At 44.3% G+C, this 72089-nt stretch overlaps 1 long non-coding RNA gene across 8 annotated transcripts; it reads left to right on the forward strand.

The window, feature by feature from the left end:
* Nucleotides 1-30768: 30768 nt before the first annotated feature.
* Nucleotides 30769-37282, forward strand: LOC123164480 (uncharacterized). Of its 8 annotated transcripts, none has more exons than XR_006482468.1 (6): nt 30769-32203; nt 32503-32874; nt 33543-35295; nt 35383-35637; nt 36052-36240; nt 36894-37282. It is a non-coding gene; the product is annotated as an uncharacterized lncRNA (long non-coding RNA). The 8 variants fall into 8 exon arrangements; XR_006482469.1 differs by having other exon boundaries at nt 33543-33615; nt 34025-35295; nt 35383-36240; XR_006482467.1 differs by having other exon boundaries at nt 32503-32562; nt 32653-32874; nt 35383-36240.
* Nucleotides 37283-72089: the final 34807 nt, after the last annotated feature.

Below are 72089 nucleotides of genomic sequence, written 5' to 3' on the forward strand. Positions count from 1 at the left end.
GTCCACGGCAGCCGCAAGGAAGTGCCTCCTTATTACGCGCAAAATAATTATTCCTCCACCTGACAGCGGGGACCCACCGGACGGGCCACCGTATTTTGCGAAAAAATGATTCGCCCCTGACTGCTGGGACCCACGAGCTACATCTTCGCACGCAAGGAAGTGCGTCCGAAAAAAAACGATTCGCCCCCTGACTGCTGGGACCCACCAGCTACATCTTCGCACGCAAGGAAGTGCGTCCGAAAAAATGATTCGCCCCCCGACTGCTGGGACCCACCAGCTACACCTTCGCACGCAAGGAAGTGCGTCCGGGCAAAAAAAACGATTCGCCCCCCTGACTGCTGGGACCCAACAGCTACACCTTCACATGCAAGGAAGTGCGTCCGGGCAAAAAAACAAAACGATTCGCCCCCCTGACTGCTGGGACCCACCAGCTACATCTTCGCAGGCAAGGAAGTGCCTGACAGTCGGGACCCACCTGGTCGAAGCGTACGTAGCATTGTCATTCTGGTCGCGAACGTGTACGTACATACTGGTCGATGTAGAGGCGCGCACGTGTCATAGTAGAGGCGCGCACGTGTCGTAGTAGAGGCGCGCACGTAGCATGTACCCGTACGTACAGCGGCCAGGGTGCAAGAAAGAAAATTCGGCCACATATGTGTACATACGGGCAGGGTCTCGAACGCCTACTCGCGCATACGTACGGCCAGGGCTCGTGTACATGGCTGGGTCGGAACGGAGAAACAGCGTCGTCGTCGTGTTCATGGGGAGGCAACAGAATGCGTCGTGTTCATGGGGAGGCAACGGAATGCGTCGTGTTCATGGGGAGGCAATGGAATGCGTCGTGTTCATCGGGAGGCAACGGAATGCGTCGTGTTCATCGGGAGGCAACGGAACGCGTGGGAGCCAACCGGCTGGGTCGGAACGGAATGCGTGGTCGTGTTCATCGGGAGGGCTTGGACGGAACAGGCGATGGAAAGGAGGCCTGGCGTACCGTAGAACGGAGGAAACGGACCTCCTACGTTCGGAACGGGGTCCTGTTGATCGGGAGGGGTGTGGCGTACCGCAAAACGGAGGAAACGGACCTCCTACGGTCGAAACGGGGGTCCTGTTGATCGGCAGGGGTGTGGCGTACCGCAAAACGGACGAAACAGACCTCCTACGGTCGAAACGGGGGTCCTATTGATCGGGAGGGGTGTGGCGTACCGCAAGACGGACGAAACGGACCTCCTACGGTCGAAACGGGGGTCCTGTTGATCGGGAGGGGTGTGGCGTACCGCAAAACGGACGAAACGGACCTCCTACGGTCGAAACGGGGGTCCTGTTCATCGGGAGGGGTGTGGCGTACCGCAAAACGGGACTCCACGGGATACTGTTCATCTCCACCATCGACCTCCTCCAGCCTCCACGGGCTACCGTCGACCTCCTCCAGCCTCCACGGGCTCCTGTTCATCCAGCCTCCACTGCGCGCTACTCCACCGGCTATTGTTCAACCACCCCTCCACGGGCACCCCTCCACCGTCTACTGTTCATCCAGCCCTCCACACCACGGGGTCCTGTTCAACCACCCCTCCACGGGCACCCCTCCACCGTCTACTGTTCATCCAGCCCTCCACCACACCACGGGGTCCTGTTCATCCAGAGGCAACGCCACCGCTCACTGTTCATCCAACCCCCCCCCCCCCGCAACGCTCACTGTTCATCCAATCGATTGGCTTCAGTTAGCAGCAGTAGCGAAGGAATCGCTCGATCGGGTTTAGTTAACAGCCATCGATCGATCGCTCAGGTTCAGTAATGCGTAGCCTGCAGTGCAATTGCTCGGGTTCAGTTAGAGCCCAACGCCTCGCACACACGCGCGTACGTGTATGAGAGAAACACGCATTGCTCGGCCCCCGACCTCCCACCGTAACCGGGAACTCCCCGAAATTTTCCTCCCCCTCGCTTCTACCACGGTTTTTTCCGTCATGGACGGCCCAAAGAATGTCATGCAGCTGCGTCTCCGGCCCTCCCAGGACGAAAAGCCCATTTTTGTCATGATTTTTTGTCATAAAAGTAGGAGCCCACCACATCTATGATGATACCGGGTTTTGTCACAATTATCATCATAGAAGTGTCATATGTATGACAGAATTTTTTTTCGTTCGGCCCAAAATGTCACGGATGTGTCTTTTTTTTGTAGTGTAGGGCGAGGCCTCCGCATCGTGGGTGCCCTCGTTGTAGTGGTGAGCTGCCTGAGCCGCTCCGGGCACCAACCTACTGGCTCTCGAGATGAGGTAAGCACGTGCACGCTGAGAAAACACCTCGTAGTCTTCGTCGAAGGCACCGACGGTGGCCTCGAGAAACCGCCATGAACTGTCGTTTCAAGCAGCCAACCGCGTCGCGGCATCGGCGCGCGAGGCGTCAACGGTGGCCTCGACTGTGAGGTGCTCCTCCAAGATCTAGGGGCCGGCACGAATGGCAGCCATCGCGACCTCATCAGCGCGTGCGGCTGCGATTTGCTTCCTCACTACCAAATGCTCCTTGAGATCCTGGCTATAGTGCGTGCACAATGGCTTAGGCCGGCGCTTATTTGGTGGAGGGGTCGATGATTTGGGTGGAAGGTGTCACGCTCGCGCCGGTGGTCGGGCATGTGGGATGTGGAAGGAGGAGGAGGATGGGGGTCGGGTGTGGATTACCTGCCAGGATAGGCGAGGCCGAGCAGCGTGAAGGAGGGTCGCCGGCGAGGAGGCGGCTGTTGGAAATATGCCCTAGAGGCAATAATAAATGGTTATTATTATATTTCTGTGTTCATGATAATAGTCTATTATTCGTGCTATAATTGTATTGTCCGGAAATCGTAATACATGTGTGAATACATAGACCACAACCTGTCCCTAGTAAGCCTCTAGTTGACTAGCTCGTTGATCAACAGATAGTCATGGTTTCCTGACTATGGACATTGGATGTCATTGATAACGGGATCACATCATTAGGAGAATGATGTGATGGACAAGACCCAACTTAAGCATAGCATAAAAGATCGTGTAGTTTCGTTTGCTAGAGCTTTTCCAATGTCAAGTATCTTTTCCTTAGACCATGAGATCGTGCAACTCCCGGATACCGTAGGAGTGCTTTGGGTGTGCCAAACGTCACAACGTAACTGGGTGACTATAAAGGTGCATTACGGGTATCTCCGAAAGTGTCTGTTGGGTTGGCACGGATCGAGACTGGGATTTGTCACTCCGTGTGACGGAGAGGTATCTCTGGGCCCACTCGGTAATGCATCATCATAATGAGCTCAATGTGACTAAGGCGTTAGTCACGGGATCATGCATTGCGGTACGAGTAAAGAGACTTGCCGGTAACGAGATTGAACAAGGTATTGGGATACCGACGATCGAATCTCGGGCAAGTAACATACCGATTGACAAAGGGAATTGCATACGGATTGATTGAATCCTCGACACCGTGGTTCATCCGATGATATCATCGTGGAACATGTGGGAGCCAACATGGGTATCCAGATCCCGCTGTTGGTTATTGACCGGAGAGGCGTCTCGGTCATGTCTGCATGTCTCCCGAACCCGTAGGGTCTACACACTTAAGGTCCGGTGACGCTAGGGTTGTAGAGATATATGTATGCGGAAACCCGAAAGTTGTTCGGAGTCCCGGATGAGATCCCGGACGTCACGAGAGGTTCCGGAATGGTCCGGAGGTAAAGATTTATATATGGGAAGTCTATTTTGGTCGCCGGGAAAGTTTCGGGGTTATCGGTATTGTACCGGGAGTGCCGAAAGGGGTCCGGGGGTCCACCAAGGGGGTCCACCAGCCCCGGGGGGCCACATGGGCTGTAAGGGGTGCGCCTTGGCCTATATGGGCCAAGGGCACCAGCCCCAAGAGGCCCATGCGCAAGAGATAAGAAAGAAGGGAGAGTCCTAAAGGGGGAAGGCACCTCCGAGGTGCCTTGGGGGGGAAGGACTCCCCCCTGGCCGCACCCTTCCTTGAAGAAAGGGGCAAGGCTGCGCCCCCCCTCTCCCTTGGCCCTATATATAGTGGGGGGAAGGGAGGGCAGCAATATCTAAGCCTTGGGCGCCTCCCTCCTCCCCTGCAACACCTCTCTCTCTCTCGCAGAAGCTCGGCGAAGCCCTGCTGGAGACCCGCTACATCCACCACCACGCCGTCGTGCTGTTGGATCTCCATCAACCTCTCCTTCCCCCTTGCTGGATCAAGAAGGAGGAGACGTCGCTGCACTGTACGTGTGTTGAACGCGGAGGTGCCGTCCGTTCGGCACTCGGTCATCGGTGATTTGGATCACGGCGAGTACGACTCCGTCATCCACGTTCATTGGAACGCTTCCGCTCGCGATCTACAAGGGTATGTAGATCCACTCCTTTCCCCTCGTTGCTAGTAGACTCCATAGATGCATCTTGGTGAGCATAGGAAAATTTTAAATTATGCTACGATTCCCAACAGTGGCATCATGAGCCAGGCCTATGCGTAGTTACTATGCACGAGTAGAACACAAAGAAGTTGTGGGCGTTGATGTTGCCAATTCTTCTTGCCGCTACTAGTCGTTTCTTGTTTCGGCGGCATTGTAGGATGAAGCGGCCCGGACCGACCTTACACGTACGCTTACGTGAGACAGGTTCCACCGACTGACATGCACTAGTTGCATAAGGTGGCTAGCGGGTGTCTGTCTCTCCTACTTTAGTCGGAACGGATTCGATGAAAAGGGTCCTTATGAAGGGTAAATAGAAATTGGCAAATCACGTTGTGGTCATACGTAGGTAAGAAAACGTTCTTGCTAGAAACCTACAAACCACGTAAAAACTTGCAACAACAATTAGAGGACGTCTAACTTGTTTTTGCAGCAAGTGCTATGTGATGTGATATGGCCAGAAGATGTGATGAATGATATATGTGATGTATGAGATTGATCATATTCTTGTAATAGGAATCACGACTTGCATGTCGATGAGTATGACAACCGGCAGGAGCCATAGGAGTTGTCTTTATTATTTTGCATGACCTGCGTGTCATTGAATAACGCCATGTAAATTACTTTACTTTGTTGCTAAACGGGTTAGCCATAGAAGTAGAAGTAATCGTTGGCGTGACGACTTCATGAAGACACAATGATGGAGATCATGATGATGGAGATCATGGTGTCATGCCGGTGACGAAGATGATCATGGTGCCCCGAAGATGGAGATCAAAGGAGCATGATGATATTGGCCATATCATGTCACTATTTGATTGCATGTGATGTTTATCATGTTTTTGCATCTTATTTGCTTAGAACGACGGTAGCAAGTAGGATGATCCCTTATAATAATTTCAAGAAAGTGTTCACCCTAACTGTGCACCGTTGCGAAGGTTCGTTGTTTCGAAGCACCACGTGATGATCGGGTGTGATAGATTCTAACGTTCGAATACAACGGGTGTTGACGAGCCTAGCATGTACAGACATGGCCTCGGAACACACGCAATACACTTAGGTTGACTTGACGAGCCTAGCATGTACAGACATGGCCTCGGAACACGGAGGACCGAAAGGTCGAGCATGAGTCGTATAGAAGATACGATCAACATGGAGATGTTCACCGATCTTGACTAGTCCGTCTCACGTGATGATCGGACACGGCCTAGTTGAATTCGGATCATGTTTCACTTAGATGACTAGAGGGATGTCTATCTGAGTGGGAGTTCATTAAATAATTTGATTATATGAACTTAATTATCATGAACTTAGTCTAAAATCTTTACACTATGTATTGTAGATCAAATGGCCCACGTTGTCCTCAATTTCAACGCGTTCCTAGAGAAAACCAAGCTGAAAGATGATGGCAGCAACTATACGGACTGGGTCCGGAACCTGAGGATCATCCTCATAGCAGCCAAGAAAGATTATGTCTTAGAAGCACCGCTAGGTGAAGCACCAATCCCTGAGAACCAAGACGTTATGAACGCTTGGCAGCAGCGTGCTGATGATTACTCCCTCGTTCAGTGCGGCATGCTTTACAGCTTAGAACCGGGTCTCCAAAAGCGTTTTGAGAAACATGGAGCATATGAGATGTTCGAGGAGCTGAAACTGGTTTTTCAAGCTCATGCCCGGGTCGAGAGATATGATGTCTCCGACAAGTTCTTCAGCTGTAAAATGGAGGAGAACAGTTCTGTTAGTGAGCACATACTCAGAATGTCTGGGTTGCACAACCGCTTGTCTCAGCTGGGAGTTAATCTCCCGGATGACGCGGTCATTGACAGAATCCTCCAGTCGCTTCCACCAAGCTACAAGAGCTTTGTGATGAACTACAATATGCAGGGGATGGAAAAGACCATTCCCGAGGTATATTCAATGCTGAAATCAGCGGAGGTGGAGATCAGAAAAGAACATCAAGTGTTGATGGTGAATAAAACCACTAAGTTCAAGAAGGGCAAGGGTAAGAAGAACTTCAAGAAGGACGGCAAGGGAGTTGCCGCGCCCGGTAAGCCAGTTACCGGGAAGAAGTCAAAGAATGGACCCAAGCCCGAGACTGAGTGCTTTTATTGCAAGGGAAGTGGTCACTGGAAGCGGAACTGCCCCAAATATTTAGCGGACAAGAAGAAGGCCGGCAACACCCAAGGTATATGTGATATACAAGTAATTGATGTGTACCTTACCAGTACTCGTAGTAGCTCCTGGGTATTTGATACCGGTGCGGTTGCTCATATTTGTAACTCAAACAGGAACTACGGAATAAACGGAGACTGGCAAAGGACGAGGTGACGATGCGCGTCGGGAATGGTTCCAAGGTCGATGTGATCGCCGTCGGCACGCTACCTCTGCATCTACCCACGGGATTAGTTTTAAACCTCAATAATTGTTATTTAGTGCCAGCTTTGAGCATGAACATTGTATCTGGATCTCGTTTAATTCGAGATGGCTACTCATTTAAATCTGAGAATAATGGTTGTTCTATTTATTTGAGAGATATGTTTTATGGTCATGCCCCGCTGGTCAATGGTTTATTTTTGATGAATCTCGAACGTGATGTTACACATGTTCATAGTGTGAATACCAAAAGATGTAAAGTTGATAACGATAGTCCCACATACTTGTGGCACTGCCGCCTTGGTCACATTGGTGTCAAGCGCATGAAGAAGCTCCATGCAGATGGACTTTTGGAGTCTCTTGATTACGAATCATTTGACACGTGCGAACCATGCCTCATGGGTAAGATGACCAAGACTCCGTTCTCCGGAACAATGGAGCGAGCAACCAACTTATTGGAAATCATACATACCGATGTGTGCGGTCCAATGAGTGTTGAGGCTCGCGGAGGATATCGTTATGTTCTCACTCTCACTGATGATTTAAGTAGATATGGGTATGTCTACCTAATGAAACACAAGTCTGAAACCTTTGAAAAGTTCAAGGAATTTCAGAGTGAGGTTGAGAATCAACGTGACAGGAAAATAAAATTCTTACGATCAGATCGTGGTGGAGAATATTTAAGTCACGAATTTGGTACACACTTAAGGAAATGTGGAATAGTTTCACAACTCACGCCGCCTGGAACACCTCAGAGAAATGGTGTGTCCGAACGTCGTAATCGCACTCTATTGGATATGGTGCGATCTATGATGTCTCTTACCGATTTACCGCTCTCATTTTGGGGTTATGCTTTAGAGACTGCCGCATTCACTTTAAATAGGGCACCGTCTAAATCCGTTGAGACGACACCGTATGAATTATGGTTTGGGAAGAAACCTAAGCTGTCGTTTCTAAAAGTTTGGGGATGCGATGCTTATGTCAAGAAACTTCAACCTGAAAAGCTCGAACCCAAATCGGAAAAATGCGTCTTCATAGGATACCCTAAGGAAACTATTGGGTATACCTTCTACCTCAGATCCGAAGGCAAGATCTTCGTTGCCAAGAACGGGTCCTTTCTAGAGAAGGAGTTTCTCTCGAAAGAATTGAGTGGGAGGAAAGTGGAACTTGATGAGGTGATAGTCACCCCTTCCGAACCGGAAAGTAGCGCAGCGCGGGAAAATGTTCCTGTGGTGCCTACACCGACTGGGGAGGAAGTTAATGATGATGATCATGAAGCTTCAGATCAAGTTACTGAACTTCGTAGGTCCACAAGGACACGTTCCGCACCAGAGTGGTACGGCAACCCTGTCCTGGAAATCATGTTGTTAGACAACGGTGAACCTTCGAACTATGAAGAAGCGATGGCGGGCCCGGATTCCGACAAATGGCTAGAAGCCATGAAATCCGAGATAGAATCCATGTATGAAAACAAAGTATGGACTTTGACTGACTTGCCCGATGAGCGGCGAGCCATAGAAAACAAATGGATCTTTAAGAAGAAGACGGACGCAGATGGTAATGTGACCATCTACAAAGCTCGACTTGTCGCTAAGGGTTATCGACAAGTTCAAGGGGTTGACTACGATGAGACTTTCTCACCCGTAGCGAAGCTGAAGTCCGTCCGAATCATGTTAGCAATTGCCGCATACTATGATTATGAGATATGGCAGATGGACGTCAAAACGGCATTCCTTAACGGCTTCCTTAAGGAAGAGTTGTATATGATGCAGCCGGAAGGTTTTGTCGATCCTAAGAATGCTAACAAAGTATGCAAGCTCCAACGCTCAATCTATGGGCTGGTGCAAGCATCTCGGAGTTGGAACATTCGCTTTGATGAGATGATCAAAGCGTTTGGGTTTACACAGACTTATGGAGAAGCCTGTGTTTACAAGAAAGTGAGTGGGAGCTCTGTAGCATTTCTCATATTATATGTGGATGACATATTATTGATGGGAAATGATATAGAATTCTTGGAAAGTATAAAGGCCTATTTGAATAAGTGTTTTTCAATGAAGGACCTTGGAGAAGCTGCTTATATATTAGGCATCAAGATCTATAGAGATAGATCAAGACGCCTCATTGGTCTTTCACAGAGTACATACCTTGACAAGATATTGAAGAAGTTCAGTATGGATCAGTCCAAGAAGGGGTTCTTGCCTGTATTGCAAGGTGTGCAATTGAGCACGGCTCAATGCCCGACCACGGCAGAAGATATAGAAGAGATGAGTGTCATCCCCTATGCCTCGGCCATAGGGTCTATTATGTATGCCATGCTGTGTACCAGACCTGATGTAAACCTTGCCGTAAGTTTGGTAGGAAGGTACCAAAGTAATCCCGGCAAGGAACACTGGACAGCGGTCAAGAATATCCTGAAGTACCTGAAGAGGACTAAGGATATGTTTCTCGTTTATGGAGGTGACGAAGAGCTCGTCGTAAAGGGTTACGTCGACGCTAGCTTCGACACAGATCTGGATGACTCGAAGTCACAGACCGGATACGTGTATATTTTGAATAGAGGAGCAGTAAGCTGGTGCAGTTGCAAGCAAAGCGTCGTGGCGGGATCTACATGTGAAGCGGAGTACATGGCAGCCTCGGAGGCAGCACAGGAAGCAGTCTGGATGAAGGAGTTCATTACCGACCTAGGGGTGATTCCCAATGCGTCGGGCCCAATGACTCTCTTCTGTGACAACACTGGAGCTATTGCCCTTGCGAAGGAGCCCAGGTTTCACAGGAAGACCAGGCATATCAAGCGTCGCTTCAACTCCATTCGTGAAAGTGTTCAAAATGGAGACATAGATATTTGTAAAGTACATACGGACCTGAATGTAGCAGATCCGTTGACTAAACCTCTCCCTAGGGCAAAACATGATCAACACCAGGACGCAATGGGTGTTCGATTCATCACAATGTAACTAGATTATTGACTCTAGTGCAAGTGGGAGACTGTTGGAAATATGCCCTAGAGGCAATAATAAATGGTTATTATTATATTTCTGTGTTCATGATAATAGTCTATTATTCATGCTATAATTGTATTGTCCGGAAATCGTAATACATGTGTGAATACATAGACCACAACCTGTCCCTAGTAAGCCTCTAGTTGACTAGCTCGTTGATCAACAGATAGTCATGGTTTCCTGACTATGGACATTGGATGTCATTGATAACGGGATCACATCATTAGGAGAATGATGTGATGGACAAGACCCAACTTAAGCATAGCATAAAAGATCGTGTAGTTTCGTTTGCTAGAGCTTTTCCAATGTCAAGTATCTTTTCCTTAGACCATGAGATCGTGCAACTCCCGGATACCGTAGGAGTGCTTTGGGTGTGCCAAACGTCACAACGTAACTGGGTGACTATAAAGGTGCATTACGGGTATCTCCGAAAGTGTCTGTTGGGTTGGCACGGATCGAGACTGGGATTTGTCACTCCGTGTGACGGAGAGGTATCTCTGGGCCCACTCGGTAATGCATCATCATAATGAGCTCAATGTGACTAAGGCGTTAGTCACGGGATCATGCATTGCGGTACGAGTAAAGAGACTTGCCGGTAACGAGATTGAACAAGGTATTGGGATACCGACGATCGAATCTCGGGCAAGTAACATACCGATTGACAAAGGGAATTGCATACGGATTGATTGAATCCTCGACACCGTGGTTCATCCGATGATATCATCGTGGAACATGTGGGAGCCAACATGGGTATCCAGATCCCGCTGTTGGTTATTGACCGGAGAGGCGTCTCGGTCATGTCTGCATGTCTCCCGAACCCGTAGGGTCTACACACTTAAGGTCCGGTGACGCTAGGGTTGTAGAGATATATGTATGCGGAAACCCGAAAGTTGTTCGGAGTCCCGGATGAGATCCCGGACGTCACGAGAGGTTCCGGAATGGTCCGGAGGTAAAGATTTATATATGGGAAGTCTTATTTTGGTCGCCGGAAAGTTTCGCGCTTTATCGGTATTGTACCGGGAGTGCCGAAAGGGGTCCGGGGGTCCACCAAGGGGGTCCACCAGCCCCGGGGGGCCACATGGGCTGTAAGGGGTGCGCCTTGGCCTATATGGGCCAAGGGCACCAGCCCCAAGAGGCCCATGCGCAAGAGATAAGAAAGAAGGGAGAGTCCTAAAGGGGGAAGGCACCTCCGAGGTGCCTTGGGGGGGAAGGACTCCCCCCTGGCCGCACCCTTCCTTGAAGGAAGGGGCAAGGCTGCGCCCCCCCCCTCTCCCTTGGCCCTATATATAGTGGGGGGAAGGGAGGGCAGCAATATCTAAGCCTTGGGCGCCTCCCTCCTCCCTGCAACACCTCTCTCTCTCTCGCAGAAGCTCGGCGAAGCCCTGCTGGAGACCCGCTACATCCACCACCACGCCGTCGTGCTGTTGGATCTCCATCAACCTCTCCTTCCCCCTTGCTGGATCAAGAAGGAGGAGACGTCGCTGCACCGTACGTGTGTTGAACGCGGAGGTGCCGTCCGTTCGGCACTCGGTCATCGGTGATTTGGATCACGGCGAGTACGACTCCGTCATCCACGTTCATTGGAACGCTTCCGCTCGCGATCTACAAGGGTATGTAGATCCACTCCTTTCCCCTCGTTGCTAGTAGACTCCATAGATGCATCTTGGTGAGCGTAGGAAAATTTTAAATTATGCTACGATTCCCAACAGCGGCGCTGCAAGCAAGGAGTGAAGGTTTCAACTTGGAAAGGAAGGCGGAAACATGGGAAATGTGGCTTTTGGTAAGGGGGAGGGGGCGGGGAGGTAGATATTTCCGCGGAATCCGAAAATTTGGAATCGCTTCAGTGAAAAAACTGGCACACAAAGTGTCATCAGACACGGTCCCTTATTTAGAGCGGGTTGTGGACTGTAGCCGTCGCACCTTCTCGCGCAAGCCGTATGCGTACTATACTCTGACGGTGCTCCAAGATATTTTGTGATGCATCTCACACGGTTGGTTATAATAAACTGTGTGGGATCTACTTGATTTTTTGTCTTGATTTGAATTACATAATGGGGTCACAGCGGCCATGGACGGTATTTGAATTGCTAGACCTTTTATCTGCAGTGAACATGCAACTATATGTGTGTCATAAAAGAATTGGAATTATTCAGGGTTCGCTTGCAAATTTTTATGCATTAACTGAGTTTTCAATGCATTTATGTGCATAATTCAAATTTGAACTACATGCACATGCTCCAGTGCATATAAATTGGTTGAAAAATCAAATCTTTGTCCTTGGGTGCATGCTTAGGTCCCATGCAAGAAATGGGAATGAATGTCGAACACCCTGCCACCGTCACTCGGCCGCAAACATTGAGATACCTTGTTTTCAAATTCTTGTAAATCCAAAACTCGTCTGAAATTCATGAAACTTGGCATGCTATCATGGAGCGGGATCAACATGTCGTGGTAAATTTTTTTGTCCCATTTTAGGCAGGTTTGGGTATATATATGCTTCTCACAACAAGCATGATGGTTACGGTAGGGAACGCCCCACCTTTGGGGACGAAACAATATCCATTGTCTCTTATTGCTTTCAAAAAAATTCTCGTGTCAACATAGAACAACAGGAGTGTTGTGTTATTTTTTTGTGATTTTTCGGGGTTCGTTTGTACATTTTTATGCATTAACTGAGTTTTCAATGTATTTATGTGCATAATTCAAATTTGAACTACATGCACATGCTCCAGTGCATATAAATTGGTTGAAAATTCAAATATGGGTCCTTGGTTGCATTCTTAGGTCCCATGTAAGAAATGGGAATGAATTTCAAACACCAGGGCACGGTCACTCGGTCGCAAACATTGAGATACCTTGTTTCTAAATTCTAGTAAATCCAAAGCTCGTCTGAAATTCATGAAACTTGGCATGCCATCATGGAGCGGCATCAACATGCCGTGGTAAACTTTTTGTCCCATTTGGGGCAGGTTTGGGGATATGCTTCTCACAAACCAGAGCTTCTCACAACGAGCCGGATGATTTCTGTAGGGAACGTCCCACCTTTGGGGACGAAATGATATCCATTGCCTCTTATTGCTTTCAATTTTTTCTCGTGTAACATAGAACAACAGGAGTGTTGTGTCGATTTTTGGGATTTTTCGGGGTTCTTTTGGACATTTTTATGCATTAGTTGAGTTTTCAATTCATTTATGTGCATAATTCAAATTTGAACTACATGCACATGCTCTAATGCATATAAATTGGTTGAAAAATCAAATCTGTGTCCTTGGGTGCATGCTTAGGTCCCATGCAAGAAATGAGAATGAATGTCAAACACCATGGCACGGTCACTCGGCCGCAAACATTGAGATACCTGGTTTTTAAATTCTAGGAAATCCAAAACTCGTCCGAAATTTATGAAACTTGGCATGCTATCATGGAGCGGCATCAACATGACGTGGTAAATTTTTTGCCCCATTTGGGGCAGGTTTGGGGATATTCTTCTCACAAACCAGAGCTTCTCACAACAAGTGTGATGGTTTCGACAGGGAACGTCTCACCTTTGGGGACGAAATGATATCCATTGCCTCTTATTGCTTTCAATTTTTTTCTCATGTCAACATAGAACAACAGGAGTGTTGTGTCAATTTTTGGGATTTTTCGGGGTTCGTTTGGACATTTTTATGCATTAATTGAGTTTTCAATGCATTCATGTGCATAATTCAAATTTGAACTACACGCACATGCTCTAATGCATATAAATTGCTTGAAAATTCAAATATGTTTCCTTGGGTGCATGCTTAGGTCCCATGCAAGAAATTGGAATGAATTTCAAACACCAGGGCAACGTTGATTGCTCGCAAAACGTTGAGATACTTTTTTTTAAAATTCTAGTAAATTCAAAACTCGTCTGAAATTCATGAAACTTGGCATGCTTTCATGGAATGGCATCAACATGCCGTGGTAAATTTTTTTTCCCATTTGGGGCAGGTTTGGGTATATGCTTCTCACAAACCAGAGCTTCTCACAACAAGCATGATGGTTTCGGTAGGGAACGTCCCACCTTTGGGAACGAAATGATATCCATTGCCTCTTATTGCTCTCAAAAAATTTCTCGTGTCAACATAGAACAACAAGGGTGTTGTGTTATTTTTTGTGATTTTCGGGGTTTGTTTGGACATTTTTATGCATTAAGTGAGTTTTCAATGCATTTATGTGCATAATTCAAATTTGAACTACATGCACATGCTCCGGTGCATATAAAATGGTTGAAAAATCAAATATTTGTACTTGGGTGCATGCTTAGGTCCCATGCAAGAAATGGGAATGAATGTCAAACACCCTGTCACCGTCACTCGGCCGCAAAGATCGAGGTACCTGGTTTCTAAATTCTAGTAAATCCAAAACTCGTATGAAATTCATGAAACTTGGCATGCTATCATGGAGCGGGATCAACATGCAGTGATAAACTTTTTGTCCCATTTGGGGCAGGTTTGGGTATATGCTTCTCACAAACCAGAGCTTCTCACAACAAGCATGATGGTTTCGGTAGGGAACGCCCCACCTTTGGGGACGAAACGATATCCATTGCCTCTTATTGCTTTCAAAAAATTTCTTGTGTCAACATAGAACAAGAGTGTTGTGTTATTTTTTGTGATTTTTCGGGGTTCATTTGGATATTTTTATGCATTAACTGAGTTCTCAATGCATTATGTGCATAATTCAAATTTGAACTACATGCACATGCTCCAGTGCATATAAATTGATTGAAAAATCTAATCTTTGTCCTTGAGTGCATGCTTAGGTCCAATGCAAGAACTGGGAATGAATTTCAAACACCAGGGCACCGTTGATTGCCGGCAAAACGTTGAGATACTTTGTTTTTAAATTCTAGTAAATCCAAAACTCGTCTGCAATTCATGAAACTTGGCGCTATAATGGAATGGCACCCGACATGCTGTGGTATTTTTCGTGTCCGTTTTGAGAGAAGGCGCACTCGAATAACAGCCAACAAAGACATTTTGAAAAAATAGCTACCACTTTAATATTTCAAACGTTTGTATAATTCAAACCGTGTGCGTTATGTTAACCATTCACGTGATGCCACGTGTCTTGGTTTTAATGGCTCTTGATCGCAAACGTTTTATATAGAACACCCGTATGCAAAGTGAGAACATGATTTGTGCATCTCTTAAACACAAAAGGTTTTTTTGGATGACCCGTGTGAACCATTTACAAACAATTTGGTGCGATTTTTATCTGTCATATTGGGTATGTTGTCATTTGTCAAACTAGAAAGATTGACATTTGTTGATCTAGTAACATTGCCATTTGCCAACCTTGTAACACTGAGATTTGTCAAAATATGAAGCTAAAAATCACTAGTAGTATCTAATTTTTGCAACTAAAATTCAGTAATTAAGCATAGATGGAGGCGAGGAGGCGTGTTCAGCCGGGCGCGCAGCTGGCGGCGTAGTATTATTCGATTTGACAGCGGGCGGCGCAATTCCCGATACGGCTTTAATGCAGACAGGGGAGAGGGTAGCGGTTCCCGAAATGTTGAACGGCCAATGATGCATCCTCCTTCAATTAGCATCGTGTGAATGCATGAGGGAAGTAATGGGAGGAGGACCGAAAAAGAGGCAGCACGATGTGAATGCATCGCAGTTTGCACTCATATAAAGGCGCCCATCCATTCCAATGCATCTACCACATCGTCAGGGGCGGAACTGGAGCAAATGTTACCCGATGCACCACTTTGATAAGGCATAAAATTTTCAAGCAAGGATGTATTGACTAAAGGTGTGTGTCATAGGTTCTAGCACACATTATTGAATATAATAGAAGGCAATTTGTGAAAATGAAATGTAGCGACCAAATGTTTACTATAATGACAAAACAAGGGACACAATTACTTGAAAAGGACTTGCATTTCCAAATTCCAAAATACAAAGTTGGACAATAAGGTTCAGTAGAACATAATCAAATGCCCAAATGAAAGTACTTAGATGGCTAAAAATTGAAAATTACCTTTCGTAGGTTCTATTCCTCCAAGCCATGAAATACTCAACCACTTGAGTATTGATGACCTTTTTCATTTCTTCTTTCTCCACATAAAAAATGACATCATCACTCAAACTTTAATCATTGAGGCAATTGCCGGGATCATATTGAATCTCCTCTTCCCAATTTATTGAGAAATATAATACTGTATGAGATGAGATAGTGTGCGACTCCCGTGTCGCTCCCGCGGGCGGCCCGTGAGTAAACCCTAGCCGCCGCCGCCAGCACCACTCCACCAAGCTTTCTCCCCTCGCCGCCGCCGACATGGGTAGCCGGGCAAAGCCCGCGCGGCCTGGCGGCGGCGGGGCCCTATCCACCTCCGTCTCGGGGCAAGGCGGCGCGGGCCGTTGGTCTCGGAGGAGCTCGTGTGGACGCGCGTGCTCGAGCCTGCGCGACAAGGCGGCGTCGCGGCGCTGGTTGGCTCGGGCGCGCAGGTCGCGGTGCGGACGCGCGTGGATCTGGCGCCTGGAGGGTGCGCGGTGAGCGGAGTGACTGCGTCTGGTGGGCGCGCTGTGGCGCGGCCTGGTTGTGCAAGGAGGTGTCGGGCATGCGCGCTAGGTGTTCGGGCGGCCCAGATCTGGCGCATGTTGTCACGCAGCGGCACCGGTGGTCGGTGGCGCGGCTCCCCCTCACTTCCCCTGACGGGATCTCGTCTGCGGAGCTTCTGGCGGCGCGGCGCGCCTAGGCTCTGGTGGTAGCCCTGTTCAGCGGAGGTGGTGGTGGGCTTCAGCTTCGTCCGGTGGTGCTACCTGGGCGACAGCGGTGTCGGGCGGCGCGACTTCTCCTCCCTACCTCAGATGGGATCTCGTCCAGCAGAGCTCCTGGCGGCGTGGCGCGTCCAGGCTCCGGTGGCAGCCCTGTCCGACGGTGGTGGTAGTGGGCAGTGGCAACGTCCAGTGGAGTTGCCTGTGAAGCAGCGACGCGGCGGCAGGCTCGCAGCGGGGTGTGTGCTGGCAGCGATCGTCTGGAGCCTGGCGTAGGGCGTAGCAGGCTGGTGGGAGTTGGTGGTGCACCAGCACCGTCCGTGGCGGCAGCGTGAGCGCAGCCATGGAGGCGGCGGCGCTGCGAGGCCCTGCTAGGAAGGGCCCTGGCGGGCAGCGGGCGCTCGGCTGCAGCCGTGTGAGGCGCGCGGTGAGGCCTCGACGGAGTTGGTGCCGGAGAGTGGTTCGAGGTGCGGGTCAGACCGGATCGGTTGGCAGTCCCCTGGTGCGGGCGAAGGCCGTCGTGGTGGTTCTGGTCCTTACACCGCTCGGCGGATGCTGCGGTTCTTCGTTTGTGTTGCAGGCGGTGGCTTGAGGCGTCCTCCCTCGGTAGTGAGGTTGGAGTGGTTCTCGTTGGTGTGGCTTCGATGGCATGTTGCTGCAGCGACGGCGGTGCGAGGCTTCGGTCAAGGCTGGCCATGATCTTGGCGGCGTGGAGATGTGCAACGCTACGGATGAAAATCCTGTTCGGCTTTGGTCGGACTGGCGTCGATGGCATCCGTGGATGTCATTTCCCTTCATGGATGCGTCACCGTGTGTGTTGCCATTTGTTTCGTTGCCCGGTGGCGGCAATTGTCTCCGGGGCAAAAGCCTTGATTCGCAGGATCGGCATGATGGCGGTGTCTTGACGCCGTTCCTCTGTTGAGAGCATTGTGCTGGGAGACGAGAGGCCCTTTGTTGCGCTCCTCCGGTGTTCGCGACAGCCCGGATCGCTCCTCTCAGACGCTATGTACGGTCGTCGCTGGTTTATCCAAGGAAGCTGAAGTTGCTGTTCTTCGGAGATGACCGGTGTTGGTCGAGACGCGGCGAGGTTCGCGGTTTTGGGTAGGCTCATTGGCGTCGTAGCTGTGTGTGTGCGTGTGTATGTTGTCTGTGGTGTTGCTACGCTGTTGTTCGTAGCGAGTGGTAGATGTCGTTGTATGCTTGTTCTTCTCTCCTTCTATAAAGCTAAGGTATGCAATTTGCGTACTTTCGAAAAAAAAATATTGAAAAGAAGCTTAACCATAGTATTGTATTTGACAACTACAAATTATAAATGAGACATGAAGACTTCTATAGACACAAAACATAGCCTAATTAAAAGTTATAACCCTAGAAAATGCCCCACGTTTTTGCTACAATATAGTCATTTATTATATTTGCTACAAATTTATACATGATTGTTGCAGTTTGTAAACAAAATTAGGAAAAGCAAGACAAGGACGCTACCACAATTGTGGCCTTTTGTAATATATCCTCCATGGACGCACAGAGAGACAAGATTCAAGATTGGAATTTGGAAAGGATGCGAAAATTACCGTGAGCCGGATCGGCCGACGGCGTGCAGCGTGGCTCGCGTGCGTCGCGTCGTCACCATGTGAGGACCCAGGCTGCCTGGTGTCCGGCGGCCGGCGCACTGCCGCTGGCGTCTCCCGCGGCTCGCGCCTGTGTACGGGACGGCGATGCGCAGGGGGCGTACGGAGTATGGTACGCGTCCACAGAAATCGATTGTTAGTGGAAAAAAAAGATGGATCTTTTAGACTTGCGTACGTGACTACGTCAAGAGATCTTTTTGTGAGACAAAACTACTGGAGTACGTGAGGAGATGGGTCCGCGAGCGAACCGGCGTGCCTACACGCACGCACGCGTCCTGCTGCGTTGGGCCAGTGCGGCGGCCTGGCTGAATCGGGCTGACCCTGATGCGCAGCTCTTGGGCCACCCTGATGCACTGGGCCTTTTACGTAATAGGTACTGCTAGTGACTTTTTCCACCCGTATTTTTGTGCATACGGGTCGGCCCAATGGGCTTCGCCCCTGCACATCATACGCACCTAAGCATTTGTCTAAGCACCTACATTAATAAGCGTAAAAGTGCTCACTCCAGACCCATAGTGGCGATGCGCGCGAGCGGCCAGCGGCTGTGTCAGATGGTCCATGACGACGGCCTGCGGCATGGCACCGTGCATCGTCTCCACATGGTGTTGGCGCCCGGCTGGTGGATTGCCGCCGTCGACGTCAGCTACGACTCTCAGTACGACCAGATGATCGTTCGCACCGCCAACAGGTTCACTGTCGTCAAGAAGCTCGCGGACGACATCGCCGTACTCCTCCAGCGCACGCTCCCGGGCTCCTCATTGCTTGTCACCCTAATCGGCCTCCATGGTCGGAACCTCTTTCAAGCACTGGTGGCCCTAAGACTGCCCGCCGACGCCACGAAGAATGTCCACCTGGAGGTCGCGCTCGCCGCGAGGCGCCTCGCCCTTCAAGAAACCATAGACCTACACATCCATGTGTACGAGCGAATCGTGTACATAGGTATCTACAAGGCCGGTGAGGACGCTACGATGTTGGACTTCTTCAACCAGCTGAAAGCCTTGGATGCCTTAGCTGAGAAGCACCTTGACCTCGCCACAAAAGCCGCCGCTCCTTAGCCACCGAACGGTGGCCGGCGCACTGAGTTGAGGAGGAGGAGGTCGTAAGTTGATAGATGCATCTTTCTTCTTACCTCCTGTAACCACCACTGCGATTGCATCATCGTGGCCTTAATTCTTATTGTGCTATTGCATTCTCGTTCTAGTCAATATAGACATGTGTGATCCCTTTGCTTAATTATATGCATCACTGTAACTAGTACTCATCCGTCAATTTATAAGTTGTGCTGCCAGTGTTTGGGGTCGGCGCACGATCACGCACGTTCGTGTGCATGCGGTTGCGCCGGGCGCGGCGCGACGATGCAGTTACCCGCTGCAAAAATTGCCATGCGGGGGACGTGGCATTGACCATTGGGCGGCAACAGTCGGTCATCCAGGTGCCCAATAAAGGATGCAAAGAGGGATCCTATAGCAGCAAGGACCAACTTCCCTACCGATAGCTCATCTAACAGAACTCCCGTTACTTTACGACATGTTTCCAAAACATGGACCTCGAGATTAATTCAACTAATAGGACGGAGTATTATATACATTCAATGCAATTAAGTGTTTTCCAAAAAAAGTGATCTGCTTTCTGCGAAACTTATAAGTCATGTATGTCAAATTAACCTGTGTGTACTTGTTCTCGAATTAACCTCCGGGCCATTTGCCGCGTATCACACATCTTGTGAAGTTGAAGCGTTTATGTTCTCTTTCCTAATCGAAAACAGTTCATTCAACTGAACCATATGCCGTATATCACACACACCTTGATCTGGCTGACCGTTCTTGTTGCTTTCCCTAATAGCAAATAGTTCATCGGAGCAAACCGTATGCCGTATATCGCACACACATTAATATGGCTGCCCGTTTCTGTTGTTCTGACTAATCGCAAACAGTTCATCTGGATCAACCGTATGCCCTGCATCGCACACGCAACTAAAATCTGAACCGTGTTTGATGCATTTGTCATCGCAAATGTTTTGTACCTTTTTTGACTGTTTTTTACACCACTGTTTGTGATTATGGCATCGCACACAGTTTCGTCGAAGGGTCTCTGATCGTAGTGTCGCGTTAGTAGCATCCTGCTGTAGTGGATACAGAGAGAAAATAGTCCATCTATCCATAATATTTAGCCAGCATTCGGCATTAGTACAAGTTGTTTAGACCTTGCAGCTATCTCAAAACCCACGTGTGCATCGAACGATGCATATCTTATCTACTCCAAGGTCACTGAAGCAATCACCCATTCAAACGTCCTTAATTGTTCACACTCGATGCCCTTCACTGAATAGGGATGGTATTGTAGAACAGATGCATGCTGAGGGAAATATTGGAAGAAGCGTCATGCAACCAAGCGAATCCGGGTAGCACAAACTGACAAGCAACCTCCACAGCGACATGCCCAACACCAACCAAAGCACAAGGGTGAAGTACCTGGCCCATCAAAGCACGAGGGTAAAGTATCTGGCACACCAAAACCGGAAGCTACAAGTCGTCCACCACCCCGACAACAACGCACGAGAGATACTCGACATAGCCCAACCTAGCCTCGCCTAACAAATGACTAAGGCACATATGCGCCAACCGGGCAACACCACCCGAGCAAACCGAATAGCACAACAACGTGCATTGGAAAGGCGCCTACTTGGGTTCTCTAGCCACCCGGCTATTTGGTTCCCCTATCCGGGCTTATTTCTAGCTGCTGGGATGCCCCATTGCCCTCGCCCCGTGTGTGTCGCCTCGTCTGGTGAAAAGGCGTGTAACCGGGGCAGCCCTTGGGTACGCCCGTGCGTCCTGAAACCCTTCATGGGTTTGGTCGGCCTTTCTCGCCGGGCCCTGAGTGTGGGTTGTTTGCCTCGCGTTCACGGGTGCAGATGTTTTTCAAGTAATTCATGTGTGCCAGGTGCGATCATGCTCCTGGGCACCCATGTGTGCTTGGCCGGCCTCTCTCGCCGCATCACAGAGCGCCTCAGTGACGTCCTATTGACAGCGACCACTGCAGCCGTATCCATGGTGGACCGGGAATGGCCTGACAGCTAGCTGTGTCGGAGTCCTACGACGGTCGATCATGGGGCTAGCTCTGTCAGAAGAGGAAGAGGAGGGTGGGAAGCATGGGGTTCTTCATTAAGGATTTTACTGAGACTGACATGTCGGTCCAACTGGTCATAATGATCAAACTTAACTGCTGAAATAACAGTGTTGACTTCTGTGCCATGTGGACCCGATAAGCAGGCCCTCCCTTTCATAAACCTAATCAAAACCATTCGGTCATCAGTGCTTTCTATAACAACAAACCAAATTTGCAGTAGTTTTTGGTAAATTTTTGAAAATATATCATTTTTTGGAACCCTACTGCAATACTGGTAGTTTTATGTTGTATATTCGGCGGGGTTCGGGATGTGCATGTGTGCCGGCTGGGTATTGTTTGGGGCAGCGGGTAGAAGAACCTTCGCCACCGCCGACACACAACTTGTTTGATAAAATGTGTGAAACAGGAAGAACAATCTGAAGGAAATATGCCCTAGAGGCAATAATAAAGTTGTTATTTTATATTTCCTTATATCATGATAAATGTTTATTATTCATGCTAGAATTGTATTAACCGGAAAGTTGATACATGTGTGGATACAAAGACAAAACACCGTGTCCCTAGTAAGCCTCTACTAGACTAGATCGTTAATCAAAGATGGTTAAGTTTCCTAACCATAGACATGTGTTGTAATTTGATGAACAAGACCCATCCGTGAGCTTAGCATGTTGATCGTTCAGTTTTAGTGCTATTGCTTTCTTCATGTCATATATATATTCCTTTGACTATGAGATTATGCAACTCCCGGATACCGGAGGAATACCTCGTGTGCTATCAAACGTCACAACGTAACTGGGTGATTATAAAGATGATCTACAGGTATCTTCGAAGGTGTTTGTTGGGTTGGCATAGATCGAGATTAGGATTTGTCACTCCAAGTATCGAAGAGGTATCTCTGGGCCCTCTTGGTAATGCACATCATGATAAGCCTTGCAAGCAATGTGACTAATGAGTTAGTTGCGGGATGATGCATTACGGAACGAGTAAAGAGACTTGCAGGTAACGAGATTGAACTAGGTATGAAGATACCGACGGTCGAATCTCGGGCAAGTAACATACCGATGACAAAGGGAATAATGTATGTTGTCATTACGGTTTGACCGATAAAGATCTTCGTAGAATATGTAGGAACCAATATTAGCATCCAGGTTCCACTATTGGTTATTGACCGGAGAGGTGTCTCGGTCATGTCTACATAGTTCTCGAACCCGTAGGGTCCGCACGCTTAACGTCCGATGACGATTTTGTACTATATGAGTTACGTGATTTGGTGACCGAATGTTGTTCGGAGTCTCGGATGAGATCACAGACATGACGAGGAGTCCCGAAATGGTCAAGAGGTAAAGATTCATATATAGGAGGATAGTATTCGGACACCGGAAGTGTTTTGGGGGTACCAGGTACGTATCGGGTCACCGGAAGGGGTTCCGGGCAACCCCCGGCAAGCTATATGGGCCTAATGGGCCAAGAGGGGAAACACACCAGCCACAAAGGGGCTGGTGCGCCCCCCACATATGGGCTGGCCAAATTGGAGAAGGAAAGGGGAAGAAGGAAAGGAAAAAGGGAATAGGATTCCCCCTTCCCCCTCTTCCCTTCCTACTCCGAATAGGAGTAGGAAAGGGGGGAGGCCGAATTGGGAGGACCCCAAGTAGGATTCCTCCTACTTGGGGCACCGCTTTGGCTGCCCCTCCTCCCCTCCAACCTATATATATGAGGGGGGCACCGCTAGAACACACAACAAACATTGTTAGCCGTGTGCGGCGCCCCCCTCCACAGTTTACTCCTCCAATCATATTCACGTAGCGCTTAGGCGAAGCCCTGCGCGGATCACTTCACCATCACCGTCACCACGCCGTCGTGCTGACAGAACTATCCCTCGACACTTTGCTGGATCAAGAGTTCGAGGGACGTCATCGAGCTGAACGTGTGCAGAACTCGGAGGTGCCGTACGTTCGGTGCTTGATCGGTCGGAACGAGAAGAAGTTCGACTACATCAACCGCGTTGTCAAACGCTTCCGTTTTTGGTCTACGAGGGTACGAGGACACACTCTCCCCCTCTCGTTGCTATGCATCTCCTAGATAGATCTTGCGTGAGCGTAGGAAATTTTTGAAATTGCATGATACGTTTCCCAACAGTGATATCAGAGCCATGTCTATACGTAGATGATATGCACGCGTAGAACACAAAGAGTTGTGGGCGGTGATCGTCATACTGCTTACCACCAATGTCTTATTTTGATTCGGCGGTATTGTTGGATGAAGCGGCCCGGATCAACCTTACATGACCACATTCATGAGACCGGTTCCACCAACATACATGCAACTAGTTTTGCATAAAGGTGGTTGGCGGGTGTCTGTTTCTCCAACTTTAGTTGAATCGAATTTGACTGCGACCGGTCCTTGTTGAAGTTTAAAACAACAAACTTGATAAAATCACCGTTGTGGTTTTGATGCGTAGGTAAGAACAGTTCTTACTAGAAGCCCGTAGCAGCCACGTAAAACTTGCAACAACAAAGTAGAGGACGTCTAACTTGTTTTTGCAGGGCATGTTGTGATGTGATATGGTCAAGACATGATGTGATATACAGTTGTTGTATGAGATGATCATGTTTTGTAAAAGTTATCGGCAACTGGCAGGAGCCTTATGGTTGTCGCTTTATTGTATGAAATGCAATCGCCATGTAATTGCTTTACTTTATCACTATGCGTTAGCGATAGTTGTAGAAGCAATAGTTGGCGAGACGACAATGACGCTACGATGGAGAACAAGGTGTCAAGCCGGTGACGATGGAAATCATGACGGTGCTTTGGAGATGGATATCAAAGGCACAAGATGATGATGGCCATATCATGTCACATATTTTGATTGCATGTGATGTTTATCTTTATGCATCTTATTTTGCTTAGTACGGCGGTAGCATTATAAGATGATCCCTCACTAAAATTTCAAGGTATAAGTGTTCTCCCTGAGTATGCACCGTTGCGACAGTTCTTCGTGCCGAGACACCATGTGATGGTCGGGTGTGATAAGCTCTAGTTCACATACAACGGGTGCAAGACAGTTTGGCACATGCAGAATACTCGGGTTAAACTTGACGAGCCTAGCATGTACAGACATCACCTCGGAACACTGGAGACCGAAAGGTCAAACGTGAATCATATAGTAGATATGATCAACATAGAGATGTTCACAATTGAAAACTACTCCATCTCACGTGATGATCGGACATGGTTTAGTTGATATGGATTACGTGATCATTTGGATGACCGAGGGATGTCTATCTAAGTGGGAGTTCTTAAGTAATATGATTAATTGAACTTAATTTATCATGAACTTAGTCCTGATAGTTTTTGCATATCTATGTTGTAGATCAAATAGCTCGCATTGTAGCTCCCCTATGTTTTTTGATATGTTCCTAGAGAAAACTAAGTTGAAAGATGATGGTAGCAACAATGCAGAATCGGTCCGTGATCTGAGGATTTTCCTCATTGCTACATAGAAGAATTATGTCCTTGATGCACCACTAGGTGACAGACCTATTGCAGGAGCAGATGCAGACGTTATGAAAATTTGACAAGCTCGGTATAATGACTGCCTGATAGTTTAGTGCACCATGCTTTACGGCTTAGAACCGGGACTTCAAAAACGTTTTGAACGCCACAGAACATATGAGATGTTCCAAGAGCTGAAAATGTTATTTCAGACTCATGCCCGTGTCAAGAGGTATGAGACCTCTAACAAGTTCTTTGCCTACAAGATGGAGGAGAATAGCTCAGGCAGTGAGCATGTGCTCAGAATGTCTGGGTACTACAATCGCTTGAATCAAATGGGAGTTAATCTTCCAGATAAGATAGTGATTGATAGAGTTCTCTAATCACTATCACCAAGTTACTAGAACTTCGTGATGAACTATAATATGCAAGGGATGACGAAAACGATTCCCAAGCTCTTCGCGATGCTGAAATCGGCGAAGGTAGAAATCAAGAAATAGCATCAAGTGTTGATGGTTAACAAGACCACTTGTTTCAAGAAAAAGGGCAAGGGAAAGAAAGGGAACTTCAAGAAGAATGGCAATCAAGTTGCCACTCCCGTGAAGAAGCCCAAAGCTAGACCTAAGCCTGAAACTGAGTGCTTCTACTGCAAAGGGAATGGTCACTGGAAGTGGAACTACCCCAAATACTTGGCGGATATGAAGGATGGCAAAGTGAACAAAGGTATATTTGATATACATGTTATGGATGTGTACTTTACTAGTGTTCATAGTAACCCCAGGGTATTTGATACCGGTTCATTTGGTAAGATTAGTAACTCAAAACAGGAGTTGCAACATGAACAGAGACTAGTTAAGGACGAGGCGACGATGTGTGTTGGAAGTGATCCCAAGGTTGATAAGATCACCATCGCACACTCCTTCCACCTTCGGGATTAGTGTTGAACCTAAATAAATGTTATTTGGTGTTTGCGTTGAGCATGAATATGATTGGTCATGTTTATTGCAATACAGTTATTCATTTAATTCAGAGAATAATTGTTGTTCTGTTTACTTGAATAAAACCTTCTATGGTCATACACCGAATGAAAATGGTTTATTGAATCTCGATTGTAGTGATACACATATTCATAATATTGATGCCAAAAGATGCAAAGTTGATAATGATGGTGCAACATATTTGTGGCACTGCCGTTTAGGTCATATTGGTGTAAAGCGCATGAAGAAACTCCATGCTGATGGACTTTTGGAATCACTTGATGCTTGCGAACCATGCCTCATGGGCAAGATGACTAAGACTCCATTCTCCGAAACAATGGAGCGAGGCACTGACTTATTGGAAATAATACATACCGATGTATGCGGTCCGATGAGTGTTGAGGCTCGCAGCGGGTATCGTTATTTTCTGACCTTCACAGATGATTTGAGCAGATATGGGTATATCTACTTAATGAAACACAAGTCTGAAACATTTGAAAGTTCAAAGAATTTCAGAGTGAAGTGGAGAATCATCGTAACAAGAAAATAAAGTTTTTACGATCTGATCGCTGAGCCAAATATTTGAGTTATGAGTTTGGCCTTCATTTAAAACAATGTGGAATAATTTCACAACTCACGCCACCTGGAACACCACAGTGTAATGGTGTGTCCAAATGTCGTAACCGTACTTTATTAGATATGGTGCGATCTATGATGTCTCTTACTGATTTACCACTATTGTTTTGGGGTTATGCATTAGAGACAGCCGCATTCACGTTAAATAGGGCACCATCTAAATCCGTTGACACGACACCGTATGAACTATGGTTTGGCAAGAAACCTAAGTTGTTGTTTCTTAAAGTTTGGGGCTGCGATGCTTATGTGAAAAAGCTTCAACCTGATAAGCTCGAACCCAAATCGGAGAAGTGCGTCTTCATAGGATACCCAAAATAAAATGTTGGGTACACCTTCTATCATAGATCTGAAGGCAAGATCTTTGTTGCTAAGAATGGATCCTTTCTAAAGAAGGAGTTTCTCTTGAAAGAAGTGAGTGGGAGGAAAGTAGAACTTGATGAGGTAATTGTTCCTTCTCTCGAATTGGAAAGTAGCTCATCACAGAAAACCGTTCCCGTGATGCCTACACCAACTAGAGAGGAAGCTAATGATAATGATCATGAAACTTTAGATAAAGTTACTAACGAACCTCGTAGGTCAACCAGAGTATGTTCCGCACCACAGTGGTACGATAACCCTGTTCTGAAAGTCATGTTACTAGACCATGACGAGCCTACAAACTATGAGGAAGCGATGATGAGCCCAGATTTCGCAAAATGGCTTGAGGCCATGAAATCTGAGATGGGACCCATGTATGAGAACAAAGTATGGACTTTGGTTGACTTGCCCGATGATCGGCAAGCCATAGAGAATAAATGGATCTTCAAGAGGAAGACGGACGCCGATGGTAGTGTTACTATCTACAAAGCTCGAATTGTCGCAAAAAGTTTTCTGAGAAGTTCAAGGTGTTGACTGCGATGAGTTTTTCTCACTCGTATCGATGCTTAAGTCTGTCCGAATCATGTTAGCAATTGCCGAATTTTATGAAATCTGGCTAATGGATATCAAAACTACATTCCTTAATGGATTTATTAAACAAGAGTTGTATATGATGCAACCAGAAGGTTTTGTCAATCCTAAAGGTGCTAACAAAATTTGCAAGCTCCAGCGATCCATCTATAGACTGGTGCAAGCATCTCGGAGCTGGAATATACGCTTTGATGAGTTGATCAAAGCGTATAGTTTTATACAGACTTGCGGTGAAGCCTGTATTTACAAGAAAGTGAGTGGGAGCACTATAACCTTTCTGATAAGTATCTGTGAATGACATATTGTTGATTGGAAATGATGCAGAATTTTCTAGAAAGCATAAAGGAGTGTTTGAAAGAAGTTTTTCAAAGAAAGACCTCGGTGAAGCTGCTTACATATTGGGCATCAAGATCTATAGAGATAGATCAAGATGCTTGATAAGATTTTTCGACGAGTACATACCTTGATAAGATTTTGAAGGAGTTCAAAATGGATCAGTCAAAGAAGGAGTTCTTTCCTGAGTTGTAAGGTATGAAGTTGAGTAAGACTCAAAACCCAACCACGGCAGAAGATAGAGAGAGAATGAAAGTCATTCCCTATGCCTCAGGCATAGGTTCTATAAGTATGCCATGCTGTATACCAGACCTATTGTGTACCTTGCCATGAGTTTGGCAAAGGGGTACAATAGTGATCCAAGAGTAGATCACTGGACATCGGTCAAAATTATCCTTAGAGGACTAAGGAAATATTTCTCGGTTATGGAGGTGATAAAGAGATTCATCGTAAAGAGTTATGTCGATGTAAGCTTTAACACTGATCTGGATGACTCTGAGTCTCAATCTGGATGCATATTGAAAGTGGGAGCAATTAGCTAGAGTAGCTCCATGCAGAGCATTGTAGACATAGAAATTTGCAAAAATACATACGGATCTGAATATGGCAGACCTGTTGGCTAAACTTCTCTCACAAGCAAAACATGATCACACCTTAGTACTCTTTGGGTGTTAATCACATGACGATGTGAACTAGATTATTGACTCTAGTAAACCCTTTGGGTGTTGGTCACATGGCGATGTGAACTATGGGTGTTAATCACATGGTGATCTGAACTATTGGTGTTAAATCACATGGCGATGTGAACTAGATTATTGACTCTAGTGCAAGTGGGAGACTGAAGGAAATATGCCCTAGAGGCAATAATAAATTTGTTATTTTATATTTCCTTATATCATGATAAATGTTTGTTATTCATGCTAGAATTGTATTAACCGGAAACTTGATACATGTGTGGATACATAGACAAAACACCGTGTCCCTAGTAAGCCTCTATTAGACTAGCTCGTTAATCATAGATGGTTAAGTTTCCTAACCATAGACATGTGTTGTCATTTGATGAACGGGATCACATCATTAGGAGAATGATGTGATGGACAAGACCCATCCGTTAGCTTAGCATGTTGATCGTTCAGTTTTATTGCTATTGCTTTCTTCATGTCATATATATATTCCTTTGACTATGAGATTATGCAACTCCCGGATACCGGAGGAATACCTTGTGTGCTATCAAACGTCGCAACGTAATTGGGTGATTATAAAGATGCTCTACAGGTATCTTCGAAGGTGTTTGTTGGGTTGGCATAGATCGAGATTAGGATTTGTCACTCCGAGTATGGGAGAGGTATCTCTGGGCCCTCTCGGTAATGTACATCATGATAAGCCTTGCAAGCAATGTGACTAATGAGTTATTTGCGGGATGATGCATTACAGAATGAGTAAATAGACTTGCCGGTAACGAGATTGAACTAGGTATGAAGATACCGACGATCGAATCTCGGGCAAGTAACATACTGATGACAAAGGGAATAACGTATGTTGTCATTACGGTTTGACAGATAAAGATATTCATAGAATATGTACGAACCAATATGAGCATACAGGTTCCGCTATTGGTTATTGACCGGAGAGGTGTCTCGGTCATGTCTACATAGTTCTCAAACCTGTAGGGTCCGCACGCTTAACGTTTGATGACGATTTTGTACTATATGAGTTACGTGATTTTGAAGCCAGACTATTGACCCGAATTTTCTAGAAGGAGGAAATGACAAGGATTTAAGGATGACCAGGTGCCGGCTTACAAGAATATTTAATCCAGAGCACAACCTATCAAATTTGTTCTTGTGTTTATGTTGCAGATCAGTTTAACATGGATAAATCCAAATTAAACTGGGGGCTAATGTCGGGGATATACCCCGCGGTATGACCCGGCCGGACTTGGCGACTCACTGTCAACCCACCCGGACCTGACGGTTTACGGACAACCTGCCTAATATTGCGACTCACTGGTGACCCAGCGGGTGGGTCAGGCGGACGGCAAGGCCCAAGGCCCAGACGACCGGCTCATGTTATGGTGGGCCGGCTTAAGAGGAAAGGCATAAGGAATATTCTCCTACAAAGGAAGCAAAACTAGGACTCCACTTATAATAGAGTAATCCTAATCCTATTATGACTGGTCATGTAAACCGCCCCTTCAACATATATAAGGAGGGGCAGGGCACCCCAAGGGGGACAGAAAAATAATCGCTAAGGCTAGACACAACTAAAGGGGAGCCGGCTTACGCGGCGTCTCCCTCATGAGCATAATCAGACCTAGCCACAAACAGCATGTAGGGCTATTACCGGATGATGTTTCCCGAGGCCCCAAGCTGTCTAAATCCTTATCTTGTGTTGCGTCTTCTTGATTCCGATCAACCCCTCTCAAGCTGCCACATAGATGCGTTGGCCTCGCGACTAAGTCCTCATACTAGGACATCTGCCGTGATAATTCCACGACAGTTGACGCCCACCATGGGGCTCGCGCACGGTGGTGTTGAGTTCATGGAGGAATCTCTCTCAGGGATCGAAAAGGTCGTGATTGGAATGATGAAGGAGAGCCAGCACAGAGCACTCGCGCAGGATAACCCGGCATATACGAGATTAAGGTCAAGAGAAATTAGGGTTTCGTTCGTGCGCCGCCGTCGTCAGTATTCTTTCCATTGGAGATCGATTTCTACTACAAGCTGTCGTACGGCGCCGCTACACCCGCACGTCGTTGTGTCCGATCATAGCAACCGAACACAGCCAGCAATTATCATGGGCATTAAGCCCCGTGGCAGCGAGAATCTTATTTGCTTGAGTGAAATAGCACATCGGCTCAAGTACTAGTGCTTCAATTAGTACTCATTACGTCAAGCTACAGTGCTTTGATACCCACTGCTATGTGTACGGGTGAGGCAACAACAGCGGCCAGACCCCGCAGAAGAGAGATCCATGTGTGTGCTGCGCGTCGACCGAAAGCAAACCAGACTAGCAGAGGATATCCATGGACTAGTACTACGGAACAGAGGAGATAAAAGAAAGAAAAAAATATACAGGCCACGACGGGAAGTGGATAAGGCCACGGAGTAGGTCTCCGCCTCGGCCTCGCCTCGAGCGCCTGCTGCCTCCGCGGCTGATGAGCAGTAGCGCCTCCAAACCCACCAGTCCGCGACCCACCTCGCCTCGGTGACCGCAGTTCTACTATGGCCGGTGCGCCGTTATGCCGTTGCGGCCTCAAGCCGGCGCCCCCGAGCTTCCTCCTCCGCCATGGCTCTTCGCTACCGCCACACAATGCGGCCTGTCACCGCGGCCTGCTTCAACTCGCCCGCTTCTCCCGGGCGCCCGCGCTCCTGCTTCTGAAGTCAAGCCGCCGGCCGCCCGTCGTAAGCACGGGCCGCCTGCCGCCTTCATAGGCCATCGCCGCATCAGCCGCCGCAGCCTCATCGCTCTGAGTCGCTGCTGGCTGGCGGGTCGCCTGATTCTGACTCCGCCTCGCCACCGCGTGTTCACCGGCGCGTTTCCGAGCCGTCTCCAAGGTCTGGCTTTGAGCCGCCACCGGAGAGCCGCCCCGCGCCGGTGAGCCGCCACGACTGTCACGGCCTCCGAGCCGCCCTTGCCGGGGTGCCAAACTGCTGATGAGGTCGACCTGCTTCAAGTCGTCGCCGTGACCTTCGCCAATTCTCCTCAGTAGACGCGGGTTGTTTTCTGCTGTGGCCTTGCCTCGCGGTCCGCCGTTGCCTCCGTGGCCGGCTTCTGCCGCGTGTTATTACCGCTCTAAACCACTGCCGCTCTCAAATCCTGATATAAGTATCTAGGGAGAACATGGGCTCTCTCAGAGCTTAGCCATTGTCGGCCGTTGGATCGATTTTTTGATGCGACTTCGTCCGTCCGATCTCGTTGCTGGACGATCCTGGCGGTTGGATCAAAAAAGAGCACTGCTACAATGAATAGTTAGCTCTCGCTCGTGCCACCACGGGTAATTTCCTTGCCCCGCCGTGGGCATTTTCGTAATTTCGCGCACGGGGTATAAAAGGGGCTGCTCCCGTGGAGATAGCCCTAGCCCGCTCGCTCCCACACTCGCGCGCGGCCGCCTGCTCCCCACGCCGCCGCCCTCGCCGCCTCCGCCTCCGCTCGCCCTCGCCGCCGCCTCCGCTCGCCCTCGCCGCCACCTCCGCTCGCCCTCGCCGCCGTCGCGTCTTCTCCTCCTCCCCGCCCTCTCGGTGCTACTACCAGGCGAGCGCGAGCAGCCAGAGAGGAACGGCCACGGGCCTCTCCCTCAGCGGCGCTGGCTCACTTTGCAGGCCCCCTGCCTCGTGGGGCTCATGGCCCCCTCCCTCCGCGGCACCGGCGCCGGCGGCTCCCTCCTCCGCAGGCTCCCTGCCTCGTGGGGCCTGCCGGCCTCGCGCACGAACGACTCGTCGCCGGCGCCTCCTTCAACTAGATCCTGCACGCCAAGAAGGCCGTTGCCGCCTCCTGCAAGGACGAACCAGACGCCGTGGCCCAGGTCCCTCCTCCCTCCTCCCAAACTTCTCCTCCACTCCATGCTGTACTTCAATCCCTCGACATTAGTAAATTTCTGTATATTTAGTTGATTATTGTTTCGCCTCCATTTATTTTTAATAGATGAGGACATGTTAGTGATGAATGTCGGGATGGTGGTGTACCCATACTTTCATGAACTTCTGTGTGATTAGTGGTTTGGAAAAGATGAATCACATGAATGATTGCTGGAAGTATATTGTCTGATGCTATATTGGTGATGTGGGTGAGCTGATTTGGACCTTTTCATCTTGGTCTGTGCAGAATTGGAGCCTTTGAAGGATTTGAATGAAGCATATGTATGCATGCTATGGTTCATCTTAGGTGAGTGCGAATCTTCAACATCTGTCTCATGTCGCTTCTGGGAAAATGCTTTTAATTGTTTTATTATCGATGATATCAATTTGGTAGCAGCCTTTGAGTGGTGGCAAGATTATGTGCATAGTATACTTTCAGCACTGTAGGATCGAGTAAATGGAGCGGTGGTTCATGCATCACTCCCCGCCAATACGATGGAATTAGTCACAATGATGACTTGAACTGCCGATATTTGATCTGGGGACAATTGCAACTGCCACTAATGGTTTCTCCATCGGTAACAAGCTTGGCGAGGGTGGCTTTGGACCAGTATATAAGGTTAGCACTTTAGATGGCAGATCTATACAATATGCATATGGACGAAAGTATGAAACAATGAGTAGCATCAAGAACACTTTAATTCAAATGAAAGAGCATGGTTTCAACTGTTGAAATATGACTATTAGGGCTTTCCTTTTCTTATTACCCCATGTGTTGCTTCAATAAATTAAGTCTATGTGCTTAGCTTGGTCTACTTAATTCGAGGTTACTATTTTTAGACCCGCGTGCAAATTTGCAGGTCAACAATAGGTATTTAGAATAGAATCCAATAGCTCATTCAGTTTCACTCCATGAACAAGCATACTGTGGTTCCCCGACACAAAATGCAGCCGGCTTGCAGACAAGTATGCTTCTAGGCATGAATTCCCACACGTTTTCCCTGTTATGTTTCTGAAACATGTCACCATATTGTGTTTGGTTTCCTTATTATGCTTCTGAAACATGTCGCCATATTGTGTTCGTTCTTCGAATGTAATTTGTGGTAGTGAGGAAGTTGTCCATTTTAAGAAATGATCTTTTTTGTACCATGAGGTTCACTAGGCAATCTACCGCTGACTTTTTCTGTACCGTGAGATTCACTAGGCAATCAACTGCTCCTTGAAACATGGCAGTAGCTGCTATTGTTTTTGTGCTGCTTGGTGATGCATCTTTGTGGGTTCTTGCAGGTTAGATGTTCAACGAATTGATTCTTCGGCATCCAAGCTAGGTTTATGTGGCATCAAAGGCCACGGGCCCACGGTACATGCTGTACTGACATATATTCAGTCCATTATAAATATTTACCCTCCATTTTCAGTGTAGATTTTTTTCTCTTTTGAGGATATTCAGTTCAGAAAATTATTTACCATTATCTTGCAAAGTAGCATAGCAAAGTGTAAGAATATTTTTCCAAGACCAGTAGCCGTTCCCATATAAAATATTAATTCCCATTTGATGTCAGTTTTACATTGCTCTTTCAACCGTCAAAAGATAAATAATATCCTTAGGAATAAGACATCAAAGCTTTGTATGTGTTTTTCAATGAGATTCAGCTGCTAAACAATTGCTATGAAGGCAACATCTGTTTATTTTACATGCTGATTTTCTTAACTACATTAACTTCCAAAGTATTTATTTTGTTGATCAAGAAATATCACTCTACTGTCAGATAAGAAGGTCTCTCTGTAAGGAGGATTTTTTATGTTATGTACTTTGCTCCCAGAGATAATTTGATCCACCAGCATTATTGATTCTGTTAGGTATTGTCAGTTAACTGTACGTCTTCTTCTTTACCCCTTATTCTTCTCCTTCTTTACCTTTGATGATTCAAGGATAGGCCCTCCGCCGCCGCAGCTGCGCTTTATTGAACTAAGTTGTTCTCTTTTTGAGAGAGTATTGCGCTAAGATGTTTTATATCCTTATTATAGGGATACAAGCTCCGTGAACCATTCATGTAGTTACCGATTTTAGACAGATTTTGTTTCAGTTATGAAGGTTTAGAGAGATATATGAATGATCTGGAGTTTCAGTTATCATTTGAGCTACTTCCCCATTCGTATTCTTAACATTAATCCATCCTATTAGTATTAATTAATTATGATGCTGCCATGTTCATTTCTGCCCTTGGAGGGAGATGAATATATGGTGCTGCCAGCGCAGCACTTAAGGGCATGGAGGCTGACAAGGCGAAAGAGGCATGTTCTCAACCACCAAATTACGATGTTGAGCAGTTCCCGAGCGGAAGATAGCAAGGCGGTTGACGTAGGATACAGAGTAAGCAGAGCTAGCGGCAGTGGACACAGCTACCACGTTGGTGGGCGCACCAGAGGCACAACACACGGTGGACATCGAGAATGTAGTGCACATCAAAGCAGTCGCCGCTCTGCGGTAAATTAGATAGACAAAATACATGACATGTTAGGCTGTTACTCGCTAGCAGCAGAAATATTCAGCTTATTCATGAGGTAACAGCAGGGTCTGTTGCGCTGAATCTTTGAGATGAAACCAAACCAAACTAATACATACCTAGCATCTGTCCAGAAGTCTTGATTACGGAATATATATGGTCCCATTTTAAGTTTCATAGGATATCCTCGGTTATCTGTTCTTTTGTAGGGATTTGAGAAAAAAGAAAAGAAAAAACACTTATAATAAGGCAATGGCTTCGTGAGAAAGCACAAGAAATATCGTTGCGTGGCAGCAAGGCATACCTTAATTTGCTTCATGGTGAACTGGAAATGTGCTTTTATGTCAAACTGAAAAAATATATATGTTGTCTGCTAGCACCGTAATATGTCCATCCATTAACCACTATTTTGTCGAAATACATGCCTCTGCTTCTGGTTATTACAAGCTAGGTAGTATTGTGGCAGTGATCGGAAACTTCTACACAACTCATCACCATCATGTCCATGCCCCAGACTTGGGTGAGTGCTCAAGGTATGAAAATAAATGCCGACTAGAATAGCATGTCTTACAGCAACATTTCTCATGCTTCTAATGACCATTGTGTTTCTAATTCTACAGGAAGAATTTTGTAGTTCCACTGTTGGATTCCAAGCAGGCAATTCATGATCAGCCTTGCGCAAGCTATGGAGTTTCAAGAAATCGATTGACAGGTGGAGTGACTGCTGGGGTCATAAACGAAGAAACAATGAAGTCACTGGACAACAAAGCAGATTATTTATTCCCAATGTCGTTGCTCTTGCAAAATTGCAGGCCTATTGGTTATGTGATAAGCAACCACTGGACCCTTTCTACAAGCACATAAATGTTGATGATGTACATGACAATGATTGTTACCTATTTATCTTAACTGTGACCTTGCTTTGGCATTTCAGAAACATTGTAGTTGCTTATTTGTATCCTATACTTTTGGGTGATTTTACCAGTACCTTGCTTATGTTTGTACAGTATTACTGGATATCTAATGGAGCTTTCATTATCGTACTGCTTATTCCACCCCTTGCTTTGCTTTCCCCTTTTCTGGCTGGTCTCGATGCCCCGTATTTCTACACTTGGAATACTACTTCTGTCCCTGTCGAGTTCGATATGGATATGCCCCAAAATGTATTTTTGTTTTGCTAAACAGTTTAATGCAACTTAGTGATAAAATATGTCTCCTATTTATGTACACTTCCTCTCAATCACCAATATGGTCCCAGTTATCCATGTTTATGTATGTGTTGTCTGCAGGTGGTTATGTTGGTTTTATCTTCCGGTTGGTTGTTAGTCCCCTACAAGAGTTGTCACAATATGAAAAGGCTCCAAAAGGTGTCACGGTCAGGAATCTTTTTTCCAGGCATCCGGTGATGATTAGGTAACCAAACCATATCACAGGATGTGTGTTTGTGTGGTCTGGCAAAGTAATGCTCTTCTTTTGTGGTATGTGGAAAGTAATGCTCTCTTTGTTATTCATTTTTGGAGCCGTTAAATATTTTTTCCCTCATAATAGTTTTAGATGTTATGCCTTAGCATATTATATCAACGAGAAGTGAATGTGTTTTAGCTCGTATCTTCTAAATTAGTGTCTTCCACCGATATCAGAAATTAATGCTTCATATCATGTTTTGTATTTCTGTTATATCGTGTACTTCTTCAAAATTTGTATCTCAACCTAGCCTTCTTAGTGATAATTTTAGTGGAAGACATTAGAATTCTTTTCGAGTATGAGGACTGTTATTTATTAACAAGTATTTATCACATTTAACAGAAATTAGTCTCCTTATTAACAGAAATACACTGATCCTATTCTACCACTATGATTTAGTTCATGTGCTGTAGGCATCACCATCATTGCAATTCCTAAAGATGTGGAATTCTCATACTAATGCCGCTAATATATTTGCTCAAGAGGTCTCAAATTGAAAGCTAGGCATACTCTTCTTGATAAATCGTGTTTTATAACCAGATCAACAAAGTTTTTGTATTTCATGATTAAGAGATGAAGTCATGTTTGCCAATGTCACCCATAAATACACTAATTATTTTCCATCCTAAGCTCATTTCCATGTCTGCTCTGGAATATTTTCCTACAGAGAAGAGGGCCACAGTACCAATTGGGCAGACTTTGTCAAGGCGACAGGAATAAAAGAATAACATATACTCAGATAAGGATCTTCGCCTTCAAGATTATAAGGGGAAATTATTGCTCACTGTCCTGTCCATACGCTTTAGAAGGAAATCACAAGTGTATTTTTCTATACAAAACCATTATGTGATCATCTATATTACGAACTATTCACACCAGATTCATATGGAATGGCACTCATGGCGGTAGTTGAACCAAAGCTATCTATCAGTACGCCTAACTATGGCTTCGTAGTTTTAGCGCATCCACTGCCACTGTGTTGGCTTTTGCTCTCTAATGTATCTACTTGTACTACTGAACTAATTAGCTTTTGTAATATCATGGCTGCATTGAACTTGATGTTGCCTTACTTCTGTGGCCGGTTAGTTTTTATAATCTCATGACTTTGTTGAACTTGATGATGTAATGCTCCTGAAATGTTTGTTCTTTTCCATGAACCAGAAAATCGGTTGTTCTATTACATGTGCTAAACTTGCCTTTCTACTAATGCATTATGCGATTTGATCTTCCGTTGTTTGGCCATGTCGGTTGGACCGGCACCCTCGCGCCAAGGCGCGTTGCCGATCTAGTCGGTGTGAATGGAGGCGTTATTTCTCCTTCACCTATTGACAAGACTACTAGGAGGTGCAGATTTTAAACAGTGTGAATGGATGATGTTTCAGAAGAAAGCGCTGTAGGCGCTCTACTACAGAGAGTTCACGCCAAAGGAAAAAGAGGGTCAAACCGGATACTTGTTTGACTCCCGTACACATGCTGGAGGCAAAATCAATTAGCACTACAGAATACTACTACCCCACGAGGAGCTCCTGGAGGATTTGATCTAAGTTTAAAAATGAAGAGACGCTTCTTGCCAACAAAATACTGGTCTGAACCACCTACGGTGTTGCCTAAAGGTACAATTCTGAAGCAGTGCAAAGTAATTCTGAGAAGGCTTCATTTCAAATCGCAGTCACCTCTGCGTCCAAACCGCCATAGCCATGTTGAGCCGCTCCTGCCGCACGTTGGGTCGCCCGGCTTTGCGGCCACCTCCGCTGTGGCATTATGCCTTTTTACTCATGGATGCGCCCTCGCCGTCTTGCGCGCTGAGTCGTCGACTACTACTACTGCAATATTCAATACTACTGATAGCACAGATGTTCTGCCATAAAGAAAAAAAAAGCAAGGGGGCGTATCACTGTTGCCACCATGGCATCGCTCTGAGCCGGCTGCTACTGCTCCACGAGAGGTTAAGGCTACAGTCAAAATGTTGTCCACGTTCATCCGATGAAAATATCAGGTGCTATCTTTTCTGTATATCTTATCAGCATATATTACATTGTTTGAAGACAATTACTCTGGTCTGTGGTATTTTTTCTCAGGAACATTATTCATTACAAAGGTGTGGCAAAGGGGCATGTGCCAACATTATTTTTGCACTAGTGCTCGTCTGTGCCGTGCTGCTCGACGGATATATGCGCAAATCGCTGCCCCTGCTGCATCACCACACGAGACTGACTCGTCGTCTACGTCCGCGACAGACTCGCCTGCGTCCGTGCCGCCTCGGATGCCATGGCCATCTTTACTGTCAACTATATGCCGGTTTATATCACGGTCAAATATGGAGAATCTTAAGCCAACTCCTCGAAGTCATCTTAAGACTCGGGGGCTATAATGACATGACTCGGCAGAATTGGCCGGTTTTAGTGAATTCAAGAACTCTGGGTCATTGGAGGGAAGATAACCCGGTCCCGGAGGCTATTGCTATATTGATGAAAATTTGAAGGCCGTCAGACAATTTCCGGCTCAAAATGAAGAATTCCGATTTAAAATCCGGTTCAAGGGAAATCTGTCTCCTACAAAGCGCTGAAGCTCTCAATATCCGGTTCACAATCCGGCTCAAGGGAAATCTGTCTCCCACAAAGCTCTGAAGCTCTCAATATCCGGTTTCACATCCGGTTCAAGAAGAATATTATCTCTCGCAAAAATTTCGAGTTCTCGGAAAAAATTAAAGGTTGCCAAAGAGAACTCGTTGCCATGATGCACTGTTCAAACATGGGTATCCGATCCGGCTTACACGCCTTATTACAAATCACTTGGAGGCTTGATGCCCGAGTTACAGGGACCAAAGAAAGTTTGTTGCACAGCACAACTCAAACATAGGCACCCGGCGAGCACAGCTCAGAAATATATCACTTGGGGGCTTCCGGCTTATTGAGCTAAGCTATGATTACCCTTTGATCCAGCTTATACGCCATGCTTCCAAAAACACTTGGGGGCTTACTACCCAGGTTAAAGGGACCAAAGAGAGTCTGTTGCAAAGCACAACTCAAACATAGGTACCCGCTGAGCACAGCTCAAAAATATTACTTGGGGGCTCTTTTGTTCAAAGGACAAGAGTTTTTATGACCCTTGTAATAGGCTTAAAAGCCAGGCTTGGAAGAGAGGTGTATTCACCTAAAAACCCGGGTTATCCTGCCTTTTTAAGTCTGCCACTCCGCCCAGGTAATCCTGGAATGACCCGCCGTACTTTTGACAAGTCAATCTTATACAGACCCTGAACTTGTCAAAGTTAAAGCGACGATTGGTTATGTGAGGTCCGACTTATAAGGTTTGTATGAAGGTTTAACTCAGTGGCTGTGCGGCCCTTGAAAGCACTTGATTTTTAGGCCTGGCAGCCTATGAAAAGCCTTGTTTTTCTCTTTTGATTTATATTTGAAAGTCTTTTGAGGTTCATCTTTTGTGACATGTTAATAGATGGTTGAAAACCGATGAAGGCTATGATATTTTATGGTTCATATATGAAATTATCCGGTGTTTATTAACCCGGCGTGGCTTTGGACTATAAGTCGCCAGTGTATGATGAGAAATTATCCGGTGTTTATTAAACCGGCCTGGCTTTGGACTATAAGTCGCCAGTGTATGATGATCTTATATATTTGGAAGCGATGTGCTCTAAGTCTTGGATATTACCCCTTGTTGCATACGGCGTTATAAGCCGGCAGTATATGATAACTGAACAGGGAATTGTGCGCTCAATTTTTGGGTTACCACCCTTACTGCACTGGTATGATAAGCCGACAGTATGAAATGGTCTTACAGGCCATGTAGCCTTGATTATATGGCTTATCATTGAGCATCTTTGGGTTTGATAACCCGCCCTGGCTATGGACGTTAAGTTGCTAGTATTTATTTTGGATTGCGCCATTGGAATCATGCGCTTATAAATCATTGGATTGTTACCTTCGTTGGGTATGGTGATATAAGCCGGCAGAATAAATCAATCCTACAGGTATGTTTTCCTGGTTATATGAATATGCGAGGTTTGATAACCCGCCCTGGCTTTTAACTTTAAGTTGCCAGTATGTTTAGGCTTGAATGGCCTTAATGCTAGTCTTTTCCATGATTGCATAAGACTATATTATGTTTGGGATGTTACCCGCCCTGGCTTTTGATGATAAGTCGCCAGGGCATATGTTGTTTAAACTCCGTGCAGGATTTGCAGAGCTATGATTTACATAAATGATTAAGTTCAAGCCCATCATCACAAATTGAAATTGGTGTTTCAAAAGGGTTATCAATTATTGACTTTCACAAAGGCTATAAGCCGCCGGGTTACAAAAATCCCGGATTACAATGGATGCGTACTAAGTCGCCATCGGCCAAGAGCCACCGGGTATTTAAACTCCGGATTTACTTGTCAACCGATAAGGTATTCAATCTTTAATAGCCAAAATTGGCCGGATTTTCATGCTGATATTGAATGATTGAGGTTTTCATGCCGGATTATATTATTCAAATCTTTAATAGCCAACATGGCTGGATTTTTTATGGTTATCAATAACCAATGTTATGATTGAGGTTTTCAAAGTTGCTTCAGCGCAATGGCTATTATTTTATCAATGGATATAATTTATTCTACAGTGGAAGGAATAGTCCCGAGTCGTTGCAGGCTTACGACCCGGCACTTGGGGGCTACATTATTCAAATTGAGATTACATCAAATATGCAAGTCCCATGTCACTGCCAGCATACACCATGGCACTTGGGGGCTAATACAAAGTCATTTTTTGCTCACCTTATTGAAGACCCGACTCATCACATTGTAATGAGCCAGCCCTTGGGGGCTACCAATTGCTCCTGTCAAAAATTCAAGGTACACAAGCCTTATTCCAGGGTTCACTGCTCAGTTGGTAAAGCACAAAGCTCTTAACCTTATGGACGTGGGTGCAAGCCCCATGATGGGGGTTACATCATATGATGTTATTTTCAATGAAGTATATATAAAGTCCCAGCTCAGCATTAGCTTACTGAGCCGGCCCTTGGAGGCTACACGTTGCTGCTCAAGTATACATGATCATATTTATAAAGTCCCTGCTCATTATTGCATAATGACCAGGCCCTTGTTGGCTACACTGGTTGAAGTTTTTATGAGCATAAAGGAATTACAAGTCCCAGGTTGCTGCAAGCATAACAACCCGGCACTTGGGGGCTACATATATGGAATATTCAGTTTGACTAGTGACTAAGATGAACAAACCGGATTTCTCCAAAATTGCAGCATTTATATTGAAGCAAGTCTTAAGCTATCATTTTATTCTCTTCTTAAGACTTGGGGGCTACAAGTGATATGCATATAAAGGAGGAACGTCTTCAAATTCTCAGTTTTGAGTAAATCAGGAAGATCAATTGTGTGACCCGGGTTTGCAACAATCATGACCCGGAGTCTATAACAGTCATGATCCGGAATCATCAGTTTTTATGACCCGACGATTTTTGGAAATCATAGCTCGGCAAGTTCTACATTTTCAAGTCGGCTAAATATCAGTTGAATATCTGAAGACCAATATTTTTGTCAAGTCAGAGCATTGAAGACCGACTCAAATGGATTCTTTATTTGCAATATTCCTTCTACAAGCAAGTTAACTATGAAGCCGACCTATTGACCCAAATTTTCTAGAGGGAGGAAATGACAAGGATTTAAGGATGACCAGGTGCCCGCTTACAAGAATATTTAACCCAAAGCACAACCTGTCAAATTTGTTCTTGTGTTTATGTTGCAGATCAGTTTAACATGGATAAATCCAAATTAAACTGGGGGCTAATGTCGGGGATATACCCCGCGGTATGACCTGGCTAGACTTGGTGACTCACCAGAGACCCGGCTGGACTTGGCGACTCACTGTTAACCCACCCGGACCTGACGGTTTACGGACAACCCGCCTAATATTGCGACTCACTGGTGACCCGGCGGGTGGGTCAGACGGATGACAAGGCCCAAGGCCCAAACGACCGACTCATGTTATGGTGGGCCGGCTTAAGAGGAAAGGCATAAGGAATATTCTCCTACAAAGGAAGCAAGACTAGGACTCCACTTGTAATAGAGTAATCCTAATCCTACTAGGACTAGTCATGTAAACCGCCCCTTCAACATATATAAGGAGGGGCAGGGCACCCCAATGGGGACAGAAAAATAATCGCTAAGGCTAGACACAACTAAAGGGGAGCCGGCTTATGCGGCGTCTCCCTCATGAGCATAATGAGGCCTAGCCACAAACAGCATGTAGGGCTATTACCGGATGATGTTTCCCGGGGCCCGAAGCTGTCTAAGTCCTTGTCTTGTGTTGCGCCTCTCAATTCCGATCAACCCCTCTCAAGCTACCACATAGATGCGTTGGCCTCATGACTAAGTCCTCACACTAGGACATCTGCCATGACAATTCCACGACATGGGCGGTATGGGGGATCGTTCATCGACGGTTTGAGGGACTGCTAGTATGATCTACACCGACACGTTCTTCTTTCGCTGCAACTCGGTGACGGTAACGATCGTGATCCCAACCCTTAATGCATCTTCATATTGATCTTGGGTGATCGTAGGTGATCCCAACCCTTAGTACTGGTATTAGAGCAGTTATATGAGTAGGTGCAGGTGATAGCCCACAAGTATAGGGGATCGCAACAGTTTTCGAGGGTAGAGTATTCAACCTAAATTTATAGATTCGAGACAAGGGGAGCCAAAGAATATTTGCAAGTATTAGCAGCTGAGTTGTCAATTCAACCACACCTGAAGATTAATTATCTGCAACAAGGTGATCAGTAGCACAGTAATATGATAGTTTTGATAGTAGTGATGATAGTAGCAGTAACGGTAACAGTGATAGCAATGATTTTGTAGCAAGTGTAAGAGCAGCAACAACAGTAGTAACTTAGCAAGAACAATATGTGGAAAATTCATACGCATTGGATCGGTGAATTCTTTGGATGATATTCATCATATAACAGTCATAACCTAGGGCGATACGGCACTAGCTCCAGTTCATAAATATAATGTAGGCATGTATTCCGTAAATAGTCATCCGTGCTTATGGAAAGAACTTGCATGACATCTTTTGTCCTACCCTCCCGTGGCAGCGGGGCCCATAAGGAAACTAAGGGATATTAAAGCCTCCTTTTAATAGAGAACCGGAACAAAGCATTAACACATAGTGAATACATGAACTCCTCAAATTATGGTCATCACCGGAAAGTATCCCGATTACTATCACACCGGGGTTCATGGATCATAACACGTAATAGGTGAATATGACTTGCAAGATTGGATCTAGAACATAGATATAATGGTGGTAACATAAATGGTTCAGATCTGAAATCATGGCACCTGGGCCCAAAGTGACAAGTATTATGCATGGCAAAGTCATAACAACATCAATCTCAGAACATAATGGATACTAGGGATCAAGACCTAACAAAACTAACTCGATTACTTGATGAATCTCATCCAACTCCTCACCGACCAGCGAACCTATGAAGGAATTACTTACTCCTGGTGGGGAGCATCATGGAATTGGTGATGAAGAAGGGTTGGTGATGACGAAGATCGAAGATCCCCCCCTCTGGAGCCCCAAATGGACGCTAGTTCTAGCCTCCCGATGAAGAATAGGAGGTGGCGGCGGCTCCATATCGTGAAACGTGATAATTCTTTCTCCCTGATTTTTTTCTCCGAAAATAGGATTTTATAGCGTCGGAGATAGGGTCAGCGGTTCCACCAGGTGAGCACAACCCACCAGGGTATACCTGGAGGGGGGGCGCGCCCTGGTGGGTTGTGCTCACCCAGGGCCCCCCTTCGATGGTTCTTGGCTCTAGTATTTTTCTTTTATTCCATTCCGAGAACTTTTATTTCTGCACTAAAACAACACCATGGTAGTTCTGTTGAAAACAACGTCAGTCCGGGTTAGTTTCATTCAAATCATGCAAACTAGAGTCCAAAACAAGGGCAAAAGCGTTAGGAAAAGTAGATACGTCGGAGACGTATCAACTACCCCAAGCTTAAACCTTTGCTTGTCCTCAAGCAATTTAGTTGATAAACTGAAAGTGAAAAAGAAAAAAAAATGAACTCTTTAGTTCTTGTTTACAGAAATAAGCTTAAGTAACACCCAGATTTTCAGCAAAGATTATAACTAACCATGTCAACAATAACTCTTAGAAATTATATTAACTCATATCAATGGCATAAGCAACTAATGAGCAATAATAAAATATCTCAAATGACAACACTTTGCCAAAACAATCGTGATATAATATGACAACAGTGGTATCTCGCTAGACCTTTCTGAGACCACAGAACATAAATGCAGATCACCTCCAAAGTTCAAGCAGCGACTAAACATTGTAATTCATGGTAGAAAAGATCCAGTCATAATGCATCCAACATTAGCTATACACAATGCATGAGGATGACAATAGTGCTCTTAGATCTGGCGCTTATTTGAGAAGGTGATGAAAAAACATAAAATTAAATAGATAGTCCCTTCGCAGAGGGAAGAAGTGATTTGCAGCGGTGCCAGAGCTCAGATTTTAAAATAGAGATAAATGAAATTTTGAGAAATGCACCCTTCCTGTTTACTTTGCGACCATTAGTTATTGATATCTACCATGATAAACACATTAGTGGCGGTTCCCAAGCGATAAAAGTAAAGGTTTACTCCCCCTCCATCAACAATCACACTCTACAGCTAGCCGAATCCACGGGTACCGTCCATACCAACAACAATCCCGGGGGAGTTTTGTTTAATTGTTTGCAATTTTTTATTTCGGGACTGGGAATCCCTATTACCGCCCCTCTCATGCAAGGACGAATGAATAAACACTCATCATGAGAATAACCCGCTTAGCATGGAAGATACCGACTACCTCCTGTTGCTCTATGAATAATCCAGGCACACAAAAATGGATGTTTGTTTGAAGTTTTTAGAGGTGACACATGCAAATTTACTTAGAACGGCAGGGTAATACCGCATATAGGTAGATATATGGTGAACTCATCTGGAATAACTTGGGTTTTAGGATTTTGATGCACAAGCAGTGTTCCCGCTTAGTACAGGCGAAGAGGCTAGCAAATAGGTTGAGAAGCGGCCAGCTAGAGAGCGAAAACGGTCATGAACATGCATTATACGTAAGTAACATTGGATACTAGCATGAGTAGGATATGAACACCATGAACATAAATATCATAGAGGCTATGTTGGTTTTGATTCAACTAAATGCATGAACATGTGCCAAGTCAAGCCACTTAAAACATTCAGAGGAGGGTACCATACCATCATACCACATCACAATCATTTTAATGCATGTTGGCATCTAAGATAAATCATTATCCACTCCCAACTACTTAAGCATGGAGTGAGAAACTATAATCTCTAATTGTCATTGCAAACATGTTTGATCATAATAGGTTGAATCATGGATACTAGGTAAAACATATTTACAAAATCAGAACAAGTTGAGTTCATACCCGTTTCTCTCTGCCACAGCCAGTTCGTCAAATATCGTCATTATTGCCTTTCACTTGCATGACCGAACGATATGAAACTAATAATAGTGCAACAGTGCCGTGGACTATGCTGGAATCTGCAAACATTCTATTCAAAAGGAGAAGACAAGGTAATTTGGCGCTTTGTTAGATCAACAATAATGCATATGAGGGCCACTCAACATTTTCATCATGGTCTTCTCATCGGTATGACTCGATAAAAAGAAAAGAATTTCAGAGAAACACACTGAAATATTTTTGGAGTTTTTAGTTTTTCTCAGAGAAAGCAAACTAAAGAAAGAAAAAAAATAAAAATGAGAAAAACTATTTACACGGGAAAGCTCCCAACAAGTAAAAGAAGAATCAAGAAATCTTTTTGGGTTTTCTTTTAATACTACAACTAATTAAACTAGAAAGAAAAACCGAAAAGATACAGGAAATATTGTTGGGTTTTCTCAAAGTTTTTCAAACACACAAGAAGAAAGCAAGAAAATAAATCTAGCATGGATAATACAATGAAAAAGTGTGAACACCGACAACTGGAATGAAATGTGTGAACATGAATGTAATGCCGGTGGAAATACGTACTCCCCCAAGCTCAGGCTTGTGGCCTAGCTTCGTAATCACCATCCACAACCTGCATAGTAGTCAGAGTGGTAGCTCACTGAGGCTCTAGGTGTAGCCTCTGCAGCTTGTCCAAGCAGCAATGACCTCAGCGTTGTGTGCACGAGCCTCGTTCTCAAAACATAATACGTTCTTTTGCTGTGAAAATCAAAGAGAGCAGGCGTAGGCAAAAAGGTATGCATAACCGATACTTTATTGAACATCAAGTTATAAGTATAATCATTGATTTCACCCTTAAGAAACTTATGGCGCTTCATGGTCTCAAAGTCTAAGTACTGAGTGGGAAGGATAGGGTCATTAGGCCAGGGTGATACACCCAGCTCCTTTGCTAATCGTGAACATAAATCCCACCATAAAGATACCCACTACCAGCATTGTGTTGTAGTCTGCATGCAACAATCGCTCCAAGGTTATAGCGTTTAATACCAGTGAGAGCAGTGTGTATGAGGCTCAAGTCAGGAGCACAAAGTGTACTACAATCTTGCTTGGCTACGATGCATTTGCCATTGAACACTGCAAAGTATTGAATTGAAGGGAAATGAATACTTTTTATTCTACCTTGTGTCACTCCTCTGTCCTCACCGTAACAAGGATTAATTAAGAATGACTCATACTCAGCTCTTGGTGGCTCGTCCAGCGAATCCCCAAACGTAATTTTACACACACCACTAAACTCGTCTAAAGGCATGGTAACTGAACGGTCATAAAGTTTAAACGAAACTCTAGACTCACGGGGATGGAATTTAAATTCTTTAGTAAACGATTCTGTGAGGCTGAGATGTTGGTTGCACTTATCTTCAATGTAGGGACCGAGCTCGGCATTGTGGACATATTGATCAAATTCTTCCTTAATACCTGCACTTATCATGAAATTATCGCTCGGCCATGAGCCTGATTTGATAGCGGCTTCACGTACTGAACTTGCACTTGGCACAACATAAGATATACGAGTTGAGCCACTGCTAGATGATGCCTCCGAGGAGCTCCTCCTCGAAGAAATCCTCCCAAAGAAACTCATTTTATTCGCATACAATTTCTGAAAAACACAAAAAATTATTAACAAAACTTCACAAGATTGATAGCAACTACTCATAGGGAGGCATATAGGCTATATTGAGCATTCAACCTACTTAGAACTCTAAGAATTCAACATGCAAGCTTATCTACGGCAGCACCAAGAGTAGCTAATTATTCAAAATATAATCCACTAAAGCAAAAACTAATTGAAGCAATGGAGGAGTCACATACCAAGTAGCAATCCCGCAAAACAGTTTCGGAAATGGAGCTTCGAGCAAATAGATTGAAATCTGCGGGTTTGAGAGCAAGAACATGAGAGAGACAGCAATGGTGTTTTTTTTCTGCAGGTAGGTGATGACATGGGCTAAAGAGATAAGTGAGGGGCCCACGTGGGGACCACAACCCTCCAGGGCGCGCCTGGGGATGCTGGCGCGCCCAGGTGGGTTGTGCCCACCTGGTGCACCCCCTCTGATGTTATTGGTACTAAAAATTCAGAAATATTCGAGAAAAATCATATTAAATTTTCAGGCCATTCTTAGAACTTTTATTTTTGGGTCATTTTTTTGCACGAGAAATTCAGGAAACAGACAAAACATGGCATTTTATTTTATTTAACTAAAAAAACATAAAATAAAAGTTGGGAGCAGAAGGTTGTGCTTACTAAATTCATCAACTTCATACCTCTCGAAAATGATCCATTAATAAGGTTGATCAAGTCTTATTAACAACCACCTTCGATTAGCATGGAACCGAAGAACTTTCCTAAAACACTAAGTTACCTCAATGGGGATATGCATGTCCCCAACAATAAGCATTTCATATTTCTTTTTGGCAGTACGTAGGGGTATTTGAAAACTTCCAATAGTGAGTGTCGGAGATTTTTCAATAACATTAATACCATTCACATGGAATTGTTTCTTCGGAAAGTGCACCGTATGTTCATTACCATTAATATGAAAAGTGACCTTGCTTTTATTGCAATCAATAACAGCCCCTGCAGTATTCAAAATGGTTCTACCAAGGATAATAGACATGTCAGTACTGCAGGATGCTGCTAACGCGACACTACGATCAGAGACCATTTGACGAAACTGTGTGCGATGCATTAATCGCAAATGGTGATGTAAAAAACTGTCAAAAAAGATGCAAAACATTTGCGATGGCGGTACATCAAACATGGTTCAGATTTTACTTGTGTGTGCGATGCTGGGCATATGGTTGATCTGGACGAGCTATTTGCGATTAGACAGAACAAGAGAAACGGGCAGCCATATCAATGTGTGTGCGATATACGACATACAATTCGCTCCGATGAACTGTTTTTTATTAGGAAAAGCAACAAAAAGGGTCAGCCAGATCAAGGTGTGTGTGATATATGACACACGGTTCACTCAAATGAACTATTTTCGATTAGAAAAGAGAACATAAACGGTTCAACTTAACAAGGTGTGTGTGATATGCGGCAAACAGGCCTGGAGGTTAATTTGGGAACAAGTACATAGAGGTTAATTCGACATACATGACTTATAAGTTTCATAGAAATCATATCACTTTTTTTGGAACACATTTAATTGCATTGAATGTATATAGTGCTGTGTCCTATTAGTTGAATTAGCCCCGTGGTCCATGTTTTGGAAACATGTCGTAAAGTAACGGGATAGACCTTCATTCAAGTCAATCAACATGTGTTCAAAAAAAATATCAAAAAGTAATGAGATAGACCTTCTTCAAGCCAATCAACATGTTTTCAAAAAAATGTCAAAAATTACAAAACAAGGACCTCGAGGTTAATTCAACTAATAGGATGGAGCACTATATACATTTAAGACAATTAAATTTTTACAGTAACCCATCCCATCAGTTAATTTAACATCGAGGCCACTTCCCATCTGGTCACCCATCTGATGACTACTCAAGCCTCAGCACAGTTAACTTGGGAGTTCTATTAGATGAGCTATCGATAGGGAAGCTAGTCCTTGCTGTTGTAGGATCCCTCTTTGCATCCTTTATTGCACACCCGGATGACCGACTATTGCCTCCCAATGGTCAATGCCACGTCCCCCGCGAATGTAGAACTTCCCTCCCTTGGAGGAGTGGCAAACGATTAATCCAGAAGAACTATTTGTGATGATGTCGGCCGACAGTTGCGTCGCTGCATAGAGAGCAGCCGTGTGCTACTATCGCCGTCTTGGTCTATTAGTCCCCTTTATATTCTATGCCATATTTTGACCTTAAATTTAACCAACAAAATGTTAATGCATGTTACAAAAATTATATAATTGGAAACTATGTTCAAATACGAATCCAACGATATAATCTTTGGTGACATGCATTCGTATTTTATTAGTTAAATCCTACTTATAAACCAGGACGGGGTATAGTAGGTAATTAAATCGCAAACGTTTTTTATTAACCGTATGTGTACGTGTCCTTTCGTCCTCCTCTCGCACGTCTTGTCACCCCGCTGCCGCAGACGGCTTCGAGCGCAAGCTTGAGCAGCGCGCGGGGGCGTTCGTTTGGCCAAACGGTGGTGAGCCCGTTCCCGCGCAACCGCGTAGGTTCCCGCGCAAGCTTCCCGCCCGACTCGGTGAAATCCCCCAAAATTCCAATGCTTACCAGCCTACTATATAAACCCTCATGGCCGGCGAGTCCTGCGTCACATTTTCCCCTCCCTCCCTGTAGCTTATCTCGTCTGCTTCTCACACAATCACCAATGCACCGGTCCGTCATCGTCACTCAGCCACTCCGCCTCATCAGACGACAGCTCCAGCTGGGAGGCTACACCGCGGCGGCGGCGCAGTCCCCGACGTAGTGTAGTGCGCGTGGCATCCCTGTTGGGTGTTGATACGTCCATTTTGCATCATGCTTTTATATTGATATTTATTGCATTATGGGTTGTTATTACACATTATGTCACAATACTTATGCATATTCTCTCTTATTTTATAAGGATTACATGAAGAGGGAGAATGCCGGCAGCTGGAATTCTGGGTTGGAAAAGGAGCAAATATTAGAGACCTATTCTGCGCAACTCCAAAAGTCCTGAAACTCCACGGAAGTTATTTTTGGAAATAATAAAAAATACTGAGCGAAGAAAATACCAGAGGGGACCCACATCCTTGGCACAAGGGTGGGGGCGCGCCCCTGCCTCGTGGGCCCCCTGGTGGCCCTCCGGTGCCCATCCTCTGCTATATGAAGTCTTTCGTCCGAAGAAAAATCATAAGCAAGCTTTCGGGACGAGACTCCGCCGCCACGAGGCGGAACCTTGGCGGAACCAATCTAGGGCTCTAGCGGAGCTGTTTTGCCGGGGACACTTCCCTCCGGGAGGGGGAAATCATCGCCATCGTCATCACCAACGCTCCTCTCATCGGGAGGGGGCCAATCTCCATCAACATCTTCACCAGCACCATCTCCTCTCAAACCCTAGTTCATCTCTTGTATTCAATTCTTGTCTCTAAGTCAGGGATTGGTACCTGTAGGTTGCTAGTAGTGTTGATTACTCCTTGTAGTTGATGCTAGCTGGTTTATTTGGTGGAAGATCATATGTTCAGATCCTTTATGCATATTAATACTCCTCTAATTATGAACATGAATATGCTTTGCGAGTAGTTACGTTTGTTCCTGAGGACATGGGAGAAGTCTTGCTATTAGTAGTCATGTAAATTTGGTGTTCGTTCGATATTTTGATGAGATGTATGTTGTCTCTCCTCTAGTGGTGTTATGTGAACGTCGACTACATGACATTTCACCATTATTTGGGCCTAGAGGAAGGCATTGGGAAGTAATAAGTAGATGATGGGTTGCTAGAGTGACAGAAGCTTAAACCCTAGTTTATGCGTTGCTTCGTAAGGGGCTGATTTGGATCCATATGTTTCATGCTATGGTTAGGTTTACCTTAATACTTATTTTGTAGTTGTGGATGCTTGCAATAGGGGTTAATCATAAGTGGGATCCTTGTCCAAGTAAGGACAGCACCCAAGCACCGGTCCACCCACATATCAAATTATCAAAGTACCGAACGCGAATCATATGAACGTGATGAAAACTAGCTTGACGATAATTCCCATGTGTCCTCGGGAGTGCTTTTCTCTATATAAGAGTTTGTCCAGGCTTGTCCTTTGCTACAAAAAGGATTGGGACACCTTGCTGCACTTTATTTACACTTGTTACTTGTTACCCGTTACAAATTATCTTATCACAAAACTATCTGTTACCTATAATTTCAGTGCTTGCAGAGAATACCTTGCTGAAAACCGCTTATCATTTCCTTCTACTCCTCGTTGGGTTCGACACTCTTACTTATCGAAAGGACTACGATAGATCCCCTATACTTGTGGGTCATCAAGACTCTTTTCTGGCGCCGTTGCCGGGGAGTGAAGCGCCTTTGGTAGGTGGAATTTGGTAAGGAAAAATTTATATAGTGTGCTGAAATTTACTGTCACTTGTTACTATGGAAAGTAATCCTTTGAGGGGCTTGTTCGGGGTATCTTCACCTCGACCAGTAGAGCAAAGAGTTGCTCCTAAACCTACTGAAAATGAAAATGTCTACTTTGAAATCCCTTCGGGTATGATAGAAAAACTGCTAGCTAATCCTTTTGCAGGAGACGGAACATTACATCCTGATGAGCACCTAATCTATGCGGATGAAGTTTGTGGATTATTTAAGCTTGCAGGTATGCCCGATGATGTTATCAAGAAGAAGGTCTTCCCTTTATCTTCGAAGGGAGATGCATTGACATGGTATAGGCTATGTGATGATATGGGATCATGGAACTACAAACTATTGAAATTGGAATTTCATCAGAAGTTTTATCCTATGCATCTGGTTCATCGTGATCGTAATTATATATATAATTTTTGGCCTCGCGAAGGAGAAAGCATCGCTCAAGCTTGGGGGAGGCTTAAGTCAATGTTATATTCATGCCCCAATCATGAGCTCTCAAGAGAAATGATTATTCAAAAATTTTATGCTCGGCTTTCTGACAACAATCACACCATGCTCGATACTTCTTGTACTGGTTCTTTTATGATGAAGACTATTGAATTCAAATGGAATTTATTGGAAAGAATTAAACGTAACTCTGAAGATTGGGATCTCGACGAGGGTAAGGAGTCAGGTATAACACCTAAGTTTTATTGTGTTAAATCTTTTATGGATACCGATGTTTTCCGTGAATTTAGCACTAAATATGGACTTGACTCTGAGATAGTAGCTTCTTTCTGTGAATCATTTGCTACTCATGTTGATCTCCCTAAGAAGAAGTGGTTTAAATATCATCCTCCCATAGAAGTAAAAGTAGTTGCACCTATTAAAGTTGAAGAAAAGACTATCACTTATAATGATCCTATTGTTTCTACTGCTTATGTTGAGAAACCACCTTTCCTTGTTAGGATAAAGGATCATGCTAAAGCTTCAACTGTGGTTCGTAAAAGTAATATTAGAACTTATACACCTCCTGAGCAAGTTAAAGTTGAACCTAATATTGCTATCCTTAAAGATCTCTTGGCTGATAATATTGATGGGCATGTTATTTATTTCTGTGATGAAACTGCTAGAATTGCTAAACCTTGTGCTAAAGATAAACATATACCTGTGGTAGGCATGCCTGTTATTTCTGTTAAAATAGGAGATCATTGCTATCATGGCTGGTGTGATATGGGTGCTAGTGCTAGTGCAATACCTATTGACTTATACAAAGAAATTATGCATGACATTGCACCCGCTGAGTTAGAAGAAACTGATGTCACCATTAAGCTTGCCAATAGAGATACTATTTCACCAATTGGGATAGTTAGAGATGTTGAAGTCTTGTGTGGGAAAACTAAATATCCAGCTGATTTTCTTGTTCTTGGTTCCCCACAAGATAGCTTTTGTTCCATTATATTTGGGAGACCCTTCTTAAACACTGTTAATGCTAAGATAGACTGCGAAAAGGATGTTGTTACTATAGGTCTAGGTGATATGTCTCATGAGTTGAACTTTTCTAAATTTCGTAGACAACACCGTGAAGAGGAATTGCCTAGTAAGAATGAAATTATTGGTCTTGCTTCTATTGCTGTGCCTCCTAATGATCCTTTAGAACAATATCTGCTAGACCATGAAAATGATATGTTTATGAATGAAAGAAGGGAAATAGATGAAGTATTCTTTAAACAGGGACCTATTCTGAAACACAACTTGCCTGTTGAAATTCCAGGGGATCCTCCACACAAGGGTGATCCCGTGTTTGAGCTTAAACCATTGCCTGATACTCTTAATATGCTTATCTTGATGAAAAGAAGATATATCCTGTTATTATTACTGCTAACCTTTCAGAGAAGGAGGAAGAAAAATTATTGAAAACTCTGAAGAAGCACCGTGCTACTATTGGATATACTCTTGATGATCTTAAGGGCATTAGTCCCACTCTATGCCAACGAGAGGAAATACTAAAGCTCCTTGAGGCAGGTATAATCTATCCCGTTGCTGATAGTCAGTGGGTAAGTCCTGTCCATTGTGTCCCTAAGAAGGGAGGTATTGTCATTCCTAATGATAAAGATGAATTGATTCTGCAAAGAATTATTACAGGTTATAGGATGGTAATTGATTTCCGCAAATTAAATAAAGCTACTAAAAAGATCATTACCCCTTACCTTTTATTGATCAAATGCTAGAAAGGCTATCCAAAATACACGTTTTTGCTTTCTAGATGGTTACTCTGGTTTCTCTCAAATATCTGTGTCAGCTGATGATCAAGCAAAGACCACTTTTACTTGCCCTTTCGGTACTTTTGCTTATAGACGTATGCCTTTTGGTTTATGTAATGCACCTGCTACCTTTCAAAGATGCATGATGGCTATATTCTTTTATTTTTGTGAAAAGATTTGTGAGGTTTTCATGGACGATTTCTCCGTCTATGGATCCTCTTTTGATGATTGCTTAAGCAACCTTGATCGAGTTTTGTAGAGATGTGAAGAAACTAACCTTGTCTTGGATTGGGAGAAGTGCCACTTTATGGTTAAGGAAGGTATTGTCTTAGGGCATAAAATTTCTGAAAGAGGTATTGAAGTTGATAAAGCTAAAGTTGATGCTATTGAAAAGATGCCGTGTCCCAAGGACATCAAAGGTATAAGAAGTTTCCTTGGTCATGCCGGCTTTTATCGGAGGTTCATTAAGGACTTCTCAAAAATTTCTCGGCCTCTGACTAATCTATTACAAAAAGATATACCATTTGTCTTCGATGATGATTGTGTAGAAGCATTTGAAATACTTAAGAAAGCATTGATTTCTGCACCTATTGTTCAGCCACCTGATTGGAATTTACCTTTTGAAATTATGTGTGATGCTAGTAGTTATGCTGTAGGTGTTGTTCTAGGGCAAAGAGTTGATAAGAAATTAAATGTTATTCAATATGCTGGTAAAACTCTAGACAATGCCCAGAGAAATTATGCCACTACTGAAAAGGAATTCTTAGCAGTTGTATTTGCTTGTGATAAGTTCAGACCTTATATTATTGATTCTAAAGTAACTATTCACACTGATCATGCTGCTATTAAATATCTTATGGAAAAGAAAGATGCTAAACCTAGACTTATTAGATGGGTTCTCTTGCTACAAGAATTTGATTTGCATATTATTGATAGAAAGGGAGCTGAGAACCCCATTGCAGACAACTTGTCTAGGTTAGAAAATGTTCTTGATGACCCACTACCTATTGATGATAGCTTTCCTGATGAACAATTAAATGTCATAGATGCTTCTCGTACTGCTCCATGGTATGCTAATTATGCTAATTACATTGTTGCTAAATTTATACCACCTAGTTTCACATACCAGCAAAAGAAAAAGTTTTTCTATGATTTGAGACATTACTTTTGGGATGACCCACATCTTTATAAAGAAGGAGTAGATGGTGTTATTAGACGTTGTGTACCTGAGCATGAACAGGAAGGTCCTATGCAAGTGTCACTCCGAGGCTTATGGAGGACACCACGCTGGAGATAGAACTACACATAAGGTATTGCAATCCGGTTTTTATTGGCCTACTCTCTTCAAGGATGCCCGTAAGTTTGTCTTATCTTGTGATGAACGTCAAAGAATTGGTAATATTAGTAGACGTCGGGAAATGCCTATGAATTATTCACTTGTTATTGAACCATTTGATGTTTGGGGCTTTGATTATATGGGACCGTTTCCTGCCTCTAATGGATATACACATATTTTAGTTGATGTTGATTATGTTACTAAGTGGGTAGAAGCTATTCCAACTAGTAGTGCTGATCATAACACTTCTATTAAAATGCTTAAAGAAGTTATTTTCCAAGGTTTGGAGTCCCTAGATATTTAATGACTGATGGTGGTTCACATTTTATTCATGGTGCTTTCCGTAAAATGCTGGCAAAGTATGATGTTAATCATAGAATTGCATCTCCTTATCACCCACAGTCTAGTGGTCAAGTAGAATTGAGTAATAGAGAACTTAAATTAATTTTGCAAAAGACTGTTAATAGATCTAGAAAGAATTGGTCCAAGAAACTTGATGATGCATTATGGGCCTATAGAACTGCATATAAAAATCCTATGGGTATGTCTCCGTATAAAATGGTTTATGGAAAAGCATGCCATTTACCTCTCGAACTAGAACATAAGGCATATTGGGCTATTAAAGAGCTCAATTATGATTTCAAACTTGCCGGTGAGAAGAGGTTATTTGATATTAGCTCACTTGATTAATGGAGAACCCAAGCCTATGAGAATGCCAAGTTGTTTAAAGAAAAAGTTAAAAGATGGCATGACAAAAGGATACAAAAGCGTGAGTTTAATGTAGGTGATTATGTATTGCTATACAACTCTCATTTAAGATTTTTTGCAGGAAAACTTCTCTGCAAATGGGAAGGTCCTTACGTTATCGAGGAGGTCTATCATTCCGGTGCCATAAAAATCAACAACTTTGAAGGCACAAATCCGAAGGTGGTAAACGGTCAAAGAATCAAACATTATATCTCAGGTAATCCCATAAATGTTGAAACCAATATTATTGAAACCGTAACCCCGGAGGAATACATAAGGGACACTTTCCAGAACGCTTCAGACTCCGAAAAGGAATAGGTATGTGGTACGGTAAGTAAACCGACTCCAAAACAGGTCTAATGGTAATTTTTCTCCGTTTTGGAATATTTAGAAAAATAGGAAAATAAGAAGCAGTCCGGGAAGGACACGAGGCTTCCACGAGGGTGGGAGGCGTGCCCTACCCCCCTGGGCGCGCCCCCTGCCTCGTGGGCACCTCGTGCGCTCTCCAGACTCCGTTTTCTTGCACGATACGTATTTTGGTCGATAAAAATTCATTATATAATCTCCCGAAGGTTTTGACTCCTGTATCACGCAAATATCCTCTGTTTTCGTTTCTAGCTGTTTTCCTGACACATCTAGATCATCATGACGTCTCCAAGCGCCCCCAAGGACAAGTTCTTCGAGAAGGTCATCAACCCCTACCTCGCGGAGGTTCTGCAACACCCTCAAACCATTGAGATGCGTGATGGGTTGCTGCACATCCGCGATGTTGAGGGACCAAGGAGGACCGGAAGCGTGAAGACGAGGCTCGAAGCAATGGAGCAACAAGTTTTCAAGTGGCAGGGGATGGTGGAACACGGACTCAACGCCAACCACATGATTGATAAATGGATTATTAATAATAGGACAATTAGCCTGCTAATGGGCTAATTGGGTTTTCTATTGCAAACTGTTATTGAGAAAACACCATGGGCGATGAACTCAGGCAACGCACACAGTTTCTAGGAATAAACCGTGTTGGATTAATGAACAATCACACATGACATCCTCTTGAAAACTGTTTGCGTTAGGCCACCTTGCGCAAACGTTTACCACATAAAAAGTGTGTGTGATGGACAGCCTTTGCCACACAGTTTCTTCTATGCATCGTGTGTGATGCATTCAATAACGAAAACGATAAAATTGTTAATATCGTGTGCAATGGCAATGCTATCACAAATGATTCAATGGGGAAAACTGTGTGTGATGTACCTGCGAACAGAAACGTTTTCCTTGGAGCGACTGTGTGGGATGTATATATGAATGGAAACGTACTTCTTGGATTAACTGTGTGGGATGTACATACTAACGGAAACGTATTCCTTGGATTGACTGTGTGGAATGTACATACGAATGGAAACGTTTAGCAGGGACTGACTGTGTGGGATGTACTTACGACCGGAAACGATTTCACTTGTATAATTGTATTTTTTAGCACTACTATACATATAACCATATTTGATCGCTCGCCGGTCGCACACAACCTCATTTTGCCGAGCGTGTGTGCCAGGAGGGCATATCCCCGATAGTTTCTGGGTCGTGTGGGAAGGACCCCCCTATCACTGTCACTCACTAGGCGATGGTTCCAAATGCCGTCGCGGAAAGGGGTTAAAAACCGTTTGTATAGCACCTCGTTGTACTAGTGTGTTATCGTCCTCGGGCATATCAAGTATAACAAAGTCAGTTAAGATAGTAACATTTGCAACAACAACGGGCACATCCTCACAGATACCAGTAGGTATGGCAGTTGATTTGTCAGCCATTTGCAAAGATATTTCAGTAGGTGTGAGCTTATTCAAATCAAGTCTTTTATATAAGGACAAATGCATAACACTAACACCGACTCCTAAATCACACAAAGCAGTTTTCACATAGTTCCTTTTGATGGAGCAATGTATAGTTGGTATTCCTGGATCTCCAAGTTTTTTAGGTACTCCATCCTTAAAAGAATAATTAACAAGCATGGTGGAGATTTCAGCTTCAGGTATTTTTCTTTTATTAGTGATGATGTCTTTCATATATTTTGCATAAGGGGCCATCTTTAATATATCAGTCAAGCGAGTGCGCAAAAATACTGGCCTAAGCATTTCAGCAAAGCGTTCAAATTCTTCATCATCTTTTTTCTTAGTTGATTTAGGTTTAAAGGGCATGGGTTTTTGAACCCATGGTTCTCTTTCTCTTCCATGTTTTCTAGCAACAAAGTCTCTTTTATCATATATTTTATTTTTAGATTGTCAGTTACCAAGATCAACAGTTAGTTCTATTTCAACATCATTATCTGGTTGTTTATCATTGTGTGGTTGGGTATCTTCATGAACATCATCATTATCTTTTTCATTATCACTAGGCGAATGTTCATTACCAGATTGAGTTTCAACATCAGAAATAGAAACATCATTATTATTAGGAGGTTTTTCTTTCTCAGGTTCACTAGAGGCATACAAGGTCCTATCATTTTTATTTTTCTCTCTAGAAGGACTAGGTGCATCAATGTTAATTCTTTGAGAGTCTTGTTCCATTCTTTTAGGGTGACCTTCAGGATAAAGTGTCTCCTGAGTCATTCTACCTCCTCTAGTCATTACTCTAACAGCATGATCATTGATATTATTGTTCATTTCATCAAGCACTTCCTTTTGAGATTTAGCAACTTGTTCTAACTGGGTATGAACCATAGAGGCATGTTTTCCTACACCTCTAACATCATTGGTAATTCTAAATGACAAGTCACTCAAACGAGCAATCATATCAGAATTGTATTTCAATTGTTTCATAACATTTTTATTGAAGTGATCTTGCTTTCTAATGTAATTACCAAACTCATAAAGGCATTGACTAGGATGCATATTATAAGGATTGTCCCTTTCATCAAACTTCATTAAAGAGTTTACCTCTACGACCTTGGGTGGTGGTGTATCAAGTCCATGCATCCCTTCAATAGGAGGTAAAATTTAACATCCTCTGCTTTAATACCTTTTTCCTTCATAGATTTCTTTGCCTCTTGCATATCTTCCGGACTGAGATATAAGATACCCCTCTTCTTTGGAGTGGGTTTATGCGGTGGTTCGGGAAGAGTCCAGTCATCATAATTTTTCAATATATTATTCAATAATTCCTCAGCTTGTTCAACAGTTCGTTCCCTGAAAACACAACCAGCACAACTATATAGGAACTCCCTAGAAGCATCGGTTAGTCCATTATAGAAGATAGCAAGTATTTCATTTCTCTTAAGATGATGATCAGCCAAAGCATTAAGCAATTGGAAAAGCCTCCCCCAAGCTTGTGGGAGACTCTCTTCAATTTGCACAAAGCTAAATATTTCCTATAAGGCAGCTTGTTTCTTATGAGCAGGAAAATATTTTTCAGTGAAGTAATAAATCATATCCTGGGGACTACGCACACAACCAGGAGCAAGAGCATTGTACCAAGCCTTAGCATCACCCTTTAATGAGAATCTTCTCATCATGAGCAAATAGGGTGGCTATATCATTCAACTTAGTAAGATGTGCCACAACAATTTCAGTTTCATAAAAATGGAAAAGATCAGATTCAACCAACGTAATTAACTCTGGGCCGACAGAAAATTCATAATCCTTATCATCAACAAATATAGGTGAAGTAGCAAACTTGGGGTCACATTTCATTCTAGCATTCAAAGATTCCTCTTTCAGTTTTGCATAATAATTTCTTAAGATCATCTCTATCATTCCAAGCAAGAAAATCTCTAGTTGTCTCCTCATCCATAACATAACCTTCAGGTATCTTAGGAAATTCATATCTAGGAGAGCTAGGTATAATAGGTGTTTCAAGATTTTTAGTTTCAAGTACTTCATCAGTTTCAATAATTTCATCAGTTTCAGCATGCTTCATATCTTTAGCTCTAGCAATTTGTTCATCTAGTGGCATATTATCTTTAAGCAAGGTACTAGCATCATCATGAGTAGCATTCATAGAAGTAGCATCATCAATAACTTGCGACATATCAGGAGTAATAACATGTGGTGGTGTTGCAAGTCTACTTAAAACAGAAGGTGAATCAAGTGCAGAGTGTGATGGTGTAACATCCCAAATTTTCAATTTGGAATGTTATACTTAGGTCATCAATGCATATCATATTTTATTTACATTTCGGTTGTGATCCTAAAAATCCTAAGCAACTCAAGGACCCATGGAGAGAGTTGGGGATTTCACAATTTTTTCATATTAGAATATTCTCAAATATTGAAACGGGGATCATTTTGATTTTAATTATTTTTCTCTCCGAAAAATATTTCATATTAAAATATATGAGAGGAGATAATATGACTTCTCCAAAATAAAAGAAATATTGGAGGAAAATATTAAAATCAAATAAATAATGTTATTTGGATTTTATTGCAATTAGAAAAAAATATGCATATTTTTAAATTGCATTTTAGGCCAAGAAAATGTTCATCATGTTCTAAATATTTTATGAAGTATTCAACGTATCTATAATTTAGGCCGCCGCCTGATACGTCTCCAACGTATCTATAATTTATGAAGTATTCATGCTATTATATTATCTGTTTTGGATGTTTATGGGCTTTATTAACCGGAGGCCCAACCCAAATTGTTGTTTTCTTGCCTATTTCAGTGTTTTGAAGAAAAGGAATATCAAACGGAGTCCAAACGGAATGAAACCTTCGGGAGAGTTATTTTTGGAACGGAAGCAATCCAAGAGACTTGGAGTAGACCTCAGGGAAGCTTCAAGGAAGCCACGAGGCAGGGAGGCGCGCCCTACCCCCTGGGCACGCCCCCACCCTCGTGGGCCCCTCGTGGCTCCCCTGACCGACTTATTTTGCCTATATATATCCATATACCCTAAAAACATCGGAGAAGAGAAGAGATCGGTAGTTCCGCCGCCGCAAGCCTCTGTAGCCACCGAAAACCATTCTAGACCCGTTTCGGCACCCTGCCGGAGGGGGGAATCCCTCACCGGTGGCCATCTTCATCATCCCGGCGCTCTCCATGACGAGGAGGGAGTAGTTCACCCTCGGGGCTGAGGGTATGTACCAGTAGCTATGTGTTTGATCTCTCTCTCTCTTTCTCTCTCTCTCGTGTTCTTGATTTGGCACGATCTTGATGTATCGCGAGCTTTGCTATTGTAGTTGGATCTTATGATGTTTCTCCCCCTCTACTCTCTTGTAATGGATTGAGTTTTCCCTTTGAAGCTATCTTATCGGGTTGAGTCTTTAAGGATTTGAGAACACTTGATGTATGTCTTGCATGTGCTTATCTGTGGTGACAATGGGATATCACGTGATCTACTTGATGTATGTTTTGGTGATCAACTTGCGGGTTCCGTAACATTGTGAACTTATGCATAGGGGTTGGCACACGTTTTTGTCTTGACTTTCCGGTAGAAACTTTGGGGCACTCTTTGAAGTTCTTTGTGTTGGTTGAATAGATGAATCTGAGATAGTGTGATGCATATCGTACAATCATACCCACTGATACTTGAGGTGACATTGGAGTATCTAGGTGACATTAGGGTTTAGGTTGATATGTGTCTTAAGGTGTTATTCTAGTACGAACTCTTGAATAGATCGATCCGAAAGAATAACTTTGAGGTGGTTTCGTACCCTACAATAATCTCTTCGTTTGTTCTCCGCTATTAGTGACTTTGGAGTGACTCTTTGTTGCATGTTGAGGGATAGTTATATGATCCAATTATGTTATTATTATCGAGAGAACTTGCACTAGTGAAAGTATGAACCCTAGGCCTTGTTTCCTATCATTGCAATACCGTTTACGCTCACTTTTATCGCTTGTTACCTTGCTATTTTTATAATTTTAGATTAAAAACCTATATGTACCATCCATATTGCACTTGTATCACCATCTCTTCGCAGAACTAGTGCACCTATACAATTTACCATTGTATTGGGTGTGTTGGGGACACAAGAGACTCTTTGTTATTTGGTTGCAGGGTTGTTTGAGATAGACCATCTTCATCCTACGCCTCCCACGGATTGATAAACCTTAGGTCATCCACTTGAGGGAAATTTGCTACTGTCCTACAAACCTCTGCACTTGGAGGCCCAACAACGTCTACAAGAAGAAGGTTGTGTAGTAGACATCACCGCCGTCGACGGATCCCGCCGCCGGAGCCGCCACCGTTGACCGGTCGGTTTTCTTTTAGTTTAACCTGGGTTTTTTAGTTTCGCGGTTTATTTTTTTAGATCGGTTTTTCGTCGACTTATTTATTTAACTAATGTTCGTTCGTTTAGATCTGTTAGTGAACGGTTTTCGTTAGATTGGTTCCGTTAGCGAACGTTCGTTCGTTAGTCTTTTTCTTTTTATTTTATTTTCGCCCAGGGACCTATCCGCGATTATTTTTATCGCAGATTAGCCTCTAATCTTCAAACCCTCGTAACTTTTTAACCGTTTATCCAAATACAGTGAAACCAACACCAAAATCTTCGTCTAAAAACCCTCTTTCTGTTTTATCAACTTGAACAAGGTTTTGACAATTTAAAACTTGGTTTCAAGCAGATTTGAATTCGAAGTTCTTTTGACCGTAGTTTCAGTTCCGTAGTTTCGATTCCATTGATTCTTTTTGCAGATCGAATCTCTTCAGTTGAGTTTTCAGATTCGATCCTCTTATTTGATTTTTACCCATGCATCTTTGCTTGATTGTTTATGTATGCTATTGTTTGTTTGCGATAGAATTTCCGGAGTGCGAAGCGTGCTACTACGAGTCTAGGGTTTGTGGATCATTAGCAAGGCAAGTAAAACATTGATCATACTCCTTTCATACCCGGTTTTTGTGCATTAGTTACAATCCTCAAACATTGCATGATTAGGATGTGATTAACTTGTGGGTATTGGGAAGTAGATGATGAGGTAGAACCTATTACCTTTTTTATTATCCAACCCTTGGAGTTACTTCTACGTTATGCTTATTGCCATGCTATGCTCGTAGACGTGGATTGGGTTTGAGTGTATCCATGACAGATGTGAGATGTTAATTAATGGTTAACTTAAGGTGGCTACTTAAATACACATCTGGGTGGATTGGTTGCGGGCACCTGGAGAATCCAGTGTTGTCCTAGGATATCCTGGAGTACCCGTGTGATCATCCTACGGTTCGCCACCCAGGCTCAAAGGGATCATAAGATTATTCATGCTAGAAACTTTCGTGTGCAGCCACAAGCTATTATGGGCTCTAGCACAGTTGAGTATGTTGCATGACCTCTTCCAGTGGTAGGCTAGCAGATGTAGGGGATGTAGGTTGGTACTGTCTACCCAGGGTTAGAGTTAATGCTTCTAAAAGACTGTGTCTCGGTCTTCCGTTTCTCAAACACCATGTAGTGCGTGAAATCCAACGGAGGAGATCGAGTCTTGTGGGGAAAAGTGCGCAAACCTCTGCAGAGTGTATAAACTAATCATGGTTAGCCGTGTCCCCGGTTATGGACAACTTGAGTATCTGGTACTTGAATTATTGATTTGATCTCATCACTCTAAGTTAATTTGTTGGGTTGCTAATTACTTTCTAATTGGGATTGAGTTGGAGGAACCTTCTCAATGTTTCAACCACCATGATAGTTAAATAAAATTTATTCCTTTGTTGTAGGGAAAAATTGGCTTTTCGCAAAACAATATAACCATAGAGCCTCCACCAGCCATATATGCATGTAGTGATAGCATTTATCTGTTCATTGCTCTACTATGTTATATTGCCAGCATATTCCATGTGCTGACCCGTTTCGGGCATGTTGCAGACTTTTCAGACGAAGAGTAAGGTGCGCTAGGTCGTTTGTCATGCACTCAGCTATGCCGTTGGAGTTGATGGACTCACTTTATCTTCCAAGCCTTCAGCTGTTATCTTATTTTAGATGGCCTTAAGCCAGATTTATTGTAATAAGTTCTCTTTTGAGACATTCGATGTAATAAGTGTGTGATTGCTACTCTGTTATAAATCCATTCGAGTACTGTGTGTGTCAGCATTACCGATCCAGGGATGACACTGGACACAGAGATTGACCGCCTAAGGTCGGATCGCTACAGATGGCAGTTCCTTACATCCCCTCGTCCTAGAGGGAACGATCTTGTTTTCTGTATCCTTCAGGTTCTTCATAGTGATAAATTGATAATAATCCCAAGTGACTCAAAAAATATAGCTATGCTCCTCAGCAACGGCACCAGAAAAATGTCTTGATAACCCACAAGTATAGGGGAACGCAACAGTTTTCGAGGGTAGAGTATTCAACCCAAATTTATAGATTCAACACAAGGGCAGCCAAAGAATATTTGCAACTATTAGCAGCTAAGTTGTCAATTCAACCACACCTGAAGATTAATTATCTGCAGCGAGGTGATCAGTAGCATAGTAATATGATAGTTTTGATAGTAGTGATGATAGTAGCAGTAACATTAACAGTGATAGCAATGATTTTGTAGCAAGTGTAACAGCAGCAACAACAGTAGTAACTTAGCAAGAACAATATCTGGAAAAAATTTAGGCATTGGATCGGTGAATTCGTTGGATGATATTCATCATATAACAGTCATAATCTAGGGTGATACGACACTAGCTCCAGTTCATAAATATAATGTAGGCATGTATTCCGTAAATAATCATATGTGCTTACGCAAAGAACTTGCATGACACCTTTTGTCCTACCCTCTCGTGGTAGCGGGGTCCATAAGGAAACTAAGGGATATTAAGGCCACCATTTAATAGAGAACCGGAACAAAGCATTAACACATAGTGAATACATGAACTCCTCAAACTACGGTCATCACCGGAAAGTATCCCGATTACTGTCACACTGGGGTTTACGGATCATAACACGTAATAGGTGAATATGACTTGCAAGATCGGATCTAGAACATAGATATAATGGTGGTAAGATAGGTTCAGATCTGAAATCATGGCACCCGGGCCCAAAGTGACAAGCATTAAGCATGGCAAAGTCATAACAACATCAATCTCAGAACATAATGGATACTAGGGATCAAGCCGTAACAAAACTAACTCGATTACATGATGAATCTCATCCAAATCCTCACCGACCAACGAGCCTACGAAGGAATTACTCACTCCCGGTGGGGAGCATCATGGAATTGGCGATGGAGAAGGGTTGGTGATGACGAAGATCCCCCTCTCCGGAGCCCCAAACGAACTCCAGATCTGGCCTCCCGATGAAGAACAGGAGGTGGCGGTGGCTCCGTATCGTGAAACACGATAATTTTTCTCCCTGATTTTTTCTCCGAAAATAGGATTGTATAGCGTTGGAGATAGAGTCAGCGGGGCCACCAGGTGGGCACAACCCACTTGGACGCACCTGGGGGTGCCCTGGTGGGTTGTGCTCACCCAGGGCCCCCTTCGGTGGTTCTTGGCTCCAGTATTTTTCTTTTATTCCATAAATATTCTCCAAAAAAGTTTTGTTCCATTCCAAGAACTTTTATTTCTGCACAAAAAACAACACCATGGTAGTTCTGCTGAAAACAGCGTGAGTCCAGGTTAGTTTCATTCAAATCATGCGAATTAGAGTCCAAAACAAGAGCAAAAGCGTTAGGAAAAGTAGATACGCCGGAGACGTATCAACAGGTTGCGAGGTAGATCACATGTGATTGTGAGGGTTGATGTTCTTGCTATGATTCCCTCGCGTGTTACTTTCGTTCAATTTTCCGACGGCATGGTGTCGCTTTTCAGAAGGTTCTCACGATCGATCGGCTCTGGCTGTCGAGGATCTGCTAACAGTTCATTGGGCTTCACCATAGTTTAGAATAGTGAACCATTGCGTACACAAGAGGGTGTCGAAGATGGATGATCTTCTAGGGGGTCACGCGTATTGACAAAGTTTAGTGTGGGGCTAGAGATTTTTAATTAAGTCTCTTGTTTCACAGACCCCGAAACTTAATCTAGCATCAAGAATCATCGCCTAATTTGTGGACGTAGGTAGCTAGTATTACTTGTTAAAACAGGTTAACCACGTAACTAAAATTTTGCTAACCGATTAAAGGACATGTAACTTGGTTTTGCAGGGTATGCATATGATGTGGTATACCTTCGTCATGATAATGAGTTTGTGTATGAGATGGTTATATGTTGTAATGTTAAGTGGCCTGCACGTCATGTCATGATGGCTGGAGCCACAAGATTTCCATGTTGATGTAAATATCATAGAGATAGCTACATGTTACAAGTGATGATGGCAACAGTACGCGGAGGATCCTGATGAGGATAAGGTGTACATGGCACGAGACGAGGAGCTATAATATCGTGCCACGACGGAATTTCTGAATTTGGTGCCACAGCGACGTTTTCTAAAACGGTCACCATGGCAACGTTTTCTGAAATTGCTCCCACAGCAACGTTTTTGAATTGGGTGCCATGGCAATGAAATATGGCCATCATGACGTTTCAACCGGAGATTGAAGAAATTCATGGACGATCCCCGACGCCCAGGGCTATACCATATCATGCTATTATGAATTGTTTGAGATGTTTATCCCTTTGTTGTTTGCACCCTTTCATTGCGCAGTAGTCAATTATTAGGGTGATCTCTCACAGTAAATATCAAGTTAAAAGGTGCTCTTCCCAGTGTTCCAACCGTCTATAACATGTAGCGTCCAGGAGTGTGTCATGTCCACATGAGTACAAACGGGACGTGAGGTGTAAGACGGGCGAGGTTAGACCGAGCAAGTAGATAACACTCAGTTGTCTTGAAATTCTGGCAGAATCGTTCTAAGCTCGGAGCACAAAGCATCGAAAGATGAACAAGAGTCATATGGAGATATGATCGGCAATAGTTTGCCTACCGGTCAAAATTCTCATCATCAATGATGTCCACATCAATGACTAAGAACTAGATTAGGATCTTGAATCACTCACTATCAATCGTGAGAGATGTTGATTTAAGTGGGAGCACATTTATGTATTAATTAAGTTTAATCACTAGTGCAAAGTAATTATGAATGATATCAATGTGTAGTTTGCATTATAGTTGTAGAATTATGGCTCACAGTTCCACCTTTTCTGTTGAAATTATATTCTTGAGACGGATTAAGACTTTATTGAAACTAGTTTTTCAGTAAAGTACTTAGGAAATATAGTCCTTTATTAAGCATTATAATCTATGGAGATAGTAGTGTCTAATGAGGGCTTAGCCAAAATACATATTGACAAGTACTAAAGCAATTTAGTAATAAAAATGCCAAGAAGAGTTTCTTGACAAAGTCACATGGAAGGAGTTCTTTGCAAGAATTGATATCTTGAAATACTGCTAAGTGAAATACATGATTTCAATCACACTTGTGTTAATTCCATGTTATGTAAATAACCAGATATGTCTAGTACTCCAAATAACTTGTGAGTAAAGTTACCGGAATGGTCAAATTGTTGATGATAGGATAATAGTGAAAATGTCGTTGAGTACTGATGATATATTTCTTGCATACGGAAAAAATGAAGAGATTGTTGTAAGGAGTTACATCGATACATGCTTGATGTAAGTAGTACATCGACACAAACTTCATTCAGTGCTCCAAGCGAATTTCGATATAAATTAAATGATTTATGGTGTCATAGTAAGTTGGAATTGGTCCAAGAAAGTTTTTGTGGTGAATTCTATAACATAGGGCTGAGTATATTGTCGCTTTAGAAGCAACAATAGAGGGTGATGAATCAAAAGTTCATTTATAAACTTGGTATGGTTTCTAGATGATTGTGCAAATAGAACACTATTCTCAAATAGTGGTTCTGTAAGCTCGATCTAAGGAATCAAAGATCTTACCGTTGATTCAATATATACTAAGCTTGTTTCACACAAATTATGAATTTATGTGAAAGGACGATGGATGCATTGAAATGCAAATTATACACACGGATGTGAAGTTGTCAGATTCGATAGGACGAAGTATATACCGCAAGCAAAGCATGGACTCACACCGGATTGCCATTGGTGTAAAAGCTAAAAATGCTAACTAGATTATTGACTCTAGTGCAAGTGGGAGACTATTGGAAATATGCCCTAGGGGCAATAATATTTGTATTATTATATTTCCATATTTATAGTTAAGAGTTTACAATCTATGCTATACTGTTATGATCCTGGAATATGAGATTCAGTGGAGAACTCATATACACGTGTGGAATGATAAACGGTAAATAAAGGTTCCTAGTCCCGCCTCTAAGAGTAGCTCAAGTGTTGTTGGTGATCACATTTTCTGGATCTTAGGATATCGTTAAGTGTAACGATAGTCCTAAAACAACATTGAGATTATGACGTTGGAAGAACGATCATATTGAATCGATCCAATCTTGTTTGTTATGAATTGAGTTAATACCGTCTGCATTCAATTGTAATAACACAAAGTGTTAACGTGTGATATTGCTCCTTAGACCATGAGAGTATCGTGGTCACTTCTTACCGTACAATGGGCTTTGGGGTTGCTCAAACGTCACCTGTAACACGGTGATCATAATGGCAACTTATAGGTTCATCGAAAAGTTTGACAAGTGACCGGATAGCTCGAGAGTGGGATTTGCTCCTTCGACAATGGAGAGATATTATTCGGTCCCTCTCGGTGTGGCGACATCAATTATCGTCTGGCCAAACACACGTGACTTCATCACGAGGATGCCGGAACACAATAACAAGAAAGAAGAACAAAACCGGTAACGAGGATTTCGGTATAGTGAGCATGGTGATGACTCAGGAGGATACTGATGCATCTCGGGTTTTGTGAAGTATCACGAAGCAAGGGGAACATCACATGATAACCAAAGGTTCACTTGAATATCATTGGTGTACTCACAGGGACCAATATGGACGTCCACGGTCCTGTTGTCGATCATTGAACGAACGGTTTCGTCCATGTTTGTGAGGTACCGAACCTATGAGGTCACAAGCTTATGGCAAGTATGATCTACACCAACACATTCTTCTTCCACTGCAACTCAGTGACGCTCTAGACTGTAAGGGCATATTTATCCCTAAAATGTTTTGGTGATTGATGACAATGCTTTTGCGGACTAATCGTGTGCATTGAGTGTTTTCAGAGATTCATCCTTTTGGCACGAGACAATTCCCTCCCCTCGGAGCTTGAAGCGAAGACGGTGTAGTCCTTTCGAATTAGTTTGGTGGACTAGTTTCATAGGGATCACCGTACTATCAAGAGGGGTCCGCTTTGGAAAGGCTAGGGCGGAATCATCACGTACACTTCCTTTGCCCCCCTCCGAGCCTTTCCGCTTCTATGATGGGCTCGTTCCCCTTCTCAGTGTGCCCTCCCTGGTCCTAGCGGTAGTACCGCGGGCCGGAGCGGTAGTACTGCTTGGTTGCTACAAGCGTGTGACGCCCCCGATTTGACCGTACACTAATCATGCACGCAAATGTGTACGACCAAGATCAGGGACTCACGGGAAGATATCACAACACAACTCTAAAACATAAATAAGTCATACAAGCATCATAATACAAGCCAGGGGCCTCGAGGGCTCGAATACAAGTGCTCGATCACAGACGAGTCAGCGGAAGCAACAATGTCTGAGTACAGACATAAGTTAAACAAGTTTTGCCTTAAGAAGGCTAGCACAAAAGTAGCAACGATCGAAAAGGCAAGGCCTCCTGCCTGGGACCTCCTAACTACTCCTGGTCGTCGTCAGCGGCCTGCACGTAGTAGTAGGCACCTCCAGTGTCGTAGGTGTCGTCGTCGACGGTGGCGTCTGGCTCCTGAACTCCAGCATCTGATTGCGACAATCCGGTATAGAAAGGGGAAAAGAGGGAGAAAAGCAACCGTGAGTACTCATCCAAAGTACTCGCAAGCAAGGAGCTACACTACATATGCATGGGTATATGTGTAAAGGGGCATATCAGTGGACTGAACTGCAGAATGCCAGAATAAGAGGGGGATAGCTAGTCCTGTCGAAGACTACGCTTCTGGACATCTCCATCTTGCAGCATATAGAAGAGAGTAGATTGAAGTCCTCCAAGTAGCAACGCATAGCATAATCCTACCCGGCAATCCCCTCCTCGTCACCCTGTTAGAGAGCGATCACCGGGTTGTATCTGGCACTTGGAAGGGTGTATTTTATTCAGTATCCAGTTCTAGTTGTCATAAGCTCAAGGTACAACTTCGGGTCGTCCTTTTACCGAGGGACACGGCTATTCGAATAGATAAACTTCCCTGCAGGGGTGCACCACATAACCCAACACGCTCGATCCCAATTGGCCGGACACACTTTTCTGGGTCATGCCCGGCCTCGTAAGATCAACACGTTGCAGCCCCACCTAGGCTCAATAGAGAGGTCAGCACGCCGGTCTAAACCTATGCGCGCAGGGGTCTGGGCCCATCGCCCTATGCACACCTGCACGTTGCGAACGCGGCCGTGAGCAGACCTAGCAACCCACACGATCACGGCGGTTACGTCAAAGCGGTCCAACACGGCGCGCGCCACTCAGTCGCTGACGTCAAAAGAGCTTCGGCTGATACCACGACGTCGGGATACCCATAACTACTCCCGCGTAGATGGTTAGTGCGTATAGACCAAATGGCCAGACTCAGATCAGATACCAAGATCTCGTTAAGCGTGTTAAGTATCTGTGAACGCCGACCAGGGCCAGGCCCACCTCTCACCTAGGCGGTCTCAACCTGCCCTGTCGCTCCGCCACAAAGATCCACTTGCGGGTACTCCTACGAGCCGACCCGACTTTAGTCATCACATGTGTCATGTATATAGTATATAAGTATATACCCGCGATCACCGCCCAGGTGATCACGGCCCGATAGCGTAGCACAGCAGACGGACAAGAATGTAGGGCCACTGATGGAAATCTAGCATCCTATACTAAGCATGTAGGATTGCAGGTAAAGGTATCAACAGTAGTAGCAAGGATAGGCTATGCATCAGAATAGGATATCGAAAAGCAGTAACATGCTACACTACTCTAATGCAAGTAGTAGAGAGTAGAGTAGGCGATATCTGGTGATCAAGGGGGGGGCTTGCCTGGTTGCTCTGGCAAGTAGGAGGGGTCGTCAACTCCGTAGTCGAACTGGGCAGCAGCAGTGTCGGTCTCGTAGTCTACCGGAGAGAAGAGGGGGAAGAAACAGTAAATACAATGCAAACATAAGCATGACGATGCGTGACATGACAATGAGCGGTGCTAGGGGTGTCCTAATGCGACAGTAGGTGGTACCGGTGAAGGGGGGAAACATCCGGGAGGTATTCCCGATGTTTCGCGTTTTCGGACAGACGGACCGGAGGGGGAAAGTTGCTAGTTCGATAGGTTAGGGAGGTGTGGTGGATGAACGGACTGCGTATTCGGATTCGTCTCGTCGTTCTGAGCAACTTTCATATAGAAATCATTTTCATCCGAGTTACGGTTTAAAAGATATGAATTTTCAAAGTTTATTTGAATTTCTGGAATTATTTAAATAACAGAAAAAGGATATGACGTCAGCATGACGTAGGAGTGACGTCAGCGGTCAACAGTCTCGCTGACCAGGTCAAACTGACCAGTGGGTCCTACATGTCATAGAGAGAGGGCTAACAGTGGGTTATTTTAATTAAACGTGGTTAATTAGCAGCTGGGTCCCACATGTCAGTGACTAATTAGTTAAACTAATTACTTTTAATTATAAAATCATTTTAATTAGTTATTTTAAGTGGTGGGGCCCGCACGTCAGTGGCTGGGGAATAGTACCTCGCGTTGACCACGGTCAACGCAGTCAAACAGAGGCGCAGGGGCCCACTGTCAGCGGCACTGGGCGGGCCCCACGCCACGCCAAGTCAGGGCCGGCGCCGGAGGAGCTCCGGCGACCAAATCAACGGCGGAGGCGCTCGGGACCTCGCCGGAATCGTGCTAGGGGCGGCCGTTTCGCGTGCGGTTGGCACCGTTCGAACACGCGCACGGCGCCGTGTCGGATGGTGGTGGTGG

The sequence above is a fragment of the Triticum aestivum genome, chromosome 7D (genome assembly GCF_018294505.1).
Source record: "Triticum aestivum cultivar Chinese Spring chromosome 7D, IWGSC CS RefSeq v2.1, whole genome shotgun sequence".
NCBI classification, from domain to species: domain Eukaryota; kingdom Viridiplantae; phylum Streptophyta; class Magnoliopsida; order Poales; family Poaceae; genus Triticum; species Triticum aestivum.